The following is a 72,089-nucleotide window of genomic DNA, read 5'->3' as shown; positions in this document are numbered from 1 at the left end:
ACACACTTTTTCGGCTTAGAATTAGAAACTCCACAACCTCGCATCTCCACACGCCAAACAGGCACACTTCCTCGGCTTAGAATTACAATAGGAACCGCTAAAAATACCACTAATTTGCAGACTGAACACACTTGGCTTAGAATTACGGCAACAATCACTAAACACACTGCAAACTCAGTCTTCTCTTCCCGATGTACAGCCCCCCTCTCATGGCTTAAAATAACTAATTTGTCGGCTCCGGCCGCTGAACTACATTTGTAAACGAGCTGCTTGCCTGGTAACGTTATCAGGGTGGCGTTAGCCAGGACCAGTCAGGATCACTTTACTGGCTGTGTCTCAATTGTTTTTGCGAGTAACCAATTCGGGTACTCTAGCTATATAATTCAATGTGTAACACAAATGTTGAAATGACAAAAAATGCCCATCCCTAGTAGCCGTGATAAATTAGCCTGAAGCTAATGCTTACCTGTTCAGGAGGAAATAAGCCAACATTTCGGGCGTCATTTTGGGCTCTAAGCTGTCTCCATCTTCCAAATACATCTCCAATATTTACCAGGGGATTGTCACGTCTCTGGTCACGCAACTGTTAGAAACATGCCGTTTTTATTTTTTATTTTTAGGGCAGGTAGAATCTATCTCCGTGATCCTGTGCGTTTGTTTGCTGATTTCAAGGCTGTACTGATGTTACAGCAGGTTTACGTTTTACAGGCATATCTGGCAACCTGGCCTGGCTGTCAAACTGGGCAGTTGATAACACACAGGCCAAAACATAAACATAAATTCCGTCACAGAATGTACATTTCAAAAAGAAAATAAGAAAATAGAAAATACTGACTAGATGATTAGCATTGATCAGAAAAGATAGTATTTCATCTTAACATGTTTCCTTAATATCTGATGAGGCATTTATTACAGTATAGCTTATTTTAAATATTTGACCTTTAAGTAAGTTTTTATGTTTTGATTTTTTTTGTGATTGGACATATTGAAACATTACAGTCATAGTTTTGTGAGTTTAGAGAAAAAAATCTAATATGCCATGCATACAGTGTTTGGTGTGTGTGTGTGTGTGTGTGTGTGTGTAAATAGTAATAGTAATAGTAAATTCATCAAAATTGCTTCAGTCAATAATCATCATACTTGATGTAATATTATATGGTACTATCAAAAATAACAATTACACTGTGATTATCTTCCAGATAATGTCAAGAAACCAGCTGTGACAGCTTTGTCTTTATTTGATGAAATGATGGGCCAGTCAAAAGCCATAGAACACACCATCTCTGAAAATGATGTCACCCAGGAAGTTGGAGACCGTGCTGTGACAGGCGCCTCTCTCTGCATCACTCCAGATTTGGGAGTGGATGCTGAGGTGGGTCAGCCAGATCTTGTAGACAATGCTATGTCATATCTTCTTACTATCCTTGAGACAGGGGACACCTTTCAGGTTTATGATGTGACAGGGCAGTCTTTCTCAGACTTTGAAGATGATGAAGCCACCTGTGGAGATAGATACCTACATTCCATCTCAGGATAACACAGATGAAGATGATGCAGCCACCCACACTGCCTCCAGTGGAGATGAAAATGAACCCACCTACATTCCATCTCAGGATAACACAGGTGATGAAGTGATTGTATCCCCTGAGCCACCCAAGAAAAAATCCAGAGTCAGCATTTCACCACCAACTGCTAGTGAGCGACCATCAAATAACTCAAAGATTCCCCCTCTTGGTGTCCCATGTGACATAAACAGATGCATAAAGCAATGTACTTTCAAAATCTCACATGATAGGCGCAAGGAAATACTTGATGCCTACTGGTCCAGAAACTTCCATGAACGAAAATCATGGATTTTCAGCAGCATCTCCAAAGCAGCAACAAAAAAGGACTCAAGCACCAGCCGCCGGAAAATGACATACTCTTACCACTTCAAAGACGAGAATGGACAATCCCACGGAGTTTGCAAGTTGTTTTTCATAACAACCCTCGGATACCATCCCAAAAATGATCGATTCATCACAACGGCTGTGCAGTCAGAGTCGCTTGACTCAGTTATGTCATCAAGGCACAGAAGAGGGATGCATGTCCCCTCAAACAAGCTGAACTACGGCCCAATAAAGGATCACATAGAATCATATGGGCCCTCCATTAGCCACTACAGACGCCAACATGCTCCAAAACGAAGATACCTAGCAAGTGACATAACAGTCAAGTTCATGCATGAAGACTTCATAGAGAAAAATCCTGGCCTAAAATGTTCATATGAGGCTTACCGCAAAGTGGTTCGAGAATTGAACATTAGTTTTACCAAACTAGGTGAAGAAGAGTGTGAGAAATGTGTTCGGATTGAAATTCATGCCAAAGCATTTGGTCATGAACAAATCATTCAAAGCTACAAAGGCAGGACTGAACAGACCATGGATGGGACTTCAGCTAGTGACAATGATGACATGGAAACAGACACAGACAAACAGTCCACAACACCTATTGCAGACAAAGTGTCAGTGGAACCACACATGAGCATGCACAATGAATCCATTTCCATGAACAATGAGAGTGATGAACAGACAAATGCACAGAACCAAGCCACTGACTGTCCTGAATGCATGGCATGGATAAAACACAAGAAAGCAGCGAACATCGCTAGACGTCATTACAAGGAAGATTCTGGCAAGGACTGGCCAGATGACTGGTCTGTCCGGAGCGCTGATCTTCAGAAAGTGGTGATGCTACCAAGACTGCCAGGTAACAAGACCGCGATATTTACCAAAAGGCTGGTGGCATATCACGAAACATTCGCAACAGTGGGAACGCAGTCAAAGCAGATGATCAAGAAGAAACCAACACTGTCAGTTGTGTGGCATGAGGGTATTGCTGGGCGCAATGCTGAAGAAATTACATCTGCTTTCATTACAGCACTGACGCACGACACAGAGCGTGACATAAAACAGGCAGTGATCTGGGCAGATAACTGCACTGCCCAGAACAAAAACTGGAGTCTATTGAGCAGCCTAGTGACTCTTGTAAATAGTAAGATGACATCACTGGAGAAAATTACCTTCAAATTCTTTGAACCTGGCCATACCTTTATGAGCGCCGACTCCATTCACCATGGGGTGGAACTTGGCATGAAAAGATGCCCTGGGGGGAAACTTTTTGACTTTGATGATTTTGTCAGAGTCATCAAAAACTCCAGTTCCAACATTGAAATCATCAGACTGGAGAACAAAAATATCCTTGCTTGGAAGGGTGGCCAGAGTCAGAGTAAGCTCTCTCAGACAGTTTCAAAATTGGCTGAGATGGTTGAGATCCAGGCCAGGAGAGGCTCCAAGGATCTATTCTTCAAGACCTCCCATGACGATACTGAGCACTGTAAACTTGACTTCCTGAAGAAGAGCTTAAAAAAGAACACATTACAAATTCCAGCTTGCCTCCGAGAGAAAGACAAAGGAGTGTCCCTTACAAAGAAGGCAGACATCCTCAAGAAGCTGATCCCTTTAATGCCAGAGAACCGAAGACGCTTCTGGAGGGAATTGGCTGCTGATGAGGATGTTGAGGATGCAATGGACTGAAATTGTTACAAAAATACTGCCTTTATTTGTCTGAGCTCTCCTGACACCATCGTATGTACTTTTTTGACATGATGAATTTGTTGTTCCCATTGTTTTGAATAATATATTATTCCTTAGGCTTCAAGATGAGTTTATTATGTTAGTGTATGTATGAAAGTTTTGACAGTGACTTCACGTCTGCCAAGTTAGTGTAACTACACCAAATGTTTTTTTGTTTTTTTTTACAGTGATAGGACTTAACTCCAATAAAACATGCATTAAAAGTTCAGTAGCTGTTCCCTAACAAGCTCAAATTTCATTTATTGATATATTGATTCCCTGAATGATTAAACTTAAACTGTTTGTAATTACATGTGAAGACATACCAAACTGAAATAAAAGCAATACGTTAATGATTGCCATAAAAGACAGCACTTTTGTGATACAATTAAAATATATGAATCTAATAACGCTTGTGTTTTTTGTTTGTTTGTTTTTTAAAAAATATGATTATAATGCCAAAGGGGATAGAAAGTCACAGCTTAGCAGAAAGAATGAAGATGGAGAAAACGGTCAAAGAACAAAAACAAGAAAACAGGGATTTACATAATATGCCACATAATTTTAATAGTTTGGTTATAATTAACATATACTGTACTTTTGCCAACTATAAGCAGCTGCTGCAGCTGTGTGCAAAGTTTTTGGTGATTTATGATTTATTATTTATGATATAAGCAAGTGATTATGATCACTTGCTACACTTACTGCTATATGTTATTGTATGGCCATGTAAGTATATGCAGTAATGCAAAGGCAAAGCGCAGTATAGCCTATAAAACTACCAAATTTTGCCCGACTGTCAAAAAACAAAATGTTTAATATTCACCTCCCTTTGATCTATCTAAGTGTACCCTTTGTTGTTAAATTTAATTGGATGCTTATATTTGGTGTAAGAAAAACACAAAAAGCTGTTTTTCTCAGTTTGGCGTTTTTGCTGATACTGCTCTTAGCCTTTGTAGGGCAGAGTGGACATCCATGACATGCGGAGTCCCTCAAGGCTCAATTCTTGCGCCACTCCTGTTCAACCTGTATATGCTCCCAATGAGCCAAATAATGAGAAAGAACCAAATTGCTTACCACAGCTATGCAGACGACACACAGCTCTACTTAGCCCTATCGCCTAACGATTACAGCCCCATTGACTCCCTGTGCCAATGCATCGATGAAGTCAACAGTTGGATGTGTCAAAACTTTCTTCAGTTAAACAAAGACAAAACTGAAGTCATTGCATTTGAAAACAAAGATGAAGTTCTCAAGGTGAACGCATACCTTCACTCTAGGGGTCAAACAACTAAAAATCAAGTCAGGAATCTTGGTGTGTCACTACAGTCAGACCTTAGTTTCAGTAGTCATGTCAAAGCAATAACTAAATCAGCATACTATCATCTGAAAAATATTGCAAGAATTAGATGCTTTGTTTCCAGACAAGACTTAGAGAAACTTGTGCATGCTTTCATCACCAGCAGGGTGGATTGTAATGGACTCCTCACTGGCCTTCCCAAAAAGACCATAAGACAGTTGCAGCTCATACAGAACGCTGCCGCCAGGATTCTGAGCAGAACCAGAAAATATGAACATATCACACCAGTCCTCAGGTCTTTACACTGGCTCCCAGTTAGATTTAGGATTGATTTTAAAGTATTATTACTGGTATTACTGACGTTGCTAACAAGATGGCGCCGTTGTGTGTGGCTTGCCGCTTATCTCTGTTGAATTTATCACTGATTTTCCTGTTTGTACTGCTTGTCTCTCGAAATGTGTCATCGCTGCTGGTGTATGACCGCCTGACTTTCTTCAGTTTATGTAAAACTGCGGGGAAAGTGCCGATCTATGGATCAAACAATCAGTCAGATACACCGCCGCCTTTCCTGTCTTCAATACCGGCTTTTCTACAGCGTCAGCCCTGCTTGCTACCCCACAGGAATCGCCGCAGGAGACGCGGAAGGAGAAGCGGAGTACGTGTCAGGCTCAGAACGTACCTGGCAACATCTTTCACCTGCGATCTGGCTCGTCCTGATGGCAGTTTCTCCGCTGGGTCCGTCGGCTGCAATCTGCGACAATATCCAGTGCACAGCTACCGGTGGCTTCGGGCGATTGTGCCGGACGCCGCGACCGAGTTCACATCTCTCCGTTGCTGGAACAGGAAGCGCTCCAAGCAAGGATGCGTACAGGGGAATCTACGCTCGCTTAGTCGCGCCCCAACAACAATCTATAAGTCGCTCAATTCACATGGCGCTGATCAATATTAGATCACTTACAAATAAGACGTTTATATTGAATGACTTTTTTACGACGAATGCTCTGGACTTTTTGTTGTTGACGGAAACCTGGCTGAAACCAGGTGATGACAGCGCATTCTCGGAGCTCCTCCCCCCTAGCTGTTCTTTCCTCAACTCCCCGCGAGTGTCAGGTCGAGGTGGTGGGCTGGCCACAATCTTCAAAGATGTGTACAGTTGCAGGTTATTACCTGCACTCTGCTATAACAGTTTTGAACTTCAGCTGTTTGTGGCTGTACTGGATTCTCCTGTGTTGTGTGCAGTTATTTATCGCCCACCAAAACTGAATAAGAATTTTATTTGTGATTTTTCTGAGTTTTTAGCTGATGTTGTTCCTAAATACGATAAGCTCCTTGTGTGTGGGGACTTCAATATCCACGTATGTTGTCCCTCAAACTCACTTGCTATTGATTTTAAAACACTGCTGAACTCTTTTGGCCTAACCCACTGGGTGGAAGGGACGACACATCATCACGGCCACACATTGGACCTCATAATCTCATATGGGCTTTCAGTTTCACTTGAAGATATATCAGAAACTGATATCTCAGATCACTTCCCCATTAGGTTTGAGATCAGTGTTTCTCCACCTGCTAACAACCGCATCTCATCAGTTGCTAGGCGCCGTTGCATCACCTCCTCTTCACCTGGAGAGTTTGCGTCTGCATTCGTGAGCTCACAGTTTTATGCAATGAATGGACTAGTCTCCTCCTCTTCCCCAGATGATGTTCTTTCAGTTTTCCATTCAACAAGTACTGAAATCCTAGATGCTATTGCCCCTGTTCGGAACAAATCCATTAAACCTAAGGTCGATCCCTGGCTAAATGACACCACAAGGGCCCTTAGGCAACAATGTAGACAAGCTGAACGAAGGTGGAAGAAAGACAATTTACATGTCTCTCTGGGTTTATTAAGGGACAGTGTTGCCGCATATCAGAAGGCTGTGAAGGTGGCAAAAATGCAACATCTCTCTTCGATCATTGCTAACAGTTGCAATGAACCTAGAGTGTTATTTAATACTATAAACTCTGTTGTAAATCCATGTACCGCTGATCCGACTGAGGTTTCTATTACTACATGTGAGAAATTTCTTTGTTATTTTACTGACTAAGTAGCATCTGTAAGGCAAAACTGCGGGGCTAATTTTGACGTGCTTGTATCTGGTGTCCCTGGGCGCTCTGCAATGCTGGAGGAATTTAAACCAGTTTCTCTGACGCAGCTCTCTGATATAGTACAACATTTGAAGCCAACTTTTTGTCCTTCAGACATTGTCCCAGCCAGGATAGTGAAGGACGTTTTTAATAGCACCATTGGGCCAAGTCTACTCACTTTTTTTAATCTGTGTCTTAGTGTAGGTTCTGTCCCGGCTGCATTTAAACATGCTGTGGTCAGGCCCCTACTTAAGAAGCCAAATCTTGACCCTACAGTGTTGTCCAATTTTAGACCTGTCTCTCATCTGCCGTTTCTGTCAAAAGTTTTGGAAAAAGTTGTTTCTTTACAGTTACAAGCCTTTTTGCAACAGAACTCTGTGCTTGAAAAGTTTCAGTCTGGTTTCAGATCACGCCATAGTACCGAGTCTGCTTTACTGAGAGTACATAATGATATCGCCCTGTCTGTAGATGCCGGTAATCCAGCTGTTTTGGTGCTTTTAGACCTCACAGCGGCGTTTGATACGGTGGACCACGCAGTTCTCCTCTCTCGCCTTGATGACTGTGTAGGCATTCGAGGTTCAGCACTTAAATGGTTTAGCTCCTATCTGGCAAATAGGAGTTTCTCTGTTATGATAGGTGACTGCTCTTCGTCAGCTGCTCCACTCTCTTGTGGGGTACCCCAGGGTTCAATTCTGGGACCAATCCTGTTTTCCTTATATATGCTTCCATTAGGGGCAATTATAGGAAAGCACAACCTGTCTTTTCACTGTTATGCAGATGATCTGCAAATTTATTTCCCTATGCAATCGAAAGATAATATGGTGTTAGACTCCCTTCTGGACTGTATTAAGGATATCAAGCTGTGGCTGTCACAAAACTTTCTTAGCTTAAACGAAGCTAAAACGGAGTGCATAATTTTTAGTAACTCCCCTAATGGTCCATCGGTTAGTTTAGGAACCATGGCATCATTCCTGAAGCCAGCTGTTAAAAACTTGGGGGTTACTTTCGATTGTAACTTATATTTTGACAAACAAATCACAAATGTTGTAAGAATGAGCTTCTTCCAGCTTCGTCTTCTGGCTAAAGTTAAGCCTTTTCTTAACAGGCATGATCTAGAAAAGGCAATTCATGCTTTTATTAGTTCGAGGCTGGACTATTGTAATGCTCTCTATGTTGGTTTGAAGCAAACCTCCATAGCTCGTCTTCAACTTGTGCAAAATGCGGCTGCTAGGTTTTTAACAAACACATCTAGGCGGGCACATATCACGCCCGTCCATTTTACTCTTCATTGGCTTCCTGTGTGTTTTAGAATAGAGTTTAAGATTTTACTGTTTGTTTTTAAAGCCTTAAATGGCCTGGCACCTGAGTATTTAGCTGAGATTTTAACCGTGCGTGACCATGGCAGAGTGTTGCGGTCTTCTAATCAATTGGTTTTAGAAGTGCCAAGGTCACGATATAAACGGTGGGGTGATCAGGCGTTCGGAGTTGCTGCACCAAGACTCTGGAACAAATTACCGCCGGACATTCGTATAATTACAGAGGAAACTACCTTTAGGTCTAAACTTAAAACATACCTGTTTAGAATGGCATTCAATACCCAGTAGTGGTGTGACATTTTGTTGTCGGAGCTGATTTTTTATTATTCTAAGTTGTTTTGTGTTGTTTTTATCCCTTGATGTAAAACACTTTGGATACCTGTAGGTTGTTGTAAAGTGCTATATAAATAAATGTTGATTGATTGATTGATTGGTATATAAATCATTCAATGGCCTAGGACCTCAATATATTGCAGATATGCTCACTGAATATAAACCCAACAGATCACTCAGATCACTAGGATCATATCAGCTAGAAATACCAAGGGTTCACTCTAAGCATGGCGAATCCGCTTTTAGCTATTATGCCAGCCGCAGCTGGAACCAGCTTCCAGAGGAGATCAGATGTGCTCCTACAGTAGTCACATTCAAATCCAGACTCAAAACACATCTGTTTAGCTATGCATTTACTGAATGAGCACTGTGCCACTGTTCGTCGACTGTTTGTTCTGTACTGTATTTTATTTTATTTTTCTAAACTGTTTTAATTATTCTCATTTCTTTTTATTATTTTAATTTCTTCTATGTAAAGCACTTTGAATTGCCATTGTGTATGAAATGTGCTATATAAATAAACTTGCCTTGCCTTGCCTTAATGCTGGTTAATACATTAACGTTATTTGATGAACAGATTTAAACGCAAACGTGTGTGCATCACATGCGAAAACAATGCTATTAGTGCTTTTAACAATACAGATTGTGTCAAAGCACTTAACAGTATCAAATTGGAGGATAGAGTGTCAGTAATGTATAATAATCAAGCATCGCGTTAGTTCAGGCAGGCCACGTCAGCCAAGCCCGCATCAGCTGGTAGCCAGCTGTTCATGACGCGGTCCAATCCGGTGTCGACATCTATCTCAGCGGCACACATAAATCTCACGCTCATTCAGCATTCCCACATAGCTTGCTGCTCGCATCTAAACAACCCTCCTCCAACCCCAACTCCTCCTAACCAACCTTCATCTTTCTGATCACTTGTTTCCTTTAAAGTGTAATCTTGGCAAATTTATTATATTTTGTATTTCACATGTAATTGCTCATTTCAACAATGAAATTGAGAATTGTAATCATGCATATACTGGTTCTGTTCTGTACCCCATGGGGGGTTTGCCTTGCTGCTCTCCCGCTCTGTCCAGGCATAGCTGCATGGACAGGCGTGGGAGTTTTGCCCAGAACAGTTCCATACCGCCAACACTAACTGTATGCTATATTATCGCAATAAATCTATTTATCCATACTTGGCGAAGTGGTCCTGACTGAAATAAGATTAAACATTACATTTTCAGTTAAAGGCATTTCATTATTGAATTCAAAGATGTCATTCAATAGCTCAGTTTAGTTTAATTAGTATCTGTGTAATCAAATTGATGATAAGATATGAAGGCAAATTGCAGAATTAAATACTAATTTTTGAATAAAGATAAATAAGCACAAGTTACATTTGACCACAGTTAAAATATTTAACGTTACTTGTCTAAGATTTCTCAGTCAGATTATATTAACTTTAAGAATTACGGTGAAAAAACGAGACAACACACACTCATATCAACAATGATACTAGGCTATCTTGGTTAATGTTTCAGAAATGTTAAAATGAGAAGAGTTACCAACCTCTCGGAATTATTTATATAGATCCCGGTGTCGGTCTTTCAGGTGCTTTGCTATATTAGGCCCCGATCACACCTAACGCGTTTTTCAGGTTCGAAAACGCAAGGCACACAGCACTGCCCCATCACACAGAACGGGCAGTGCGCTGCGTTTGTTATGTTGCTCGGCAACCACTGAAACAGCTGTCCTGTCAGTCAAGTAAACGTCAAATCAGCCTTTTATTAACTTTATTTACTTTCTGTTAACATTGTGGTAGTTACGGTTCGTGAAGTCGTTAAGCTCCTGGTAACCCGCGAGAGCACCACAAGTTTATCCTCCATCATCGCACTCTCCGGGCGTTCAAACAACTAGCTTTCATCACTAAAACGTATCGGTTACCTAACGTAACCTCTGTTCTCTCTAGAAGAGGGAACGAGTATTGCGTAAGTAGCTTACGCTGCGGGAAAGTCTTCTTTCTCGAGATACTGAAGCCAAAAATTTATGAGAACAGAGGTTACGTTAGGTAACCGATACGTTCTCTTACGAGAGGTTCTCTCATATTGCGTAAGTAGCTTACGCTGCGGGAACTCCCTTGTCAACGCCGTGCGCGCCCAGCATCCACTGAATGAGTCCCAGGGAGAGCCCGGGGAACGTGATAGCAGGGAGCCGGGCGGCCAATCGAAGGCTAGCGCAGTACACAAGCACATATTAGGGAGCACGGAGCGGCACAGCCGGTCCGAACTGACAATTCCCCGCATAGTGCAGCTCAACCAGTAGAGCTAAATCAACCAACGTAGCCCGCGCACTGATAGTGGGCCGATCTACGCGAGACTTAGACTGATAAAACTTTCGCCTGCAAGGCGGGAACTTCCAGGTTGTAAAATCTAACAAATATAGAGGGGGAGGCCCAGCCTGCCGCTGTACAAATGTCATGAATGGAAATCCCGCTGGACCACGCCCACGACGAGGCCATGCCTCTGGTGGAGTGAGCTTGAATGCCCAGTGGGCATTGCAGGTCTTTAGACGCATAAGCAGCTGCGATAGCATCCACTATCCATCTGGACAGGCTGTGTTTCAAGGAGGCGAGACCCTTGGTGCACCCTCCAAACGAAACAAAAAGCTGCTCCGAGCGCCTGAAAGCGGCGGAGCGTGTGATGTAGTTTCTCAGTGCCCTGACCGGGCAGAGGAGATTGCCATCGGCCTCGCTGCCGGAAGTTGGCAGGGCTGAGAGGGAAATGACCTGCGCTCTGAAGGGAGTGCCCAATATTTTGGGGACGTAACCATGCCTCGGTTTGAGAATAACTTTAGAGTCGTTAGGTCCGAACTCGGGGCACGCGGCGTTAATAGATAACGCGTGAAGGTCTCCCACACGTTTGACTGAAGACAGAGCTATCAGAAAAACGGTTTTGAGCGTGAGGTATTTCATATCCACAGTTTCCAAGGGTTCGAAGGGATGCGTTTTCAGGGCCTCCAAGACCAGTGAAAGATCCCACATAGGAACCGAGGGGGGTCGCGGTGGGTTCATCCTCCTGGCTCCTCTAAGGAAGCGGGTGACAAACTCGTTCCTTCCTAATGCGCGGCCCAGCTCTGAGTCAGTGAAAGCTGAGATGGCCGCAACATAAACTTTGAGCGTGGAGGGGGACCTGCCCGCGTCCAGCAGCTCTTGAAGGAAACACAATACGTGCGATACCCCACATGCCTGTGGATTGAGCCCCTTGGCAGTGCACAATTTGCTAAACACAGACCATTTAGACGTGTAGAGCCGCCTCGTAGAGGGGGCTCTAGATTGTATGATCGTGTTCATAACCCCTCTTGGCAGATCAACGGGTAACCGTTGAGGCTCCATGCATGCAGAGACCAGCGCTCTGGATGGGGATGCCAGATCGAGCTGCGAGCTTGAGAGAGAAGGTCTCTCCTCGCCGGTATCGGCCAGGGGACTGTGTCTGCCAGCAGTATTAATTCCGGGAACATACCCTGGAATGTCCTCAGCGGAACCTGGCTGCCTACTTGGAAGGATGCGGCGAGCGCGCTGCTCCGACAATCTGGCCGTCATAGCCACCGAGTCCAGTTCTATTCCAAGAAAGGAAATTGACTGACGGGGCGATAACGAGCTCTTGGTCCAGTTGACCGAGAGACCCAGACCTTCCAGATGGCTGAGAAGCACTGTTCTGTGAGACACAAGCTCTGTCTCTGACTGCGCTAGAACAAGCCAATCGTCCAGATAGTTCAGTATCCGCATTCCCTGTCTTCTCAGGGGAGCGAGAGCCGTGTCCATGCACTTAGTAAACGTACGGGGTGCTAAAGACAGGCCGAACGGCAGGACTGTGTATTGATATACTCGACCGTCGAAGGCGAATCTCAAGAATGGCCTGTGACGGGGAGTTATCTGGATCTGAAAGTACGCGTCCTTCAGATCGAGAGATAAACCAGTCTCCTGGGCGAATCTGCGCGAGGATTTGTCTGGTTGTGATCATTTTGAACGGCCGTCTCATGAGGGCTTTGTTCAAATGTCTCAAATCTAAAATAGGTCTTAGCGCTCCGTCCTTCTTGGGCACGAGAAAGTAACGGCTGTAAAAGCCAGACTCGCTCAGAGAAGGATGAACCTGTTCTATAGCCCCTTTGCGCAGCAGCTTCGCTATTTCTGCTTGAAGCAGGTGCGCTGCTTCTAAACTCACTTTCGTCTCCGTCTGCAATAGAAAGCGCGGGGGGCGACGAGTGAATTGAAGCGAATAGCCGTGTTTTATAGTATTGAGCACCCATTCTGATGCGCCCTGAATAGCGTCCTATGCTTCTGCACGCATAGCTAGGGGTCGAATGGTCTCTGGGTTCAGATCGCCGCGCTGCGCGGGATGGGGAACCTGTATCAGAGAGGATGGTTCAAATACGGGGGCTGGTAAACAGTGCTGACTGGCTGTACAGCATATGATGGCTCGATCCCTATGGATGGAGCGCGTTTTGCTGCTGAACACCCCTGGCGCGAGAGCGGCGTGGGGGTTATCGTGTCTGAAAGTGAGTGCGCGTGCTCGTGAGCGGGCGCAGAGTGTACACTTATAACACGGCCAGTGTTTGGGAGCTTTAGAAGGTCTGTAACCCGAGGTAACTGAGTGGCAGAGCGAGCAGCGGGTAGGTGTGAGCACAGAGTTGTGGGCACATTTAATACACTTAGTACTCGAGCGGCGTGTGTCCGCTTTATGAGAGTGCGCCCTGAGCGCGTTACCATGGGGACCGTGTTTGTGTGTAGTGGTGAGCACATGGGAGTGGGCACATTTTCTACACTTATGACACCTTCGGCCAGAGCCGTAAAACCCGAATTTATACTCTTTCTGAGATTTATCTGGGCCGCCGTAAAAACGGCGTTTGTGTGCAGGCGAAGGAGTAGTGTTACTGGCTCGTTGGCTGCTACCCTTGGGCCGCGGTCCCCGGGGGGGGCAGCGGTCTGTGACGGCTGGTCGAGCGTGACCTAGGGTGGCCGCCCTGACGTCGCTGCGAAGAAGGAGGAGGCCGAGACGAGCGCTGTGTAGAGCTGCGTGCAGGAGGCTGAGTTTGAGAGTGGCCTGCAGCTGGGCTCGAGCGGCGGGGCAGGAAGAGGTTCATAGCCTGCGACGCCTTCTGCACTTCAGAGAAGCGATCCACAATTCCGCTGACCGCAGGGCCGAAGAGGCCAGTGGGCGAGTGCGGGGCATTGAGGAACACAGCGCGTTCTGACTCACTCATATCCGCCAGCGTCAACCAAAGGTGTCTGTTGATGACGAAAGGTCCGTAGCGCTGCGCAGATCCGTTAAGGCAGTGTGATCCGGGCCCTTCTCGTCCAGCCCGTGGAGGAGGTCGGCTTGTAGGATCTGAAGCACGGCCATCGAGTGCAGGGCAGAAGCAGCTTGGCCGGAGGCGGCGGAAGCGCAGTGCGGGCAATGGCCGGCCGCTGCACGTCGGGGAAGGGCGGGGGAGAAGGAGAGAGCGAGGCTCGTGGGAGGGGCTCCGGCGAGCGCTCAGCTCATACATCCGGCTCAGGAGGACTTTGAGAGCGGCGTTTCTTCTTTCGCGGCCCGGAAGAGGCAGCCGGAGAAGGGGGAGGATCGTCAAACATGGCGAGTCGAGCCCGCAGGGTCGTCATCGGCATCTCCTCACACTGTTCGCAGCCGCCCGAGGAAAGGGCGCGGGCTGCGTGGTCGAGGCCCAGGTAGAGAGCGCAGATCACATGGCGGTCTCTGTCGCTGAGCGGGGCTCTGCATGAGCTACAGGATGAGCGAGGCATTTTGAAACAAACGCCTCGCACTCTTTTAGATGCAGAGTGTGTTGCGGGGCGAACACACAAACACACAACACAGAGCAGAAAAAGGATATAATCGCCGGATAGCGAAGCAGGCAGGGAATGCTGAAGGCTACGAAGACGGCCGGCTTCCGCAGGCTGAGATCCTCGGCGTGCTGGTCGCTTGATTCGACAGCGGCTTCCTCAGAGTCCAGCGATGCGGAGAGCTTCGCTGAAAAGACAGAAATCAGTGAAGCAGCCTCTGAGCCTCGCTTATATACGCTAAGCCACACCCCTTTTCGCGGGCTGTGACGCATGAACAGACTGTAGCCTATAATAACTTGACTTACTGCTGAGCTGTAGCCTATATAAAATAAAGACATGATATCTTTTGCAATTATCCTTATGACTCTGCATTATTTTACCTGTTGTGTACCAACCAATCCAGCCCTTTTTACCTGTTAAAATACCTTTAAATGTCGAAAACAACCCATAAAATGCAGTATTCTTCTTATTGCAATAAATAATGCAATCAATTTTCGGCAGACCATCACTTTTGGGCACGACACCGGCATCAATCTTGGATCGTGTTTGCGTTCACACAAAAGGCACTCTGGCAATTTGCCGGCAATTTGCTGCAGTGTGTTATAAATCCTCAAAAGGTAATATACAGGGGGGGAACAACTTTTTCTGGGCCTCCGGGTAGACGAGTATCATACAATATCGTAAATGAAAATAACAACAGAGTATTTTGTGCAGTGCAATATAGTTTATTTATGTGTGCAGAAAAACGGACAAAAACGACACACACGCACGCACACACACACACACACACACATAGTAATAATAATAATAATAGAACTTAGAACTAGAATTAGCAAATATGATGTACATCTGATTGAGCAATGAAACATCTGAAAACAATACATTCTATACTTTAAAAGCTGTATGTAATTGCAAATTATCTAACAAACAACGTAAAATGTACATTACTGTGATGGGGAGTAGGTAAATGTATATAACTGCGATGGAGAGTAAGTAAAAACCATAGACAGTATATAGGTAAAAACACCGCAATGCACAATATATGCGCTAGACGCGCTTGCGCGGAATTAAAGGAGACATATCATGCTTTTAAATCGTTCCTTTTTACATATAAATCATACATTTGTAGTCTATATAAAGCGGAACTGCAATGCTTGGGTCTGAATTCCTCATTATTATAGCTCCACAGGCCCCTTTTCTACCCCTTTTCTGATGTGCGTCTGAGAGCAACTCGTTTTGGTGCGGTCTCTTTAAATACAATTGAGACACTTCATACCCCGCCCCCTCTCCAGGATGCAGAGGTGACACTCGGTTCAACTCCACCCCGTTCGGCCATTTTTGTAGTTTGATAGCAGAGATACGATTATCTAGCGGCACAGAAACTTTTTATTCACACGTTATTAACAAAATGTCAACAACGGAAGACTTGTCCAGCTAGCCTTACATGTTCGAGCCAGAGTCAGAGCCGGAGCGAGATGAAAATGAAGACGACGAACCTGCAGAACAACGTCTTCATATGGATGTATCTCAATGGTGTGTTACTGTATTTACACATGAAACTTTGGTCTTCCGACCTTTTACTACCGTGTCGATTTATTTTGATTAATATGTGCGAGGGAGAGAGAGCAAGACAGCGTCTAGTTTGGAGACGGTGTCTTGTTTACATTTTCGCCTGGCTCCGAAGAGAGAGAGTGCGTGCGCGCGACCGGGACAGTTCATCTACATTAGATGGTGTAATGAATCGTGTGGGTTACTACATCCAACAACCGAACATTTTAACTTACCCTCTCATAACTTCTGCATCTTTTAGCTTGGACTACAAAATTGCAGCGAGAAATAAAAATGGCGGATTGCTCGAAGTGTTGGGCTAGAAGTCAATGTCCTTATTTGGCAGTTCCGCTGCAAATACTGTGACGTAATAGTTCACAAAACGTCATAGATAACAGAAAAATCGGAACAGGTTGAAAAATAAGGCCAAAACAGAATATAAAGATATCAACGAAGCACCTGAAGAGAATAATTTCAACTTTTCTGTACTTCTAAACACTTCAAATATACAACAAAATGCATTTAAGGGCTAAAAAAGTGGATTTAGCATGATATGTCCCCTTTAAGGCCTCATTATGCTTCTGCGTCAACTCCACGGCGTAGCTACGCCGTCACTCCTACGGCGTGGTGGCCGTTTTATGGTTCTGCGTCGGGTTGCGTTGCATCGCGGTGCATTTCACCGCCAGAACGCTAGGGGGGGTGTGGTTCGCGAATCTCTTTGAGTTTGTTTTGGTTCTGTGCGCCGGTTCCGTTTTTTCATTTCCGACAATGGCGAGCGAAAGAGCTGTTGCAGCTGGAGCTAATAGACGCGGTCATTTGTCATTAGCCAATGAGAAGCGAAGCGAGGAGGGTGTTAGGGTGGGTTGTGACGGAGTCCTTGTTGTATGTCATTGACTGGCACTCAGGACGAGAGCGGACGTGGTTGGTTTCACATGTAGTGTGGACAGGAGATTTTAATGCTCACAATCCTATTTGGGACAGCAGAATCAGAGATGGAAATGGGGTTTTAATAGAAGATTTTATAGATAAAAACAATTTGGTGGTGTTAAATGATGGAAGACCGACTAGGATTCAGGTGAATAGTGGGAGTCTGTCATGTATTGATTTAACTGTTGCGTCAGGTGAACTTGCTAGGTGTGGGAAGTGGTATCCTATGGATCTTAACACCTTAGGGAGTGATCATTTCCCTATTTTTAGTGAATTTGGCAGTGTTTTGCAGGTGGAGAAGGAAAGAGTGGAGAGAGGGTTTAATTTTCTAAAAGCAGATTGGGATCAATTTAGAGATCAGTTGGTAGGAAGTTTAGGAGATGTAATTAGCCAAGGTAGTACTGATGAATGGAGTAATTCTTTTTGTGGAGTTGTGAGGAAAGCAGCAGAAAAAGCCATTAGAATGAAGGGAGAGAGGAAAGAGAGGAAAGCAGTGCCATGGTGGAATCAGGCTTGTGATCGTGCCGATTTTAAAACCCGGTAAGGAAGCTGAAAGTCCTGGATCATATAGACCAATTGCCCTTACAGCTGTTATCTGTAAGATTATGGAAAGGATGGTTACTGAAATGTTGGTATAGGCCTTTTCAGAATGTTTGTAAACAATAGGCACCGAGATACTTCCAGGTGGCAGAACGTGAGCGGCTTCCACTGACTAACTCAAGAGATCCAGCCGGCGACTGCAACAGTTACTGTACATAGTTAAAAACATTGTTGTTGATCAAAGTTGAAACGATGATGAAAACGTGTTGTGTTTGGGGTTGCGCTGCCAGATATGCAGCAAAAGGTGTAGGGGTTTCATCGATGTCCTGTGGGTGAGGAGGTTATAGCGAGTGGACGTTGTGTCGTCAAAAGTAGGAAATCTTTATGATCCCCTAAATTATATGATTCATCCAACGTTTACATTGCTGCTGCCAACCCTGCTTGCCCTTCAACTCTGCTTCTGCTTCTCAAAATGGTCCATCTACAAAATCACAGCAGAGCATTTGTCTTCCACCGGGGAAATTCAAAACTAATATTAGTAAACTTGTCTGTTTTGAAGATCAGACTCATTTCCAGTCACTGCCTGAAGTAAGAGGGCTGCCCACTCTCACGCATTCACCGTGAGACTCACGCAATTATCACTTTTCACACGCTCTCACGCCACAAATCCATTTTCTCACGCAACTTACCGAAATGTATATTCCTCATACATATCGACCAATCAGTGTTTTTCAACCGCGCAAAGGTCGATATAACAGCTGGAGAACAATTGTCACATAACATTTACCTCAGGAAAGCCATTTAATGAACATGATAGGCTATATAGCACGTTATTTTGGCTAGAAAAAAGAGCTATAGAGAGTATTTTGCTAAGTATGTGTAGGCCTACTATATTACATATTTATTATATTTTTTACTTATATCATTAAACACAGTTGTTATTATGATATGATAAAATGCATTATATTTAATTAATTTTTTTTATTTTTATTACATTTTTACTGTCGACCATGAGCCTCCCTTCCAAGCAATTTACTAGCGTTGCCATAGGAGCGCTTCGGCTTTTGCCACCCAGAAGAACGTCTAATACTGTTGTGACGTCATGGTGAATTGTAGTATATAGATTAGAAAAGAAAGGCTTTTTCTCTACATATCAGAATGGTTTCAGACTTGGTCGTGGTACTATGGATTCAATTTTAGTGTTGGATGATGATATCAAAAAAGCCCTTGTAAATAAAGAGGTGGTGGTAGGTGTGTTTTTTGACATAGAGAAGGCTTATGATATGCTGTGGAAAGAAGGAGTTATCATTAAGCTGTATGATGCAGAGATTCAGGGTAGAATGATTAATTGGATTAAGGACTTTCTGTGGTTACGGTAAGAGTAGGTGGGAGATCTTCTGACTCTGTGTTTGTAGATAATGGGACTCTGCAGGGTAGTGTAATTAGTCCAGTCCTGTTCAGTATAATGGTTAATAATATGTTTGATGAGGTAGGAAGTGGATTTCAGCGATCTTTGTTTGCAGATGATGGAGCATTGTGGAAAAGATGCCGTAATACTGGGTATTTATTTAAACAAATGCAGTGTGCTTTGAATAAGGTGCAGGCTTGGAGTGATAAGTGGGGCTTTAGGCTATCATTGACAAAATCAAAGTATATGGTTTTTGGCAGGAAGAGGAATATAGAAAGTCAAGGTCTTAAGTTGTATGGGGAATCTCTTGGGCGAGTTAGGGTCTTTAAGTTTCTTGGGGTCTGGGTAGATGAAAAGCTAACGTATAAAGAACATGTATGTAGAATGGTGAGTAAATGTGGAAAGGTTATTAATATTTTGAGGTGTTTGGTGGGATGCTCTTGGGGTGCAGACAGGAATCTTATGCTGATGATTTATAAAGCTATGATAAGATCAGTGTTTGATTATGGATGTCTTGCATATGGATCAGCAGCTAGGTCCACACTTAGTAAGTTATATGTGATTCAATCTAGGGCTTTGAGGATAATATCCTAAATTATATTAATTATGTACTGGGGCATTCCGGACAACGCTGATTCTGTCACTGCTGGTGGAAGCAGGGGAGGTTCTGCTGAGGCTGCGACGTGCAAAATTGGCATTAAATTATTTTGTTAAAATTAAAAGCTCTGGGTCAGCTCTTCCTTCAATTTCTTTGTTAGCAGAGTGTTGGGAGTTTAGGAAAGGTGAGAGTAGACTTAATAGATTTAGTGTTTTACATTCTGTTAAGAAATACGCAGAGGACCTTAAGCTTAATGAAAGGAAAATGGTGCCTTCTGTCTACTGGCCATCTATCCCTCATTGGTTATTGCCTGAGGCTGATGTAGATATATCTATTAAAAATTTAATAAAGGAAGGAAGTGTAGGAAATGTTTCTTACTATGTAAAGGAGCATCTTAGGAATTTATGGAATAGCTACATAGATATTTATACAGATGGATCTAGAGACCCTGAGAGTAAGAAAGTGGACTTTGGTTTATATGTTCCACATTTCCATGTTAGACAGTGTCATAGATTGCCTGATGGTCTTTCAATCTTTACAGCTGAATGTGTAGCAATCATATGGGCTCTGAGGTGGGTGGAAGAAGGTGGGGTGGAGAAAGCCATCATTTGTTCTGATTCGCTATCTGGCTTGATGGCGATAGGGGGAGAAAGAGGAGGGGCTAGGTTAGATTTAGTCGGGGAGATTTTAACAAGTGTTTATAGATTAGAGAGACGGGGGTGTAGTGTGGGTTTCTTGTGGTTTCCAGCACATGTGGGGGTTGAGGGGAATGAGGCTGCTGATGAGGCTGCTGATGAGGCTGCTAGGGCAAGTTTAGTTAGGGAAAATGTGGAGGTGGAGGTGCCATTTGACAGACTGGAGTGCCGCAGCATCATTAATGAAAGACTGACACAACAATGGCAGCACGAGTGGAGTAAAGACATTAGCGGGAGGAAGTTCTATGACATAATACCATTAGTCAACCCTGGGAATTCAATTATCCTGCCTCGGATGGATCAGATTAAGTTGGCCCGACTAAGACTGGGTCATTGTGGATTGGCAAGTGGGCTGTTTCTGGTGGGAAAGCACAGGGACGGCAAGTGTCAAGCCTGTGGAGTACAGGAGTCTGTCAAGCATGTCATCATGTTCTGTCTGAAATATGCTGAAGAAAGGAGATTGTTATTCATTAGTCTAAACGTTCTGGGAGTTGAATTATTCTCTGTTAAAACTCTGATGGGTGATGGTCCTAATCAAACAGAAAGAGCATTGGAACTGTGGAAAATATAGGCTAGGGGAGCTTTAATGTAGATTATCTTTATCACCAGTGGGAGGCAGTAATGCACTAGTAGTGCCTAGTCTGCTGGAAAGGAATAGAAGAAGAAGAAGAAGAAGAAGAAGAAGAAGAAGAAGAAGAAGCTAATCGACATTGAACAACAAATGATTTTATTGCAAATGTTTAATCGCAGAAGAAAAAGAAGACGTCAGCGAAGGTGGTCTGTACGACCAGTGCACAAAGACAGGGAAAGGAGGGAGGGGGAAGCGGGAGGGGGAAACCGGAAAAGCTACACTCCGGAAATGATGTATAATCTGACCAATCACAGCCCTTGCGGTCTGCGTCGCCTCGACGCGTAGTTACAGTTTTTTGGAGGTGCACGTCAAGCTACGGCGGAGGGGTCGGAGAGGGGTTTGCGGCGACCCAGAGGGGTCTGCGGGGGTATGCTGTCGATTTGACGCAGAAGCATAAAACAGGCTTTGAGAGGTCATGATTTCTGTCTTGATGTTGCGCACGCGTTCTGAGAGGAAACAGGGGAACAATTCTCCGGAACACCGGCAATCTTGATTTTGAACGACGGTACGCGCTGTGCAAGAGAGGGGTGTGATCAGCGTGTACACAAGCTTGATTGACACTAAGACATTCCTCCTTGCTCTTGGTTGTTTCTGACAAGGAGCGGTGTATTTCTGCATATGTCAATAAGAGCCTGAGGAGCTTGATTTTTTCACAGATTATCTGTCTCATATTCTACTGTCAGGACATAATGACAGTTTTTTTTAACAAATATGTAAAAAATACATTTTTACAAAAGTTACCTACTGCAGCTATAAGTCAAGACACCACTAAGTTAAATTCCCATAGAGGCAGGCAGAGTTTTATTTTTAAAGGCCAGTTATTTCATGGATCCTGGATACTATGCATCTTGATAAAGTTCTGAAAGTTCTGACTGGACTAAAAGAGGGAAAACATTAATTCTACCTAGATACAGCAATGTCACAGTCTGAGTCAAACTTTGAGTGGATGATGCAAAAGCCCTAAAAGAGGAAGTAACACTTTCTTTCTTTCACCTCAAGTTAAATATCTGTCTGATGTTTGTTTGACTCTCTATCAAGATGGAGCTGTACATAATCATTCTTGCCCTTACCGTTGTTCTCTCAACTGATGCTGAATGTAAGTTAAAGTTTTTTAATCAATTTGGTACTGTTTTCATTAGTGCGTAAATGGAAAAACTTCAAACTGATCACTTGTAATAATGCTAACTGTTCATTCAAAACCTGCTTGTGCATTTATGTGTGCGTTTATAAGTGTTTATAAATGTTTTACTCACTTTGGTACTATTTTTCCACAAATAAGTAAAAAATAATTACCAAAACACTCTGTTAAAAACTTTAAATTATATGAACTGAATTAAATTGTAGTAATTTCAACAATGAATTAACAATTTAACTACTTCAATAGAAATGCAATACAATGCAAGATGCATGTTCATTACTTCCCGTCTAGGATTGGGAGCAAGTAACAAAATAAAAATTATTAATGAAAAAATAACAATCAGTGGAGAGGAACAGGATGTATTCATATTTTGCCCCAAAAATCAATCAACACCGGATAAATGCAAACAAATGCACATTCAACTTAACAAAGAGATCAATAACTTCAGGGGAAAATCACTGCCAAAACAACAAACAAAAATGTTAATTGTAATGCAGGGAATATTTTAAAAAGTAAAAGTGAAAGAAATTTGTGCTCTGCATTTCACCCATCCAAGTGCACGCACACACCCGGAGCAGTGGGCAGCCGTTTTTCCTGGGGGTTAGGTTACTCAAGGGCACCTCAGTTGTGGAGAAGGAGAGTGAAAGAGAGTGCTGTTCATTCACTCGCAACCTTTGGGTTACAAGTCAAAAAAAAAAAAAAAAAAAAAAAAAACGACTTCCTTCAATTCCTTATCTAAACATAAACATGAGAATATCAGAATTACAAAAAATGGCATATTTATACATTTAAAAAACAAAAACAAAAACCCCCCCCGATTGATTCACTTTCAAAGAAAACACACCATTTACACCCCAAGTACGGGGCTGTAGTGTGGCTTTATTGTAGTATGGTGTGGAGAGGAGGGTGTTTTTTGTGTCCATGCTAACACCGCCAACACTTAAAAATAAGGTCACATCACTCAAATATATTTACAAGAAGAAAGTTACTGAATTGTTGATATTGAATTCATTAATTGAATTGGTAGAGCACATTAGTGAGCACTGCCGTAAAGGTCCCAATTAACTTAACGCGAAATCTTATAACTAACTTGTGTGACATAATTTAGAAGGCTGGTTCAGTCGGTACAGTTTCTCCAGAGCAGTTGCATGAGGTCTGATGACAACACAGCTTTTTCACTATTGGTCAGACTCACTGACAACAATGATGACATTTAAGGCAACAACAGTCTTTCTTTACAAATGTAACGGTTTATTAGGCAGTATTAAAATACAATTACTGAATTGCTTGAAGATGAAAAGGAAATAAGCAACACAACAGATCACAAGGTTCCCTTATACTGCATACTGGCAATAGCTCGGCTAAGAGGTGCACACCCTCAATCACACAAAGAAACGTCTCGGGTTACGTATGTAACCCTCGTTCCCTGAGTGGGGAACGAGACGCTGCATCGATACTCGATACTTTGGGGAATGCCTTCGGCATGAAGCGTCTGAAGTCAACTATGGAACTATTCCAATCTTGATTGGTGCAACGTCACCCGTGACGTCGCATGTGACGGTGATCCGGAAGCTACAAAAGGGTCACAGGAACCAGGAAATGTTAGCTTCTAATTGGTCAAAGCAAGTCGTTCTCAGGGGCGCGAAAAGTGTGGCCGAGGGATGCAGCGTCTCGTTCCCCACTCAGGGAACGAGGGTTACATACGTAACCCGAGACGTTCCCTTTCGTAAAGGGAACTCCCGCTGCATCGATACTCGATACTTTGGGGAACGAATACCCACGCCGCCACACTGAGAGTAAAAACGCCCTGGTATAAAGCATCTGGTACACTCACGGACGATAGAATGAGTAGAGGGCAGATCCAAACTAGCTTGTCATAAGATTTGGTGCAAGAAGGGGAGGTCTGGAGCCGGAGGCTCGACTGACCTCATGGCTGGGAGCCCCAGACAGTAGAAAATATTAGATGAGAGGTGAAGGCAGAAGCGCACCTTGTACTTCAAATATGAGTGGTCTTAGATAACCAACTGTACTCTTAATAAAGGGAATAGCTCCTAACCCTTGATGCATAACTAGATGGACTGACTCCTCTCAGCCTGAGTCCTAATGTAGGAACCTCAAAGGCTATGACCTTGACCATCCGACACATGCGATGGAGGATGGAATACCTGAAGAATCTTAACATTGCCTACAAGTACCTCAGTACAGGGCAAAAATAACGTTGAGTGGCTCCCACGCTAGCAAGTAAGAGGGGGCACGACCACCACTCTTCCAGAGAGTAAGACGAGCAGGAAGCAGACTCAATAGATTCTCCTATATATACTTATATATCTCAAATATATATTCGTATACCTCACCCACAGGACATGATGGGTGCCAGGGATAACCCATCAGCCTGATGCCAATAGGCTGGAAGAAAAGGATTCATCCTCCAATCTACAGGAACATGGAGTTTCAGTGGGAACGTCCTTTCGAGAACACCCTTAGAGGCTTGCGGAGGGCACTGAGGCCGCCACAGAGGCCCTAAGCATGAACAGGAGATCCCGTTAGAGAGCGGGATGGAACACCAGTACTGAAGCCAGTGGGCAGTAATAAACTGGGTTCAATGCCCTCCCTAACTTAATTGTTTAGTTCCTAGTAGAGTGGGGTTCTAGTATGGATGTCCTGACCACCTCGGTGGAAAGGGCAACCTAATTATGGGTGGGACCCCCTCAGGGGCCAGACCCATAGTCTCCATAACTCTGGTCGGGGATGAAATAATATACCATCAGCCTGAGACAGAAGATCTCTCCTAATAGGAATTTTCCATGGAGGACTCTCCAAGAGACTAATAAGGTCCGAAAACCAAATTTGGGCCGGCCAGTACGGAGCTACAAGGAGTAGTCTCACTCCGTACCTCCTGACCCTTTCTAGAACCCCAGGGAGCAGAGCGATCGGGGGAAAAGTGTACAGATGTGACCTCAGCCACATCTGTACCGTGGCATCCAAGCCCAAAGGAGCTGGATGTGAGAGAGAGTACCAGAGCGGGCAATGAGAGTTCTCATGAGAAGCGAACAGGTCAACCTCCGCCCGGCCAAACTCTCTCCATATAAGCTCAACCACTTCAGGGTGGAGCCGCCATTCCCCGGGCCTCGGCCCCTGCCTCGACAGGATGTCTGCTCCCATATTTTCAACCCCAGGAATATAAATAGATCTGACAGAGAGAAATTTGTCCTGGGACCAAAGAAGAATTTGATGCGCCAGTCTACAAAGAGGGCGAGATCTCAAACCTCCTTGGCGGTTGATATAAGAGACCACTGACATATTGTCTGTCCTAACAAGAACATGATGGCCTCTGAGGTCTACAAGGAAGTGCCTCAGGGCAAAAAAAAAAAATACAGCCAACATCTCCAAGCGATTAATATACAATGTGAGATGATGGTCCTTCCAAGTACCTCGGGTGTAACGGCCCTCCATAACCGCACCCCAGCCCGTGAGGGACGCATCCGTGGTCAGAGTTTTTCTCTCACATGGTGCTCCCAAAACCGGGCCCTGAGACAGGAACCATGGTTTCTTCCATACGACAAGAGAACGAAGGCATCTGCGCGTAACTCTGATCGTACGAAAAGGGTTTCCCAGAGGAGAAAATCCCTTGTTCCTGAGCCACCACTGCAAAGCCCTCATATGGAGCAGACCAAAGGGTACTACCGTGGAAGCTGCAGCCATAAGACCCAAAACTCTTTGAAAGTGTTTGACAGTGATAGCCTGGCCTAACCTAATACTCTTCATTGTGTTTAAGATAGTATTTATACAAGCAGGAGACAATTGTGCCCGCATTGACTAAGTCCCACTCTACTCCCAGGGACGTAGTCCTCTGAAGAGGAGTTAAGGAACTTTTCTTCACATTGAGTCTCAACCCCACGCACCTCAGATGGCGCAAAACAACATCTCGATGTTGAATTGCTAGTTCTTTTTGACTGAGCCAAAATGAGCCAGTCATCTATAAGATACGGACCCCCTGAAGTCTCAATGGAGCAAGGGCCGTGTCCATACATTTAGTGAAGGTGCGAGGGGATAAGGCTAGGCCGACTGGAAGAGTCCAGAACTGATGCGCTTTTCCCCCCAAAAGCGGATCTCGGAAACTTCCTGTGATGGGGTTAGAAGGGAAAGAGGAGTTAAGGAGCTTGTGGATCTATCAAGACAGACCAGTCCTCGGAGCTGGTCTGACTGACAGTCGGTAACTTGAATCTGAACCCCCTCGGAGGTTGATCCAGTACCCTGAGATCCAAAATAAGGCCTAACTCCCCCCCTCATAGGAACTATGAAGTGCCAGCTGTAGAACCTGGGCTCCCGTAAACCAAGGAAGAGCCCACTTTGAGGTTTCCTGTGTTAAGAGGGACTAGACTTCCTGTTCCAAAAACCGACCCTGCTCTGGGCTGGCCGACATGTGAACCACCCTTAGTAGATAATATTTGTATATTAACTCCACTGTAAGCAGGACCCCCTAGGCTGTATTTTGAAGACCCCTCGGGGTGTCTAAATATGCCATTATGGGGACCAGTCCCTCGAGACTGGCCTCGGCTATAAATTTCCAAATGGCTTCGGTGACCTGAAGCAGCTAACTGGCAGGAACTAACCGAAATATGCTCTCTACAGACCTCCTGAGAGGCGGCGAACTCGACAGTGCCGCAACGTCTTCGGGCAGATACTGCGATTTGTGTTCGCTGGAAGCCGATGTGTCCCGAAGCGCCATCGGCGGCGGGCAGCGAACATCGATTTCCTAAGGGCTGCATAAGGGGGCTAGACTACTGTACTCGCTCTCCTGGGGGAACGCCCATAAGGGTCTGCGTGTTACGACAAGACCTCTTAGTTGAAGCCGTCTTAGCCCGAGAGACAGTCCTCAGACCTGTCTTCGGTATGGAGAGCTTCGTGCGAGAATGTTTCCTCTGGCCCCAAGCCTTATACGGGGGGGCACAAGAGGGAACCCTCTCAAAATATGAGGAGCTGGCGGCTGTCCCATGAGGCTACCCCCTGGCAGCAACCCCATGAGACCTGGACTGACAACTGGGGATAGCTTATTGTCGCTCTGTCTCCTGAAGCCTCTCGACAACGGTTCTTGCCGCGTCACCAAAGAGGCCAGAAGGTGAAATTGGAGCATCGAGAAGGAAAGCCCTGTCTTTCTCCCCGATCCACAAGCGATTAAGCCATAAATGTCTCTCTGAGACGACTAGTGCTGCCACGGCCAATAGCACGGGCCGTCTCTTTAATAATATGGAGAGATAAGTCAGCTACTCTACGAAATTCAGTAATATAGAGTGAGACCTCCCAGTTATAGTCCACCTGCTTGAGGAGGTCAGCCGGGTATGCCTGTAATAACCCCATCGTGTGTGGGCATGCACCAGCTCGACCACCGCCATATATGCTTTCCCTAACAAATTCGATGTACGAGATTTGGAGGGAAGTGTCTGAGCTATCAGGGGTGACGCAATGTCGGGGAGAAAATATTTCGCAAAATATTCCTCAACCCGAGCCATCACCTAATAACCATTTTCATTAGATTCCCTAATGGATGAGTAAATATATACATGGGGGAAAATAATTGAGATGAAAATGGATTTTTCCACGATCTTGATACCTCAGTATGGAGATCAGTGAAAAAGGGAAGGCTCTGACACGGAGATTGTGACTGGGTCTGCAGGAAGCGCTCATTCATTTTATTTTTCTTAGTCGCTTCCTGCTTATTATATGGCCATTTAACATTTAATTTAACCACTGCCCTGATTACAACCTCCAGCAACTCCTCACTAACGGAAATATGGGGTGGCGAATCCCCATATCCACGTGATTTAGTGTTAATAGATAATATCTATCTCCTCGGAGACAGATAAATCAAACGCTGTGTCTTTAACACGGTCGGAAGAAGCCGCAGCGCGGGCTTCCGAACCGTGCGCGAGACCAGTGGAGCTGGTTAATAAACACTGAGAAAGGGTCGCAACCGTCTCAGTATCATATGCCAGCCCCACGTGCGAATCACATGCATACAAGCGGCGCGCTGCCTCAACAGACGCGGGACCTGATGCACTGGAAACGCGAGCCTGATCTAACTGATCGAACAGGCTCAAACGGGAGCGGAGCTTTTTCATTGAAAACAGTTTGCACAGACAGCGCCCTCGAGCACCGCCCGTGCATGCTCCACTCCCAGACAAACTACACAAAGCGTGTGTGTGTCATCCTCGCTTAAATAACGTGGGCAAGGGGACGCACACTGCCTGAATAGCTTCTCTTTTTTCGCCATAAATAATACTCTTTTCACGGGACAAACAACACCAAATAGAACAGACAAGATGACATAGAGCGCTTGCTGAAGACCAGAAGCTAACATTTCCTGGTTCCTGTGACCCTTTTGTAGCTTCCGGATCACCGTCACATGCGACGTCACGGGTGACGTTGCACCAATCAAGATTGGAATAGTTCCATAGTTGACTTAAGACGCTTCATGCCGAAGGCATTCCCCAAAGTATCGAGTATCGATGCAGCGGGAGTTCCCTTTACGAAAGGGAACTAACTCTTACTACAAATCCTAAAGCAAAGTGAGACTAAATTAAACCATCAGTTAACCCCCACCTTACGAGATTAAACCACACATAAGATGATTGGAACCCTGTTGTCATTTAGGCTGGGGAAAAAAAGAAAAGAAAAAGGAGACCAAAGAAAACAATATCACAATCAAGCCAATCACCCAACACTTCAGTACACCAAACCCAATTTAACCTTGAAGGTTTTCTCTTAGGACAACCCAATAGGCCACTAACATTCTCAATAAAAGTAAACGGCAATCATGCATTATCCACAAAAAAGAAAAAGAAATACAATTTATGATTGCCATATAACAAATGTTAATTAAAACACTTACAACTGTTAAATACAATTACATCATCAAACATATACCCATACTCCAATATAAAAAGTACTTTTTAAATAAAAAAAACTCCCAAATTCAGCTTTGTGTTTCTCCCTAACAAACGGGTCTGCATTATGACTGCATTATAGGAGCGGGGTAATTTTCAGTGATTCAAATCTTCCACTTAAAAAGTTCAGCTCTGTTCTTCACATAAAGATATTGTTTCACTTCAGAAGACTTAGAATATAACAAGTTGTTTGTGATACATTTATACAGTTTTTTTGGTCCATTTTAGCAATAAATACCTGTGACTGTACTTTTTTAAAAACTTTTTACATCTTTTATTTGTCTGTTTACGTGTTACGCGGCAAAGGGGACCTTACTTTGGTAACCATAAAAGGCACAATATTCTTACTTATAAAATAAATAAATATTAAACAAACTAAATATAAGACAAAGTAAATAAACTAAATAGGAAATAAAAACCTCACAGATGTTATGTTTATGTATCGTGGATACAGTAATTAATAAACACAGGCTCATTGGAAAAACGTACCTGTGGCAACATTTTTTGCAAAACAAGTACCAATACGAACGACTGCAGTTTCCAACAGAAATGAACACTAGAGGCAGAAAAAAACAGCAAGCACTTTTTCACACAAAATTATGATTACAAGGCCATCACGGGTAGGTGGCTGAGATGAAAACACAAGATGATGGATGGATTATTACTGATCGACTGCGGTGAACTTAATTTGTAGACTCCATTCTTGTTATGTGGCAAATCACGGCAAAGGTAAAACTGCAGGATCCCAATGTATCCCTCCACTGGGTGTATATCTGCAGTAGGCCTTCCAATTTATGAACAATATAATCAAATATGCATTTTTTCTAAGCTATTCAATGTAACAAAATTGTCAACCCCGAAGTTTTATGATGCTTAATCTTTTTCAGTTGTTCATGAAGATTACACAATTGAAATATACTCTGATACGGAAGCAGAAATAATGTTTGGATTTGATGACGAGGAGTTGTGGCATGCTGACTTTAATCAGAAGAAAGGTGTAGAAACATTACCTGATTTTGGAGATCCTATATCATTTCCCGGATTTTATGAATACAGTGTTAGTGCTATGGAAATTATGAGAAGTAATTTAGCCTTTTGGACTAAAGCTTTCAAGAATCCACCACCAGAAATGGGTAAGACATATGAATGTGCTATGAACCTTTACATTTTTTTAATGAATATCAACAATGCATAAACATATGATATGAGTAAAACTTTACATTTATTTTCCCTTTGATAAGATATTATTAAGGGCTTTATGAATAACTAAAACATATTCAATAAATGCATAAATCATTGAAAGGCTGATCTCATAACATAAATAAAAAAAAAGTCAACTTTTACACAATATCTGTGATCCATTTTAAAAGCTTAATAAATATGCTTATTTGTGGTTATTTTAATCAAAACCAACTGATTTATGTCATGGTCCAGAAAAAATGTAATCTTATATTGAAATTGATAGGTGTTGTGTTTATGTTCTTAACTGTAATGTCTTAATGCACTTTTTATTTTTAGTGATTAATGAACCCAAAGGAAACATTAATGCAAAGTGTTATGATGTGTAGAGTTAATCTGTCTGGAAAAATAAATGAAATTGGCTGCTTGAAATAACATGCATCTGTCATCAAGTTTCCTCTTAAAATTTTATTATTTAAATATTATCTATATTATGGTATCTACATTTATTCTGAATTAGTTATCTGTGATTCTAGATGCACCCGAGACTTCCATCTATCCAAAGGATGATGTACAAATTGGTGTTAAGAACACTCTTATCTGTCATGTGACCGGCTTCTATCCTCCATCTGTCAGCATCTCATGGACTATGAATAATGTTAATGTGACAGACGTCATGAGTTTAAGCCAGTACCGCCCAAGGAATGATGGTACTTACAACATATTTTCTGCTCTTAAGTTTACACCTGCTGAAGGAGACATTTACAGCTGCACTGTGAACCACAGAGCCCTTCAGGGTCAACCTCAGACCAAAACATGGGGTGAGTGTGAGTTTCAGATTGAATACATGGACACTGCATTTTAGTACTCTTCCAGTTCTTCATTCTGTTAAAATGATCTGTTCAGCTGTTATCATACTGATGCATCTTCAAATATCCTATACATGCATTTTCTAGATGTTGATGTAGCCCTCCCAGGTGTTGGTCCAGCTGTGTTCTGTGGAGTAGGTCTGACTCTGGGGCTGCTGGGAGTCGCAACGGGAACCTTCTTCCTTGTTAAAGGAAACAACTGCAACTGATTATGGAGTCATGGGAGCAAACAATGCAAAGGTCTCTTAATTGAATTGCAGCGAAGTTGAATATACTTTAAAAAAAATTAGCAAACTGGTTGCCCTAAAAAAAATAAGTAATGGTAACTTAAAATTTTGAGTTCATTTAACTTAAAATGTTTTGTAATATCAATTACTATATTAATATTACACATAGTATATTTAAGTTCAATCTACAAAGTAAGTTAAATTTATGTCAATTGATTTATTTTTAATTGGTTAAACTAGAAAATTAAGAAAAAAGCAAATAAATGTACATTCATACAATTTTCTGTTTTACTTCAATTCAATTCCAAATTTTGAATGGATAAATGAATGAATGAAATCTTTATTTCGAACAATTAAAAATCATAATAATCAACCTGTTCAAAAAGGGATAGGTAGAAGCCCTATAGGCTTATCAGGACCTACCCCCAGTAACTACCCAAACCAAATCACAATCGAACAAGATAATCCAACATACTGTTTACGATAATACAGAAAAACTACTAAATTAAATAACGCTTTTTCTTAATATTAAGATAAAGATAAAGTAGCTTAAACAAAAAACATTATCAAGCATGCTTTACGAGTTAAGAGTTATTATTCACTCTCACCACTTCTGTACTTATCAAAAATAAAACTTTTGTACCTTTTTTTAAATTGCAACATGTTAACACTTTGTTTGATCGAATTGCTCAGACCATTCCACAAAAGCACCCCACAAATTCACATGCTTTTGAGTTTTGTCCGAGTCGTTGTCTCAAATTTAAATTCCCTCTCAAGTTATAACCCCCAACACTATCTGTGAATAGTTGTTGTATGTTTCCAGGCAACTGTTTATTTATTGCTTTATAGATTAATTGTGCAGTCTAAAATTTAGAGTGTGCAATTTTAAATACAGTAAATTGGTATGCTCATGGTATACTTTATTTACTAACCTAATTGCTCTTTTTTTGTATTGTGCTTAATGTTTGTAAGGTGGTTTTGTAGGTGTTGCCCCATACTTCTACACAATAATTTAAGTAAGGCAACACAAGTGAACAATACAAAATATAAAGTGCTTTTTTACTCAATAAATGCTTAGCTTTCCCCATTACTCCAATACTCTGCGCTATACTTTTGTTCTAACATATTTGATACAGGGATTCCAACAGATTTTGTAATCCAGAATCACACCCAAAAATGTATTTTCGTACACTCTTTCTATTTTAACATTATTAATCAATATTTTTACTTGTGTGTCAGTATTGCGATTACCAAACAGTATAAGTTTGGTTTTATCTAAATTTATCAGTAATTTAAAGTCAACAAAGTTAAATTTTCATTAAAAATACAACAAAACATGAATTTTCCAAGCCCTAAAAACATTTTCATCATAAAACATGAAAAGAAAAAATTTGTTTTAACAAATTAGCGTATTGTTAAGCATTTGAACAGTCTATCTCAGAATCACAATATATTTATTTATTTTTAGGTGCCAGCTCACCTTTTCCAAGGCTAAACAATACCTGCTGAATAAAATTTTAAATGTTTTTCATACAGTTAGGGTACTCCAGGGCAGGGCGTAAATCAGTCCGAAAAAAGGACACAGAAGGCCTGAGGTTGGTCAGTTTATCCATCACCAAACATCCTTCCAAATCGATTCTCACTCTACATGGGGTTTAGCTATAAAAATAGGACTTTCTTGATCAACACAGAGGATTCTCACTGGAGTTTGTCTGTTTGTCAGTTTGTCTGAGTCCTTGTCAGCTGCATCCTAACTGAGGAAGAAAAAGATAGACAAATACATTATCATGTCAGATGATTCTGTTGTCAAATACTCAAAAGACATATGCTGCATTCACGCCATGTCATAATACTGTAATTCCGAGATGACAAAATATGAATTTGTACTCTGAGCCATTCATGTTCTTTGACTGGGTATTATGCATTAAAAGGCAACACTATCCATGGCTAAATGAATCAGCAGCAGTAGGGTGGTACACTGGTCATGTGGTAAAAGTAGGCATTCTCAGAAAATTCCTGTTTACAGGTTGCAATTACGAGTTCTACGAGAACGGGAGTGCTTTTTTACAAGCCGGAATCTCATAATTATAGTAATTACAACATGACTTGAATGCACCAATACATACCTGGTTTACTGTAGAAAGAGCTGGCCATTGAAGTATGATCAGGCTGATGGGTGTCAAAGCTTGTCGTTGACAACTTTTCTGTGAGGAGCAAACATTAAAGTAAACATTATAGAACAAACATTATAGTCTTTATAATGGCACCTGACTTTATGGTTTACCTGTAATTATGCACTGTGCAGTATGCAGATGAAAACACTAATCAGCCTCAGAACAGGTCTCAATAAACCCACATGAAATACTGCTAATCTGGAGTTTTGGTGTGAATGGCAGGATAGTTTTGAACATTGTGCATACAGTGATTTAAGTGTATATTTCAGATGTAAACAAGGAAATTGTTATGTTCATGTATAACTTACATGTTTGAGCCTGTAATGTTTAGTGCTCTCTTTTCACAGTTATGAGGGCAATACTTGCAGGTCCAAAGCATCTCTTCTTGACCTGCAACACAAAACAAGATAGTCTGTCGCTAAGAGGGCTGTGAAGTTAGATAAAATACATCCATACCTTTTTGTATTCAACCCATTAATTAACTTTAACTTACTCTTTCAATCAATAGCCGTGTGACGTGTCGAAATAAAATGTGGTTATTAAATGATTGCACTCGGTGCCGACCGGAGGTTCAAACCATAGACATCATATAGATAGATGCCCTGGGTGCTGAGAAATGCAGCCGCCATCTTAAACAGGTCATACTCCTAGTTTTGTTGCGTGGCAGCAGTTAAGATGCTGAGCACTTTACAGCATTTTTCTGTTCAAATCGGCGGACCATCGCAAATAGGGCTCGGGGGATTACCGTACTATTGGTTGTATTTTGTGAATAGAATATTACCAGAGAGTTGAGAAAGAGCAAGGATCTTTGATATTACTGTACTGAAATCGTAGCCAGCTAGCTAGGCTATATTTACTGCACCGGCCGGTGTTCACCCAGCTATGAACTGATACTTAATTAGTCATATTCCATAACACTGACTTAGATTACAACTGACACAAGAATGCTATTGTAGAAATAAAAATAAAATAATAGAAATAAAACAAATATTACTGGTATATCATTGGCCAGCAAATTTTACACAAGTGACAGACTGTATGATCGGTGTTGGGCAGTCACTACTTGTAGCTTAGCTAGTAACTTATTATTTTAGCCTCACTGTTTCCTGTGTGTGTGTGTGTGTGTGTGTGTGTGTGTGTGTGTGTGTGTGTGTGTGTGTGTGTGTGTGTGCGTGCGTGCGTGCATGTGTGTGTGTGTGATTTTGTTTGGGTAACAGTTGTAGGTTACTGTTTGACAAGAGTTTACAGTGTGACAAAAGCACAATGTTGTGTTTTATTGTGAGTGTACACAAATATCCAAATATTGTAAGTAGCCTAAACACTTTGAGGTTTGAATGATGTCCTTCATGAACAAAATGACAGAGTATGTTTTTATGTTTCCACTCGATCACGCTCTCTCTCTCTCTCTCTCTCTCTCTCTCTCTCTCTCTCTCTCTCTCTCTCTCTCTCTCTCTCTCTCTCTCTCTCTCTCTCACTCTCTCTCTCTCTCTCTCTCTCTCTCTCATGTACATGATCGTTCCAACCCCTACTGTCCCTGGCTAAATACAGAAAAAAACTACAGGTACCTCTGTCCCCGTTTTGTTTTTGAAGACACAACATTAGGTTTTTCAATCAGATTGTTAGTCAAAATGTCCCAGTTTTTCCCCCTTTTCTGGGATTATGTTCCCAGTTTTGATCTTGGACGTCTGGTCACTTTATATCATATATCAGAATATTATATTACTGTTAAGCCCACTGTGAATATTAAAATACGCCGAACCGTGTGTCCTGTATCATAGCTACATGTATGACCTTTGCAGAAGAAAACCCCGCGTGAAAATCAGTTCGGTATGATTAATTAAATGCGCTGACAGCTCATTGCATCTGCCAAACAGATTACACTGAGTGGAGTGGGTGACCTATTTAAGATGGCAGCCCCACAGCTCTTCCGTGCCAGTGGGCAGTAGCGGTCGATAGGGCATCTATATGATGTCTATGGTTCAAACAGTTAAACTATTAGCTATATTTCATTATTATATTTGTGTGATTTTTTTTTATTGGTCACATGTGTTATCTATTATTGTCAATTACTTGTATTATTGGTTATGTCTTTGAGTGTGGGCCCAATTTAGGTGATTATATGTTTCTACTTAAAGTTCACTTTGCTCTACATTTGTATTGCACCTGATGAATACCTGATGGTCGAAACGTTGTGCTTTTAATAAATTTATCTTGAGCAGCATGCAGTTTGCGGACTTCACTTTTCTTTTTTGTTTATGTTATTTTGATGTCCTGCACCTGAGCCCAATCTGGGTGGTTTGGATGTGCACACCAGTTCTGTATTTTTGATTCAAACAGTTACACTCTCTGTCTCAACAACAGCTCCTCAACAGCTTCTTTGTTAAAAAGAAACAATAGGAAGAAGAAAAAAAAAAAAACGTACGTCGAACTCGCTGGTCAGGGGTTCAAGCGTGGCGATGTCCGTTGCACGCGAGTGAGAAATCTAGCTAGCTAAAAAAAACAAACAAACTGTTTTTCACTGCTCACAAACAGACTCTCGAGGAAAACAAAGAAACGATAAAAAGGTAAATGTTGGGAAAAATGTCCATAGAACTTGCTAAAGCTCCTTGAATTCACACACACCAGGACAAAACATCTTTATTAGATATAAAATCCGGGCTAACAGTGTGGATATTACATTTACAGATCACTTTGCAATTTGTATAATAAGCATTTTACTAAAAACACTTTCTCAATGTTTCCTTTACTAGATGTCCTTTCTGGGTGAGTTTAAATCTTTCATGTAAATTTAAAAACATATATAAATTAAACACACATTTGAAAATTAGGTAGAATTTATTATGTAATTTTTGTAATCCATTAAAATTTACTATGTATTGGCCTTTGTATTTTATGATACGCATCAAATAAAGGAGAAATTGAGCTGTTTGTACTATCTTCCTGTGTTCTGTTGATATATATATAAAAAAAATCTAATAGATATATTATATTCTTTTCTAGGCCTATGTGTCTGTAAAATCAGGCTTATTTCATGTTATGCAACATCTCATTAAACACTTTACATTAAGGACTATGATACCTCTGGGAATGGGCATAATACAAACCCTTTATTGGATAGTGTGATGTGCCTGAGTTTTCCACATTTTTATTAAAATTGCGGAAAATAACTAGTAGTAGAGGTCCTGGGTAAGATTTGTATGCACTTCATTTAGTGGAGAATATCTCAACTGTTATAGACTAATATGACCCCATTGAACAATGTGGGATGTGTGCCAAAAACTCTACCCGGGACGAAAGTCCTGAAAATGACCACAACCTGTGACACTATTATCACACTACAGGTGAATGGGACTTTTTCTTCCCTTTATAGATATCCTCATACATTTCTACCAGTTTAGTCTTCATATTAAGACAAATACTTTTTTATTACACTCTATCTTAAAACATAAAATAAAATATGCAAATTAGGCAATATATCATTAAATATGCGTATATAAACCCTTGAAGCAACAGACTTTCTGAGGTGATCACAAGGTTCACAATGACCATGATTATAAGGTCATAGAAGAATGTAAGCATTCTGATTTGATATAAAGAGAATGGCTAAAAACAGTCAACCTATTAAGCAACATACAGGAATTGCCAGTTACAGTTCACAGTTGAGGAGCTACTCCAGCATGAGATCACCAACTCTGCATTCTTCTTGGTTGACAAAGACGGTTACTTGAGGAAGAGTGCCAAATCACAACTTGGGACTGAGCTGCTGAAATTGTGTCCACAAATAGATAAAAAAGGTCCAGATACAGACCATTTACAGACCATTTACTTGATCTTACAGTGGGGCAAAAAAGTATTTAGTCAGCCACCAATTGTGCAAGTACTCCCACTTAAAAACATGAGAGAGGCCTGTAATTTTCATCATAGGTACACTTCAACTATGAGAGACAAAATGAGAAAAACAAATCCAGAAAATCACATTGTAGGATTTTTAATGAATTAATTGGTAAATTCCTCGGTAAAATAAGTATTTGGTCACCTACAAACAAGCAATATTTCTCGCTCTCACAGACCTGTAACTTCTTTAAGAGGCTCCTCTGTCCTCCACTCGTTACCTGTATTAATGGCACATGTTTGAACTCGTTATCAGTATAAAAGACACCTGTCCACAACCTCAAACAGTCACACTCCAAACTCCACTATGGCCAAGACCAAAGAGCTGTCAAAGGACACCAGAAACAAAATTGTAGACCTGCACCAGGCTGGGAAGACTGAATCTGCAATAGGTAAGCAGCTTGGTGTGAAGAAATCAACTGGGGGAGCAATTATTAGAAAATGGAAGACATACAAGACCACTGATAATCTCCCTCGATCTGGGGCTCCACGCAAGATCTCACCCCGTGGGGTCAAAATGATCACAAGAACGGTGAGCAAAAATCCCAGAACCACACGGGGGGACCTAGTGAATGACCTGCAGAGAGCTGGGACCAAAGTAACAAAGGCTACCATCAGTAATACACTACACCACCAGGGACTCAAATCCTGCAGTGCCAGACGTGTCCCCCTGCTTAAGCCAGTACATGTCCAGGCCCGTCTGAAGTTTGCTAGAGAGCATTTGGATGATCCAGAAGAGGACTGGGAGAATGTCATATGGTCAGATGAAACCAAAATAGAACTTTTTGGTAAAACTCAACTCGTAGTGTTTGGAGGAGAAAGAACACCATACCTACTGTGAAGCATGGGGGTGGAAACATCATGCTTTGGGGATGTTTGTCTGGAAAGGGACCAGGACGACTGATCCGTGTAAAGGAAATAATTAATGGGACCATGTATTGTGAGATTTTGAGTGAAAACCTCCTTCCATCAGCAAGGGCATTGAAGATGAAACATGGCTGGGTCTTTCAGCATGACAATGATCCCAAACACACCGCCCGGGCAACGAAGGAGTGGCTTCGTAAGAAGCATTTCAAGGTCCTGGAGTGGCCTAGCCAGTCTCCAGATCTCAACCCCATAGAAAATCTTTGGAGGGAGTTGAAAGTCCGTGTTGCCCAGCGTCAGCCCCAAAACATCACTGCTCTAGAGGAGATCTGTATGGAGGAATGGGCCAAAATACCAGCAATAGTGTGTGAAAACCTTGTGAAGACTTACAGAAAACGTTTGACCTCTCATTGCCAACAAAGGCTGTATAACAAAGTATTGAGATGAACTTTTGTTATTGACCAAATACTTATTTTCCACCATAATTTGCAAATAAATTCTTTAAAAATCAGACAATGTGATTTTCTGGATTTTTTTTTTCTCATTTTGTCTCTCATAGTTGAAGTGTACCTATGATGAAAATAACAGGCCTCTCTCATCTTTTTAAGTGGGAAAACTTGCACAATTGGTGGCTGACTAATTACTTTTTTGCCCCACTGTAAATGCAGATGCTTATGGTTTTGTAAGAAAGGGCAGTTTATTAGTCCCTGAGATTGTAATCTCAAAACCTGAAGGTTTGCCAGATCCCTGCTAGTGTGCACACATGAATGGGTGTCCCTGTCGTGCAGCTGGTATCCGTTGTTGCAATTATTGCAAATGCAAGGGAGGGAATAGTTGTAAAAATCCTATCACTGAATGAGCTCTCATCATATCAAACCAGAATTCTTACACTTAAGGCCCTTTCACACTGGACGCGATTTTGACGCACGAATAATTCGCGCGATGGTTTTATTTTTTGATCAGCTGTTTGTGTAATGAGTGCTTTCACACCGAACGCGAATGTGCTGCGGCGAAAAAACGACTTTTATTTTTTTCGTTTCGATGTCGATTTTTTTTTCCTTGTGCGGCGACAGAAAAGGCTTCAGCCAAACGCATACTACAAGGACAATGGTTGTGTGGCGTAACATTGCCAACCAACTCGGTCATCACGACTGTGAGTATGTTGTGTGAAAGTTTTAGTTGTTGTATAGTCCTGTGCTGTGTAGGCTAGCAGGCTAAACTACATTTGGGATAGAAAGCTAATTGTCAAAGATAGAGATAGAGACCGTGTTTACGCGGCTCATGTGATGGGTTTTGACGCGAACTATTCGCACACGAACTATTCGCTTTTTCGTTACGCATCCGGTGTGAAAGGGCCTTTACACTACATGGTCATTGTGAACATTGTGATCACCTCAGAAAATCTGTAGCTTCAAGGGTTTATACAGTATGTATGCATTTAATGAGATATTGCCTAATTTGCATATTTTATTTTATTTTTAAGACAAAGTGTAATACAAAAAGTATTTATCCTAATATGAAGACTAAACTGGTTGAAATGTATGAGGATATCTATAAAGGGAGGAAAAAGTCCCATTCAGCTGTAGTGTGATAATAGTGTCACAGGTTGTGATCATTTTCAGGACTTTCGTCCCGGGTAGAGATTTTGGCACACATCCCACGTTGTTCAATGGGGTCATATTAGTCAATAACAGTTGAGATATTCTCTGCTAAATGAAGTGCATACAAATTTTACCCAGGACCTAGACCAGTGGTTCCCAAACCTGTCCTGAAGGACCCCCAACACTGCACGTTTTCTTTGTCTCCCTAATCAAACACACCTGATTCAACTCATCAGCTCATTATCACATGGGTTATATGAACATGTTCCGTCACCTCCGACGTTGGATCCGGAACCTTTTTTATTGGATCCGGCACCTTCTGTGTCACTATGGAAAATTAATTGCCTAAATGAAAAAAATAAAATTACTGTTTGTGTAGTGTATTTGTCTAGTTAGTCTTTATTCCCCATTGAAGTTCTACAAAAATCTTGTGTTTGCATTTTCAATGCGTTTTGAATAAGCATTAAATAAGCGCATTTAGTTTCATATTTGTTAAAATATTATAATGGTATTTTTTTCCATTTATGTTGATTTATGAAAAGTGAACAGCACGAGTAAGATAGGATGCGCAATATGATGGAATTGGTCAGACATGATTTTGACCACTTCATTAAGTCTGTTAAGACTTTAAAGCCTTTCTTTAAAGTGAATTTCGTTTTGTATAAATTGTATCTTAATTCTTAATTTTTATCTCAATTTTTCATCAACCAATTGCCTGGATGTAATGAATAAGAATATAACACAATATAGCCTAATCAAGAAAGGCGCCCGCACGGTCACTTGCATTGCACGTTACCTGGAGCGCATCTCATCCTAACTCAATGAAACTCAGTGTATGCCTCACACAGACATGAGAAATGCATCAAATACTCAAAGCTTGAAATGTCTTTAAACGAAATAATTTAAAACGAAAAAAGAAAAAGGCTACTCTCTGATTATGTAATCGATTATGTGCATTTCTCTCTATAGGCGCGTTCACTACGGAGATGGCGATCGTCAACTTCATCTTTGCAGCATACACTGTTAGAAAACACTAGTTTATTTATAAAAATCAATGCAGGCGTCACCGGATTTACAAATGCACATCTTGCTTATGTTGCACGCACACATATGTCGAAATAACGAGATATGTTGAAATAACATTATTATTAATAATAGCCTACATCTTTTAGAATATTTGATTGAATGCTGAATGTTGCGCTTGTTCAATTTAAGAAAATTAAAACTTTAATTGTGATCATTTAAATAATTGAATAGCCTATAGTGGACAAGTTTTGCGCAGCTCCCCCGTCAATGATCTATGAACCATAAGTAGATTTACACAAACTGAGAAAGTCAAAAAGCGTTACTTTGTGCCCCGCTCTCCCCTAGTTGTCAGTTATAATCATCAAAATTAAAAGAAATAAAGATTTGAAATATATCAGTTTGTGTGTAATGAATGAATAGCCTATAAGGTATATATAGCATTAAATGCTATATATATCCTATATAAATAACAGACGCAGACGTCACGTTATAAGGCAGACGCAAGTGTCACATTCATTGAGACGAGTGCATGTTGCAAAGTCATAGTAAAGAACCGATCGCAACCGCTGGCACGCTGCACTGAGCCGTGTTGAGTAGAGTGTTAAATACGTTTTAGCGAAAAAAAACAATTAATAACTTCACTGCTTCACGTGAATGACGCGTAACGTCTGACACTATATACACTTCACTGCCACACGTGATTTACGTGACGTCTGCGTGACGTCTGCGCCTTAAATTTAATGGAATAAATAGCAGGAAAAAAAAAATTAAGACGTTGAGTGAGACGTTCATTGAGACGAGTGTGTGCTGCAAAGTCATATTAAAGAGCCTATCTGAACGCCATAGTTAACAGGTTAGAGCTTGCAGACTGCCTGCGTGAGACGTGTGTCTCAGGCGTGGCTGGAGCCGCGCGGAAAACTCGTGCATGCTAGAAATAGAACCGACGCCTATTTTTCATGCGACACGCAAGCATGTTGGAAGCGTTTCCAGGCAAAATAGAATAGGAAAATATGTTTATATGTCATTTTGTACACAAATACATATTAATTAATGACATTTTGATGTTTGAAAGTCTATAGGTTGACATAAATTCAGATATAAATGTAATTAAAAAAAAAAAATAATAATAATTATCGATTTTCAAATATTGCACCTGTCAAACATAGTCTATTTTGTTGTGGTGTTGACGGTGTCCTTTATCAGTAGGCTTTATATATCCCATTATTTTTGCTTATAGCCTACATATAATTTCATGTAATTTTATTTTTTAAACAGTCGAGTCCTGGTGTCCAATACAGAGGTCATAGCATAACATATGAATACAATATTTAAAAAAAATCCCCATTTGTTTTATGCTCTTAACAATGTGATTACATGAAAAAAATATGACACACTACAATAACAACATAGTGTGTATTCTGAGTGACGGTCCAACATCAGGTAGGCTAAATAAGCTCTTTAAAGCTACACAAATTTGTAAATGTTATTGAAATAAACAGACAGCCCAGAAGACAAGAGCCTGGTCTGTCGGCGGCCTCCCTCTATGTCACCTACAGCAGCAGCAGCGCGCCAGCGCCGCGTCAGGCACGGTTCTGGTGTGTTACCCCTTGTTACGTCCTGTATGGTTTGGGAGGGTTGTTTTGTTTTCTCTCTCTCTTTTTGCAATTCTTTCTCACAGGACCACTGATTGGATGGCGTTCCTGTCACTCATCGAGTTCACCCGACAGCCCGAGAACCAATCAGAGACTGGTAGCCGCGTATAAAGATCCGGAAATGACGCCAGCGCGGGAGAGCGGCTTCGTTTCTCCTTTGTTTTGCTCTTTTGTGGTTGTTTGTTCTTGCTTAGTTTTGGTGTGTTAAAGTTTACTCTGTTGAGCTCTCCATAATGCTGTTTTACTGCGTTTATGCTGTGATCCGACTCTTGATTTTCTCTTATGTCTTTCATCGATGCATAGCGATGGGACCAGGTTAGTACATCACGTGATTTACATTTCACCACACGCAGAGTAAAAACTGTTTAGCACACTAGTTTATGAGCGGGTGCCAATCTATGTATTTATGTTTATTAGGTAGTGTAGTAAGTGGCGTTTTACGCTGAAGATTATTTTCTTTTCTGTTTTCTTTACTTAGGTTTAGTGTTTGTCCTGGGTTTAGTTAACGTGTTTGTTTTATTTATTTATTTTCTTTAGCACCGCTCTTGTCCCTGACTTTGTAATCGTTTGTCTTTTGTTGTATATAATTTGTAAATATATTACTTACTAAAAGCAAGTACAAATCCAGTTTGGTCTCTGCCTGTTTCTTAATTAATCACATTACATCTCCTCAATGTATATTACTTTAAACAACTTTCTAATCAATTATTTCTATTTTATTATGTCTATGTTACGTTCCATAACCTCTAGATGCCAAGTATATTATGTGGACGTAACACCCCTCATTTACACTGCACACGCCTGCGGCGCATTACGGCTGCGACTCGGTTTTATTCCGTCCTCCACGCGGTGCCAACTCACACCGGGAGCATATCAGAAGCGGAGCGACTGGATGCGTGAGACCACGTGATTTGCCTGTCCGACGTGTTTTTCTGATTTTGGGGTTTCTAGTAGGGTGACCACCCGTCCCGCGTAGCGCGTGCGCGCACAGCGTTTGAAGCCCAATTCACGCGTCACGCAAATTGAGACCGTGTCACGCATAATCTCTCCTTGCTCAAAAAAAAGTTGGTCGCTCTATATACTCGAGCCCCAAGCAGACAAACGAACATTACTTGACATTTCAGCACGCTATTGTTGCCACACCCACCCCTCAGTTGAACTGCTGACTAGGTTGTTGTCAACTTTTTCGTTGTTGTCATGACAGCGCACGCACGCGCATACCAGACACACTGGGAAGGAAGGAACTTTCAGATGCGCGCTTTCCAATTCGAAAAATTCGAGAAAGAGACTGTCTGAGAGGCAACGGCGCCATCATCAATTAAAAAGAGAAGGTGTGAGTACAAGAAACAAGAATGGGGAAATGAATATTTGTGGCTGAAAGGTGTTGAGGGGGATACCGAGAGGGCTTTTTGTGACCTTTGCAAAACGTCCTTCTCAATCGGACATGGAGGGAGGGGAATACGAGGTCAATCGTATTTTTTTTTAAATACTTTTTTTTTAACTGTTCCTGTGGTGTTGAGCAACTACAATTCCTGTTAATCCTATACATTTATATTATAATTTATTTAAAGTAAATAAATTGTAATGAAAAATAAATAAAATTAAATAGTAAATCTTAAGTGGAAGTATATCTGTCAATTCATTGAATGTTCAAAATATTATGAGTCTTTATTTAGAAAAAAAATACACATTGGTTGGCCTATTCATGAGCATACATCAAAAATTACACGTTTAGGAGAATAGGGCATTATTAATACTATGCAAGGTGGTATGTGCTAGAAATGGGTAAACCACTATCAGTGAGTCTGCCAGTGGGGCACCGCCGCGCCAGACAGTGTCCCACATTGTCCCTCAGAAACATACCCCTTGTCCCCCCTTGGGCTTATTAGCAGGTGGTCACCCTAGTTTCTAGTACCATGGGTAAAAGTTGGCCAATATACGTGCAATACGTTTGGGAGTCTGAACAGGGTGTTTATTTTGAAATTGACAGGATTTTTTTACTTTTATTTTGTATTTCCGGTGCGACTTGGACGCGCGTCCATCAAAAATAGACTAGGCGCCTATATTTAGCGAAGCGGCGCGGAGAGCCGCTTCTGGGAAGCTTCTGAAACGCGTCGCGGCCGGTGTAAACACAAGCATTGACTAGAATGGGCGCGACCAGCTCCGGTAGCCGTGTCGCAGCCGTAATGCGCCGCAGACGTGTGCAGTGTAAATGAGGGGTAAAGACACAGAAAACGCGACGCAGCCACCACGCAGCTGACACGCAACAGAAACGCCACGCAGCCAGTGTGTCACCGGCCTTACTATACTATTACTATAGCTATAATAAGTAATGCTACATTAGGGGCCTATAATAAGTAATGCTACATTAGGGGCCGATCACACCTGACGCATTTTTTTGCAGTGAGAGGCGCCTATTGCCTATTTCAATTGGTTTCCTATGGCAGTGAGCGTTCTGCGTGCTGTTTATGCGCCTGCTGCGCCTCGCGTTTTTGAAGTTGAAAAAAAAGCAACTCCGAGCGGAAACGTCATCACGTTTTTTTCCACTGTCCAATCGAGTGAATGGAGAGGCGGGCCTTCCATTGTAGTGATGAAAGCTACAGTTGCTTGAACGCCCGGAGAGTGCGATGATGGAGGATAAACTTGTGGTGCTCTAGTGGGTTACCAGGAGCTTAACGACTTCACGAACTGTAACTACCACAATGTTAACAGAAAGTAAATAAAGTTAATAAAAGGCTGATTTGACGTTTACTTGACTGACTGGACAGCTGTTTCAGTGGTTGCCTAGCAACATAAAAAACGCAGCGCACTGCTGGTTCTGTGTGATGGTAAAGTGCTGTGCACCTCGCGTTTTCGAACCTGAAAAACGCGTTAGGTGTGATCGGCCCCTTAAAGGGCACCTATTATGCCTCTTTTCACAAGATGTAAAATAAGTTTCTGATGTCCCCAGAGTGTGTATGTGAAGTTTTAGCTCAAAATACCCAACAGATAATTTTTTACAGCATGTTTAAATTGTTTTTTGGGGCTCAGAAAAACACACCGTTTTAGTGTGTGCCCTTTAAATGCTAATGACCTGCTGCTGTAGCCCAAAGGGCGGAGCCTCACGAGCGCTAGGACAATATCAGAGCTAGGACAATCTCATCTGATAATATCAAAACAGAAACTCTCAGTAACGCTGTTCATTTCGACCAGGAGTCGGACAATAATGCCAACAGAGCCAGAGAATATATGCTGTATGGAGATAGAACAGGTATCGTTTAGTTTAATTACGGTTATAACTAATTTGTCATCTGCTTTTATCCACTATTAATACAAGCCTGCTGTGGCAGACCCTGTCCGAATGATGACCAAAATATACTGATGAGTTTTTATTGTTCATTGTACATCACACAAAAGATGAAGCGTTAGTTTTACTCTAGAAAATCACTGTAAAAGCTAATAAACATAGTGTGCATTAAAGTCTTATACATAAACTCTCTCTCTCTCTCTCTCTCCCTTTCATTGTCATCAACATACACAGCGAAGTACACAAAACACTCTTTACAACCAACCAACAGTAAACAAATATATACACACCTTTTCAGTGGGTGCTTATAAACTGGTAAACTTTATATCCGTAAAACGACTCGATGAGCTGTCATAAAGTGCGCGCTCTGACTTTCATTTCTGCCAGTAATGTTAGTCCTGTCGCTCCTCCGGAGACTGTAAGCTGGATCACGAGAGCAGTTGTACAGATCCATCCTTGAGTAACAACGAGAGTAAATGAAGACTGCTATGTTCATTCTCACATCCAACAACAAAACACCTCAATCGCTTAGGAGACATTCTTGTCTACAGCTGCTCTGGCGTCGGAGCAATGGCGGCCTGTGTCCAGCTCACTCAGGGCGGGTCTATGCTCAAACTGCAGTGTCAATCAACAGTCGTGGGCGGGGCTTGTGCAATTCTACGTCACATTGCATAGAATCTTAGAACAGCTCGTTCTGAGACAGTGCTTATGATTTATTGAGATTGTAAAAAAAACACTGGGTGGATTTTTATCATTAAAAAATGATAAAAACACTGAAAAATGATAAAAACACACAAAAACACTGGGTGGGTTTTGCTCACACACTGCCAACACACATTTATGTTCAAACACTATGTAAAAGTGAATTTTGCATAATAGGTGCCCTTTAACACTGAGATTACTACTATCAACTAATAAAAAAGATGTGCTTACTGTAAGTAAGGTATGGCATGCAAGCATATTGTGGATTAGTACCCAGGCAGTCAATTGATGATCTATTGAGCTGTTTTCACACAAAAGTTTATTCAGTAATACTGAAACATTTCCATTGACATCCATTCAAAAATGGATCTTGTCTTCTTACCAGTTTAACACTGCATTAGGTTATGGGAACAGTGGAACAGTGGAGGCTTCCCCTAGGGAACAAGCTCTGACTAAACAGCTCACAAATAAAAATAAAAACATGATTAGTTTTGGAAAAAGATTTAAAGGTAGCAGCTGTATTGTCATGGTGTATTGTGCTATTACTGATGAAAAAATATATAGGCCTACATCATTTGTCTAGTAAGGAATATATGAGTTTTTGCACACTACAGCTTTTGTATAATTTTGTCATTAAATAATGCCATTAAATAATGTAACAATTATTCAGATTGATGACTAAACAGTGTTTGTGTTTTAAAATGCAAGCAGGATACTACCTAGCAACACTTGACACTTACAAATGCAGTGACTGATTGGCCAGTCATCTTAGATAGCACCTCAAGAACATGAACACAAAGCACTGGAAGCATTCAGCTGGAATTCAGTGTGAGTGAAAATGTCACTGCAAAAGCTCTTCAGTTGTCATCTCATATTCACTGTGTTCACACTAGCAGAAAGTGGTAAGTAAAATAAGAGGTATTGAAATGATATAATTAAATATCAACAATAATTCCATTAATTTCAGAAGTAGTAAAAGTAAATTTATTTACATTACATAGCAACATTTCCTTAAAAGGGTGACTTATTAAACTCTATCTAAAGTAGATATTACTTGAAAAGTAGTTTTTGAAAAGGCTGATTTACTGAATCAAAGTTCTTCTGTTTCTGTATTGACTACATAATTATTTGACAAAACCAATTGTTCTGCTTCTGCATTCTTTTTCAGCTAATGAATATTACACAAGACGTTGGGGAAGATGCATCTACAGCTCCCCTGATCTCAGTGACATGGTGTATATTGATAGCTATTATTTTAATAAATATCTATTCATACAGTTCAACAGCACTCTGGGGAAGTATGTGGGGTTTAGTGAGTATGGAATGAGAAATGCAGAGTTCTGGAACAATGACACCAGCTTTCTGCAGAGAGAGATAGCTGGTGTTGATATATTCTGCAAACATAATGCTCAAATCTGGGACCCAGCTATCCATTACAAAACAGGTAAGTGGCACAAGACTCTTCTCTGATCTTTACTCTCACACGTATAACTCTTGCTTTTAACATTGCTATTATTTTTACAGAAGCATATATGCTAATATTAAATACAAAAAAATGTTTTAATATCAGCATGGCATTTTGAAATTTAATTTGAACGTGAAAGGTATGTGTAAATAACGTGTAAATCTCCAACTCCACACACACACACACACACACACACACACACACACACACACACGTATGATACATGCATTGAAAACTGTGTTAAGGATGTTACTCTTCTTGATTCAGTGAAACCAAAGGTTAAGCTCAGTTCAGTGACGCGGGCTGGTGGCAGACATCCAGCTGTACTGATGTGCAGCGCATATGAATTTTATCCTCGACACATCAAAGTGTCCTGGCTGAGAGATGGAAAAGAGGTGACCTCTGAAGTGACTTCAACAATGGAGATGGCTGATGGAGACTGGTACTACCAGATTCACTCTGAGCTGGAATACACTCCTAAATCTGGAGAGAAGATCTCCTGTGTGGTGGAGCATTCCAGCTTCAATAAACCCATGATTTATGACTGGGGTAAGATGAAATACTCACCTACTCTCATATTAGTACTACATTTGTGAATGGTATATTTGGACACGCCAATGTAGGATCAAATACAAAAATAGGAAATAGTCCTCTATTACGGAAACACACTTATATTTGTAAATATTGTATTAATGTAAAGTGACAGACCCCTCTCTTCCCGAGTCTGAGAGGAATAAAATTGCTATTGGATCCTCTGGACTGGTGCTGGGAATCGTATTAGCAGCTGCTGGACTCATTTACTACAAGAAGAAATCATCAGGTCAGTTTAGATTTAAATCATTCATACTAATATTGGTGTGTGTACATCATTCCTGTACATGCATATTTCTTTTTTAAAATGTATTTATTTTTGCTTTGACAGGGAGGATCCTTGTACCTAATGAATGATGGTAGGTTTCTTATTGTGTATTTGATAACTCAGACTTGGTTGTCAAACTCAGTCACATGTTTAATAATTATTCAAATTTCAGATCCTCATACTGACTGCAAGTGGACTAATAAAGGAGAATTCACCTTTTATGTAACTATCATACACAATACTAATTTTAACAATTGTCAAGCTTTGGCTTTTCATACACAATTTCCCCGCTTGAAAGGAACAGACACATCATCAACGAAGGCCTGGAACTGGATTCCACTCTTCTTTTTATTGAAGAAGAGTCATAATTGATCATAATCATCAATTATGATGAATGCTCAAATAGGCAGACAGAAGAAAGAAAAACCTTTAACAGAAATACAAAGTACAAAATATGTAAATGAATTTCAAATAAAGCTTATTAAACATCCGTTGTTGTCATTTAAGTCTGTATCTCTCAAATAATTGTCAAATAATATTATTAATATGCTTAATACACTTTTTAAGTGTAACCTGCAACCAGAGATGGGCATAAATACATGGAAATGTATTTAAAATACAAATACAAAATACTGTGTGAAAAAAATTTATTCAAATACAAATACAGTATTTTGTATTTTGAAAATACACAAAATACATGTGAAACTGGCCATCCAGTGCAGGTATAGGTCACAGTGAATGAAGAAACTACATCGGCCTACTGACTTTTCATTCTTAACCACATCTCTGCCCTTTCTTTCTTTCTTTCTTTCTTTCTTTCTTTCTTTCTTTCTTTCTTTCTTTCTTTCTTTCTTTCTTTCTGGCAATTACAAATAAACTTATGCAAAATAGCAGCCATTTATATACTTATTTCTGATTACAAGTCTATTACTTGTGGTGAACAATATTAAAAAATTCATACTTCATTCATGTAAAACTGTGGGAACCTTTTCTGCTATCTAGCAAAGAATATGGATGGGCGATATGACCAAAATCTCAATTTTACTTCACAGTAACAATATCATGGTTTCACAATTCTCAATAACAACATAATAGTTGGGTCATATATAGCAATTCCGTGACCGTGGAGAGGGAAGGTTCGTTTCTCACCGGATTTGTCATCTATAAAGGTTAAAGAAAAAAATTAGTCGGGGTGCCCCTCACAAAAATGTGGGGAAAATCTTTGAGAGCCCTATATCCAAAATGGATATAGGGCTGGAAGCCAAGCTGGAAATTAACTTTTTAATGGTTTTGGCCACAGTTCTGCATAAGACATGGTTTCTGAGGCTATTTGGGTCATGCAATTCATAAATTATGTAGATTTATTGATTTGACCTATTTTTGACCTTCAAATTCAAGATGGCTGCCAATTTTTGGCTCTTTAAGGCGAGACACTAGCTACCGGATGTGCCGTGTCAGTTTAGCGGAAGTCTGATGGTTCAAGACCACCACCTCAAGAGCAGCAGGTTCCATCATACAGTGGTGCTCAGTCCTGCCATCATCTACCACACAAAAAAAAGAGCAAGCCTTACTACCACACAACCTACAATGAACCTCCAAGCAAGTCAGTGGTGCATGACATTATGATTAAACTAGTGAATGCCACGCACAAGTAGAATATTCCATTCTCCTTTCTTGTTGGTGACCTGCCCACATACAAGACGATTGTTCAGCTCAAGGCAGAGAATGCACAAATGTTCAAGGACATTATCCCAATCCTCGGGGCTTTCCACCAACAGATGTCCTACATCTATGCCATCTACAAGAGATTCAAGGGGTCTGGAATGGCAGACACTCTGGTTACAGCAGGGGTAGTAGTGGAGGGGTCTGTAGACCAAGCACTACGAGGGAAGCACTACAGGCGGGGTGTGCGCTGCATCATGCTCTGGAGAGAGGCTCTAATTCATAAACAACTAGCACAGATTCTTGAGCATGAAGAGCTATCAGAGGACTTCAAGACACATCTCAAGACCCTGCGCAATGCACTCACTGAAACTCAGGAGGCTCTACAGAAAGCTCACAAGGATCTTGAGGATGGTGATGTAAAGGAGCTGATTAACAGTGTATGAGAAACCTGGCACAGACATGGGGGACTTTTGGGTCTTGTTCCTGGAGATGACCGACCCACGTGTACAATGTGTTGATGCATGTCATGCAAGAAATGGTACAGAGTACTTACTTTCAACATACAACATGCTGCCTGCCCTGGACTGATGGCACATGACAACCATGATTATGGAAGGTGGTTGCCAGATTATTGGGAAATGCTCTCTTCACTGTCAGATGAGAAAAGGGTATTCTTCAACATTCACTTCACCCAGTCAATGACCGGGCTACCATACTCCTGTCAGCCACTTGACCTTTGGATAGAAACAACTATGAATCTAAACTCGAAGCTAAAGCAAGGATGGATTCAGCTTCTACATAATGAGAAGCAACTGTTCTCAACTCTACTGTAAAGAAGAGCCTCAAGTGCCAGCGCCGCCATAGGCAGCATGTTGAATGCCAGCCAGCAAGGATGAAGAAGGATAAGCAGGCAGTTCAGGACCTGCTGTCATGCATGAAGGATTTTGAAGCTGAGCCCTTTGACATTTCTTCACCTACACTGAGGTCGCTACAGTCTGGCCTGGTCGCCTCACCAGAGTTAGTGCATGACCAAAAGACTGCACTTCCAGATGGCCAATCTCAGGTTGAAACCTTCCTGCAAGATCGAGTGTTCACAAAGATCAAGCCTCTCACTGCAACCATCCACAGGAATAAGAGGCGAAATTTCGCTGGAGAAATGATCTGTACACCATCTGGTGCTCATATGAAGGTTGCCGATATGGAGAGATTGGGGCTGGCAGCCCTTGTGGACCTTGCAGAGGGATCAGGAATGATCCAGCTTGAATCAGCCCTTGAGAGGAGAGTGACTCAGGAGTGCCTTTCACTCTACAATGTGGAGGGGTCAATGCGCAAGACTGTGAAGAGCAAATTGTTAGAGCTCTTCAAGGTAGACCCAGTAGGTGAAAAACCAAGAGACCACGTTAGCCTTGTGGACATGGGGCTGATCTGGCGGCTTGCCACCCCCACACCTGAAGACCGTGAGTCTCGGAAGCAGGACGGTTCAGAGTACCACTGGGGTGACTACTTGGATAAAATCTGTGCTATGATCTTCTCACGCCAACGCATACCTCATCATCCTTGTCAATGACATATATGACCTTCCTTTCAGCATCAAGGATGATGAAGCACGATCATCGGGCAGCAAAATATCCCAAAGGACCAAATATTTTCCCTAAGCCCGAAGATAGGTTCCCAGGTGCTGCTGAGTTCAATCATCTCATGGTTAATTCCGGAAACAAGGTCAGACTACAGAAACGTGTAAAGGATCAGCTGAAAAAACAAGTGGGTCAGGTGCATGGTGACATCATATACTGCGAGAGAGAAACGTCAACCAACCTGAGAACTGGTGTGGCTAATGGGGACTATGTCTTCAGACATCCAGAAGCAGATACAATGCTTCTCTCTGCCTATGCAAAGGTGAGAGCCAGTAAGTACACTGGGCCTGTTGTTTTAGACTGCGAGGACACAGATGTGTATGTCCAAGCAGCTTACGTCTCGCAGCAAGTCAGAGGTGATCTGCTGATTAAACGTAAGCATGCGTTAATCAACTGCCGTGCCATGCTCTCGGAAGAGGTTGCATATATCATTATACCTCTCCATGTGATCACTGGTAGTGACCACACCTCAGGGTTCTATGGGCATGGGAAGAAGAAGGTGTTGGAGAAGGTGAAGATCAATTCTGAGGCAAGAGAGCTCCTGGGACGAGTGGGTGAGAGTCTGGAATTAAAACATGAAGTCAGAGCAGATATGAAGGTATTTGTCCTCTCCATCATTTATGATGAGAGTGCAGATGTGAGCTGCGGGCAGGCCAGACTTTCCAAATGGCACAAACTGAAGAATAAGTATACAATCCGTCTCCCACCTGATGATGATTCTTTGAATCTTCATATGGAAAGGACAAACTACCTTACATATTGCCAGCTCCATTACAACCTGCAAGAGCACCCTTCTCCCATTGGTCACGGCTGGGAGCTAGTGAATGGAAAGTGTCGACCAGTGCGTCACACCCTGCCCCCCTTGCCCCAGCAGCTCACACCTCATGACTGCTCAGATGAGAATAGCAGTGGTGATGAGAGGAGTCAGTGTGGAGATTCAACAGATGAAGAGTATTTTTGTTAAAATGTTAAAGGTGGGGTATGTGATTTGCAAAATGGCCGGCAGATTTTGAAAATACACAACTCAAATGGTTCCTACCTTCTTTCCTTTGATTCCACCCATTCAAAGAACATGGACATGGATGGGGGGAGGGGGGATGGTACGACCGTTTGATTGACGCACTTACTGTCCAATGATTCTAGGTGGTCTTGGAAATGATTGGCTTCCAAGTTTTTCGAGTCCTGCCCGTTCCACAGATGATTAAATTGCTTAATTTTTATTTCAGTACTTCTAACTCAGATGCTTTTAGGCTCTTAACATCCTTGATGTGTCATTACAAGTGCACAGAAAATGTGAGTGATTCCTTCTGAGTGAACACGAGTGGATCTGACTGCAGTAGATGTGAAAGATATGTATAAAAATGATGTTATTTAAGCCAGCGCAAATACCTGTTTACAACCTGTTTACATCCTGTTAAGTCCAAAGTAGTCGATTGCCGAGTTCACGCGCATAGGTTTAGTTACCTATGATCACGCGCGTGAACTCTGCCTGCAGTCAGATCCACTCGTGTTCACTCAGAAGGAATCACTCACATTTTCTGTGCACTTGTAATGACACATCAAGGATGTTAAGAGCCTAAAAGAAGGTTTAGTACTTGCCCCATTGAAGTCAACAGGGTGCAAATTTTAAAAATAGAATAACTCGGTGTAGGCAACACCGCATTTTGTAGTTGTTCTCTGTATTGACAGCACTCCAAATGTACAATAAAATGAGCTCAATGTTAAAATTGACCGGAGTTCTCCTTTAAGATGCACTTGGGGATTTACGATTAAGTCACAGGTCGGGGTGGGCAACTACCAGGAAATGACCCAGCCGCACCCCTCTTGAATTTGGGACACCACTGTGAGGAGCCGAGACCACGGGCACACAGGCAGACAGAGGACAACCAGACTAAATGAGATTTAAAAAGGTTTTATTTAATAAAAAAAGTACTATAAAAAGGAAGGTTTCGACTTCTTGCAGCTAGCCCACACAGCACTGGCTTGCTCCTCTTCACAGGGCTCAGGTGGAGAATGGTGGCTTCTTCAGCGAAGCTGAACTGGTTCTCTTCACGGGACTCAGGCGGACAGAGAATGGTGGCTTCTTCAGCGAAGCTGCACTGGTTCTCTTCACGGGGCTCAGGCAGACAGAGAATGGTGGCTTCTTCAGCGAAGCTGAACTGGTTCTCTTCACGGGGCTCAGGCGGACAGAGAATGGTGACTTCTTCAGCGAAGCTGAACTGGTTCTCTTCACGGGGCTCAGGCGGACAGAGAATGGTGACTTCAGCGAAGCTGAACTGGTTCTCTTCGCAGGGCTCAGACGGACAGAGAATGGTGGCTTCTTCAGCGAAGCTGAACTGGTTCTCTTCACGGGGCTCAGTTAGTCAGAAATGGATATCGTTACTTCAACAAAGCTGAAGCGATCACTGCTGGAGACATAATACCACAAGCGGTGAAAAGAAAATCATCCACTGATTCATCTAGTCAAAGAAGTAATGGAAAGGAGTTCACCACTGGTTGATCTCATTCATTGGATTCCGAGACAAAAAAAAATATTATTTTTCAGAAACGGGCTCGATCTCTTTGTGCCGTCGCTATGCACTCCCACTCGTGTTTCACTAAAATCCACACAGAATAGCACACGTGATTATATCAATATATAGCACTGCAAATCTTCATAACTCACAGCTTAGGGCGTTGGCAGGGGCTTCCAATCCTCAGTTCTTCAATACAATCTCCTTAACATCCACAACAAAGCATAAGGTGTCCAATCCTCTCCAAAAGATAAGTTATAAGTCGTAAAGTTTCATTGTACCTTCCAAAACATCCATCACATCATAATCCAAGCAATGTATAACACTTATCTCTCCTTAATGATGAATTCCTGCTGATAGTTCGATCTCCATTCTCCAAGTATCCAATTCCTCTTCCTATCCAGAACAAACACACTAGCTGGAGCACCCGACTGACGAATCCACGTTGGCAGGGACACAAACGGCTGAAGCACACACTGGAAAACACACACTTCTGTCTGATCCAAAAAGAACAACTTCCAGCCAACACTGACCTCGAAGGTGACACCCCCCGAAAACCAACACCACTGTTCAGAACATGAAGCCCTTTTGTATCTCTTCCTCTCACTGTGATCTCCAATCACCGCTGATTTGCGCCCTTCTCACACCTGGAATCAATCGTCAGTTAATGCTTTTGCCCGGAGTTACTGTCGCTACTCGATCCGTACCGGAAACACGATCTGTTCTGCGCATGTGCGAGAACGAGGTGACCTCATAAATCTGTCTTCTTACGATGCACTTGGGGATTTACGATTACTCCAGAGCACTCGTAGTTCTATGAAGATTTTCAAGTGCTACTTAAGTAACGATGCTTTTGGGCAGGGACGGACTGACAATCTGTGCGTTCTGGAAAAGTCCAGAACGGCCGTACAACCGAGGGCCGTTAGCACAAAAAAAAAAGTCTAATAAAGCAATATGAACAGCCAACAGCAGGGGCACTTATACGATCAGTTTTATAAGGCTTGTCTACTGAACTTTTAAATTAGCTTACATTATATTTGAATAGTTATAAGTTATAGTAGGCTATAGCAGTGGTCTCCAATGTGTCGTGGTGGCCACGGGCACCTGGTATCCAGCGTAGAGCCTTTGAGTTGCCCGCGAAACACATTCTATAAATAGACCCAACTTGCCAATAGCGATCCACTGTAAATCGGGGCTCCAGACTTCGACTAGTATCATTTTGCGACTTTTTTTCGTGCCGGTGCAACTAACATTTGCACTGTTGCCACTTAATTACCCAACTCTCTTTGATTATATACTGTCATTTGCGTTGCGTATGAGAAACATCAAATGGCAAACGCTCAAAAAGCGGAACGAAACGTGTTTGTTCTGTGCGCGGCCAAAGCAAGCAGCTGTGCGGGCTGATCTCGATCACGCAAACATTATTACATAGAGATGCGCGATCCACTGAGAAGCATTTCAATTCAGCGCAGAATTCTCTATCTCTATTATAAACCCACAGATGACTATGCGATTTAAGTTAGTTAAAAGCAGGATAAAACAGCGCTGATAACATATTGACGCAAAAAACAGGCGAAATATTGTTCCAAGAACAAACCAGTTAGAAAACATTTCACTCCACAACTTTTAAATTATATGTAGTAAAACAAACTTTATTTTGGCAGAAATGTGCTGGTATATATTCATATTAAAATGCTTTTATATATAGGCCTAGTCATAAATTAAGCTATTAAATGTAATAGGCTACAATGTTTTTGTTTAGAAGTTTATTTATTTTGCATTTATATTAATACTAAATATTTGTGCTACTGTTTTTGATAACACTTACAATAGGTTTATAGAGAATAAAAAAAAACAATCAATATTTATTTTCATAATTTTTCAGGAATTGTTGACTTTTTTTAAAATGCTTGTAAATCTGAACCAGAATATCAAGATATTTTATTATTTCCCATATGATGGTGAAAAGTAAAAAAAAAGTTAAAGTTAAAAGTAAAGGTAAAGTAAAAAAGCACCACCATGTTATATGTATAATCAGAGCCGATCCTGACCTCCCTGGGGCCCTAAGCAAAATTATGTTAAGGGGCCCTCCTACCTGACACATGTAAAACATTTGCCATTGCCACACAAGTCACACCTGACACCCCAGTAACTAGTAGCCTGCTAATGAAAATATAATTCCTGATATCAAAAATAGACATTGTTACTAGAAAAAGTACATTCTTAATATCAAGATTTCACATTTTAAATTGTATACATTTAATTATTGATATCAAAAATGCATCCTGTGAATGAATAAAAGCTCAAATGGCTTGCCACAGCATGTCACTGTGTTTTAAATGATAAAAGCAATACTTGATACTTGATGGTTATTATTTACTGAGTATTACTGTGCATCCATATTGACCAGTATGACCAGCCAGTCAACATTTTGAAAGCAATATAGCCTATAAATCAATAGTCAATGTCAGTACATTGCTTTCTTGCTTTATTGCAGAGTTGTAACTAAACTGACTTGGAGACTGGATAATCATTGTCTTGTTTTAAAAGTATGTGCGCTATAATGAGGAGTGCCATCGCGCCCATATTGCACTGGTCCTCACAGATGTTTTGCTGGAAAGTGCGCGTTTAATTTCGTGCACGCGCATATGAACGCATGTTAACGCGCGTCGCGGTTATCTTTTCCGAGCTGCAGTTTATAAACAAACACAGTTGAACTTAGTCGTTTATCAAACGTAAAAATTGTATTTCACTCGCACTATTTTTTGTGTCAGGCACAAAGTCACAGAACACACCCCTGGAAGTGTAAACAAGCCGCAGAAAGACCAAAATATGCACTGACTAGACAGACTAGACTATAGACAGACTAGAGATAGATGCACATCAACTTAACTTTACTGTTCTTTGTTGACATCAAACTTGGAGAGAACACAAGTCTGCCTGATTGCTGTTCCCGCAATTCACTCTCATGGTGTTTTTTCCCTCTCTTTTCGTGACGAGAAGGATCCGCTTAATTTTCTCATCAATATTGTAAACTTTGATTGACGCGCTTTGACACGAGGGGGAGGCGGGGCCTTGAGTAATTTGCGGGGCCCTACGCAACTTGCGTAGTGTGCGTATAGGGCTGATCGGCTCTGTGTATAATAAATATTTATGAGTAGCCTATAACAAAGTAGCCCTTCTAGATTATTTTATCCCTTGAGGTAGCCCTCGCACACATAAGGTTGGAGACCCCTGCAGTAACTATATTTATAATTACAAGTTTGTGTAATTTGGGGTTTCTGTAGCCAGTGATATTTCATTGTTTGTATTTTATTTTCAATGCAGATGTAATGGCATTGTACAAATTTTTTGTTTTTATTTGAAGGCTGAGGCTTCATTAATAAACACAACCCCAATTATCATCATTAGTTTTGAGATGTTACTTGCTTGTCTGATAGGCTACAGTATGTGGCATATAGTATCAGGACATCCTGACTATAGTGTCTGTCGCGCACGGCGAGGCGAATGGCCGAATGATGGGCCTATTTGGGAGAAAGTCCAGGGCTGTTTTTTAGCCCCAGTCCATCCCTGCTTTTGGGAAACAGACCATAATATTAAAATCAGTCGTACAATCATTTTTACGAGCTTCTTAGGCTTACGATGCTTTTGGGAAACGCAGCCCTGGTTAGATCACTGAACTGCTTCATATCAATTAAGTTTTGGACAGCTGATCCTGCAGGTGGTCTCTTGGGTTCAATTTGGCCTTGGATGACATCCTCATTTTGTCAGCTGGTTCCTGCTGTTTTGCTTTAGGCCTAGTCAGTGCAGCTGCAAACACCTTCTTTTGAAGCTTACTGATGCTTTCTCGGGCGTCAGCTGCTAGATCCTTAGCTGACTTGATTGGCCATTCATCTACTGGTAAGCTCAGGAACTTTGGCCCATTTTGCCACTCCGAATTTTCATCAAGATCTTGAGGATTAGCCCCTTTTGTGGACCTGGTATCCACCACCATTCTTGCGGCTTGGTAATTCCTTGGATCTCTCCAATTCTATTCGCGAAAAATGACTTATAACCAAGTCAAGTCAAGTCAAGTCAAGTATATTTGTATAGCGCTTTTCACAATACAAATTGTATCAAAGCAGCTTCACAGTATTAAATTAAAATAATACAACAAGGTTTGTTTCTAGTGGAATTTATTGATTGATAAAAATAAATTAATATTCCCAAAATATCCCCAACTGAGCAAGCCAAAGGCAACAGTGGCAAGGAACCGAAAAACTCCATCAAGTGACCTGACGGTGACCTAAAACTCCATCAGGTGACCTAATGGAGAAAAAAAAAAAACCTTGGGAGAACCCAAGCTCAGTCGGGGGCCAGTTCTCCTCTGGCGTTTATGAACTAGAGACCGGATTTAACTGTAAGATTAAAAATATTATATGAATGCCTGACTGAAGAGATGCGTCTTTAATCTAGTTTTAAAACTAGTCTTTAACCATAGCTTTCTCGCTCTGTAAGACTGAAAATACTGGTTGGGGTCTGAGACAAAGGGCCCTGCAAGCTAATTAACATTCGACCTCCCCCGTACAGGGAGTGAGGTTCACTTCCTCTCAGAAACAACGAAGAACTCACACAAGAACATGGTTAATGTAAATGTTTATCATTGACTGTTATGTTTTTGGTGTCATTTGAAATGTCTCAAAGTGAGTGGTACAGATATCTCATATCCAGATAGATAAAATAAAGGGAAATAAGGTTTATAGAAGTTTAGAGAAAACTGGTTCCCCTTTTGCTGAATAAGAAGCCATTTTGAGGGTGGCTCCCCCATCCCCCCATGTCACCTGGTCAAGGAGATAAAGGAAGGTGAGCTCTGGCTCTCGGTCTCTTCTTTGCTGGTCACGAATGGAATAGGTGGTCTCTTTCTCTCTCTCTCTCTTTCTCTCTCTCTCTTTCTCTCTCTCTCTCTTTCCCTTTTCCTCTCTCTATCTCAGGTGCAAACTGGGTAAGATTATTTGGTGTAACCAATGTATAACCATGTACTAGATATTCGAATTGATTGTGGAATTGATCTCTAATATCTGAAATATTAAATTGTTACATGGGATTATTCTAACTGATTTTGACATTGTTCATTTAATGGTTAAAAGGAACAGTCAAACATTTGCTCACTGTTAGTGAGGCACAGATATTATTAAAACCTTTCATTTATGGAGTCAGATGAAATTACGAGAGAATACATGACTAAATGTATTGTAAATTTAAACAACCAATACTTCGCATGAGTGAGGACAGAACACGTGATACCTTCCCTGTGTTATTGGAAAACCTCCATTGGGCCAATTTCACGGGCCCTACAAAGTGGTGACCTCCGTGACGTGATCTCACAACACAGGCGAGAAACGTCCTTTCCAGCAAGTATTGGGATCTTAAAATCAACAAGAGGTTTGAAAATCATCTCTTTCTTCTGCAGTTGTGGTAAGTCAATTTTCTTTGCATTTTTAGAAGTGTTGAAGAAATGTTTGATGTGGCAGCCAGATGAAGAATGAAAAACCTTGTGTATTAGATTTTAAAGATCTCCTTGTTTTGCCTAAGCAACAAGAAACGAAACCTAAAGTGAGAATAACATCTTCCAAATAATTAATAACTCGATGAAGAGCTGAAAAAGTAAAGCCTAAAAGTTTTAAAAATCAGCCGCATGTTTTCTGGCCATTGTTGTGTTGGCTTTGTTTAAACACTAGCAACACTTGATGACAATGAGCAAACAACAGAAAGACAAGTCTAAGTTTGAAAACGATCGGAAAACACGTGATTTTATAAATAAAAAGGCAGACCGATGCATTGTTTATGGAAAGAAAATTTGGGGAAAACAAGATGATATAATTTACAGGTTAAAACTCAAATATCAAGGATAACGCTAAACGCTATTGTCCATGCTGTTTACAAAACGCTCAAGGCTAATGCTAAATGCTAAAGCCATGCTGCAATCAAGGTTAACGCTAAATACTATTGTCCATGTTGCTTTCAAGATGCTCAAGGCTAAAGCTAAATGCTAAAGCCATGCTGCATTTAAGGCTAATGCTAAATGCTAACACGATGGGATTAATTAAGTGATGCATATTCTGTTTGGATTTTCAAATTTGTAATTGTGCTTAACACATTGTGCTAGAACACACTTTATAGTTGTTTGTGCTATGCAAATGTGCACATAGGCTAGTTGAGTTTATTCTTTAAAAACACGAGATTTACTGTAAGTGTTGTAGAAAACACTTAGGTAAAAGGTTGTAGATGCCATGCATGCTAGGCCTCGTGTCTTGTGTAAACTGGATTAAATATCAAGTGTGTTTGTTGAATTTGTTTGTCTCCTTGGTGGACAACTCTGCTATTTTTGATATAGCTGCAGTAAAACCATAACAGGAACATAGGATTGCCATGTGGCTACAATGTAAATCACAAGACAAAGAAATCGGAAAATCAGAAACGAATGCATCTCATTAATCTTGAAACAAAAATCTTTTTATATTTAAGGCTTCAGAGAACTAAATATTGTTATGTTTGAATGTATTCTGAATTACTCTGAGATTTGTTTTTTTCCAAAATAGATTAACGGATTCGTATATTGCCACAAGCTGCGTCAGAGGTTAACGACGGTTAACAACTGATATCAGGGAGTTTTGCTGGCGACTTGGGTGGGTGGATGTGTTCCGATGTCTTCTTTTCTAATTTAATGTTACTTTAGATAAATGTACAGGCTTGATTAATTCAGAGCCAAAACCTACTAAAGTAAAACAATTGAATTAAGATCTTGAAGGACACCCAAGGGGGCTATGAAAAAGTCTCTTTGATTGTTGTGCGTGTTCGGCAAAATCCTAGAGAATTAGCCAACTGCCTCTGCTCCTGATCTTCGGGACTGGCCACTTGTGTCGGAGACCTGGGTAAGGAACTCGGAGCAATATAGTTTTCCTTGTCTATAAACGGAAAAATATAAAGTAAGAGTAAATAGAATAATCAAACGTTAAAATGGCCATTTAAAAGACTAAATGAGAAAAAAATGTATTTGAAACCTAGAAAAGAAATAAGAGAAACAGCAAATGTACATCTTATCAGCCCTGAGCCAGAAAAGCCTTTTTCATATTCAAATGTATTGACATGAGAACAAGTAGAGATTTGACCATGCGTTAAGTTGTTCCAGAGACTCTTCAGAGACTGAAAACAATATAATTTGACTTGTATTGTTAAAGAATATAATTATATTATAACTTGAATTATAATAAACATTATATTACACTCACAGAGTAGGATAATAATTGGAGAAGTGTGACTTTCGTCATTAAAACTGAATTTCTGAAACAGAATTTCATTTGTGTGCTACCCAGTGCCAAAAGGGGCGGGGTATGCCTTTATTTTTCACCGTTAGAAAACACGCCTAGAATTGTGGCACAGTTAATAGCAAACCAAATTGTGCAACAACTAAAATATAATCTAATCAGAGAAGTAAATTTACAAGGAGGGTGTGAAATGCTAAACAGCAGACAGAAGTACCACAGTTTTTTTGCAGGTCAAAAAATATCTGCACTAACCAAAATGTGTGAACGACACCATAAACAGCAAAATGCTAACCAGACAACCCAGAGATCTGCCTGTAATGAGAGAAAGCAATGAGCATTGCACATGCAGCAGACTGAAGGCTGAACTGAAAGAGCAGCTTCAGGTGTCACAACACACTGAGACAACAGCAACAATTCAGACTTGGTCAATGAAACTCGGTTTCATGTGACATCTGGAATTAAAAATTCCAACTGACATGATAATGGAACAAGTAAAAGAATTCCACACATCTGAATTGAATGTTTTTGAAATATTGGAATTGTCTGTGGTTCGCTCTCCTCTGTTTTCTGTCTCAGGCTTACTTCCGCAAATTCCTCAGAAGATGGATGCCAGGAGCACACCTGGAGCAAATCCAGGACAGCGGAATTGTTAGAACATAACCTGAGACTCGGGAGATGGGTGAAAAGATATTACAAAAGGCCTTTTCACACGTCACACCATCACATTACTGCATAAATATGGCCTCCCAGTTTAGAACTGGAACTAAATTTGCAACACAATTGTTATAGATTATATTCCACCCATCTCCTAGACATAAACACTGAACACACACCTCCATCACTATACCCTCACAGCATCATCACCTGGGGTAGATGGTCTATCCAGGCTGAACACTGCACATCAGACGAAGATGTGTCATCTTCACACTAACAGATCCAGATAGCTTCACACACACAGGGTGGAGCTGATCTCATGATCATTGTCTAACAGAGACAGAGAGAATAGCATACGCTATTCACAACAAACTGCCAACTAATGTAACACACATGAACAACTGAATGGCTACAGTCACAAATCAAGACAAATTCTAAGGCAGACCTGCCATTAAATTTCAAACTCTATGATTGTTGGTGGGAGTTGGAAGATCAGAGGGCCCCTGATTTCTCAACTTACCACTAATAACAGAAACATAATTAAAATGGATAAATACCAATTCAATCAAGTACAAAAATTTACAATTCAACTCTGTCATCGTCTGTGACTTAGCCAGATCAATACACACACTCTCAAACACACTCTCTCACAGACACACACACACACACACCAACACACACACACACACACACACACAAAAACACTCTCACAGACAAAAACGCACTCTGGCATTCTAAAAAATACTCAAACACAAACACACAAAACCATTGATTGGTTTACACCAACCTCTTGCTGCATTTCTGAAACCTATTTTGATTTCTGCATATTTTTCCTTTGAGTAATTCAGAAAAACATTTCTGAAACTTATTTTGATTTTAATTTCTGAAAGTTATTTTGATTTTAATTTCTGAAACTTATTTTGATTTTAATTTTCTGAAACTGATTTTGATTTTCTGAAACTTATTTTGATTTCTGCTTATTCCTTTGAGTAATTCAGAAAAACATTTCTGAAACTTGTTTTGATTTTAATTTTCTGAAACTTATTTTGATTTACTCGCAACATATGTTTTTGGACATCAATTCAATTGAATCTCTATGTTTGGTTACACCAATTTTTCGCTGACACTCTTCATGAAATGTTGTTTTAACCCAGCACTGGTTGATTTGTTAGAATGCCATTTATTTAAATGTTTCTAAGAACAGGGTAAGAGCTTGTAGGATCTTCCTTTGTCCTTCCTTGACCCTCTATAGGAGTATTATTGGCATGGTAATTAAAAATCAGGTAATTAATGAGACCAAATGTACCACTCACATTTGCTGACATGAACATGGTATTATACATTGAACATGACATGATTTTGCATCATTGCATTATGCGTTCCTGTGCATTTCCTTACGACTGTAAGTTCATATATGTGCTCAATCGTGAAGCGGACATTTAAGATGCTTTTCAGGTGTCAAAGGAGAACCCCTTCATCCACTGAGGTCTGCCCAGACCACCGTACCGCTGGAGGTGACAGGGTGGGTCAAGAAGGGTCAGATCATCATCGTGGAGAAGGTGCCAGAGAAGCGGAAGTTTCTCCATGAAGGAATGACACGTCAACTGATCAAGTCACAAAACGTCCAGAATGACTCTATGAACTTTGTTCGCATTACAGGATTACAGGAAGAGAACCTGAACGCATTCATCTACCTGCTGGACTCAAGCTATACACCTGGTGAGAACAGGTGTTCTGCAGGTGAACACAGCCCACTGAGCTCCTACAGATGCCAACATTGCAAAGACAATTTTGTGACATCTTCAAGGATTATAACAAACGTCTTACTGTGACCCCGTAAGTGTTCATCAGAATGTGACCCACGGGATCAAGGAGGGAAATCTGTAAGACTGAAAATACTGGTTGGGGTCTGAGACAAAGGGCCCTGCAAGCTAATTAACATTCGACCTCCCCCGTACAGGGAGTGAGGTTCACTTCCTCTCAGAAACAACGAAGAACTCACACAAGAACATGGTTAATGTAAATGTTTATCATTGACTGTTATGTTTTTGGTGTCATTTGAAATGTCTCAAAGTGAGTGGTACAGATATCTCATATCCAGATAGATAAAATAAAGGGAAATAAGGTTTATAGAAGTTTAGAGAAAACTGGTTCCCCTTTTGCTGAATAAGAAGCCATTTTGAGGGTGGCTCCCCCATCCCCCCATGTCACCTGGTCAAGGAGATAAAGGAAGGTGAGCTCTGGCTCTCGGTCTCTTCTTTGCTGGTCACGAATGGAATAGGTGGTCTCTTTCTCTCTCTCTCTCTTTCTCTCTCTCTCTTTCTCTCTCTCTCTCTTTCCCTTTTCCTCTCTCTATCTCAGGTGCAAACTGGGTAAGATTATTTGGTGTAACCAATGTATAACCATGTACTAGATATTCGAATTGATTGTGGAATTGATCTCTAATATCTGAAATATTAAATTGTTACATGGGATTATTCTAACTGATTTTGACATTGTTCATTTAATGGTTAAAAGGAACAGTCAAACATTTGCTCACTGTTAGTGAGGCACAGATATTATTAAAACCTTTCATTTATGGAGTCAGATGAAATTACGAGAGAATACATGACTAAATGTATTGTAAATTTAAACAACCAATACTTCGCATGAGTGAGGACAGAACACGTGATACCTTCCCTGTGTTATTGGAAAACCTCCATTGGGCCAATTTCACGGGCCCTACACTGTATAGCCCCAAGAACTGTTTGGCTATTAACCAAGTGAAACCACTTTCCAAGTCGAATTACTTCCGCAGAGTAGTTACAAAGCACTTCCTGTAACCCAGTGTAATAATTTACAGGGTTTATTTTTTTTTTATAAATATATATGTGCATGTTATGTATATGGTTGTGGATAAGTTCTATGTTTTCTAAGTTGATGGAATAGTTTTATTTTTATTATTTTTGTATTTTGACATTTCTATTGTTAAACCAATCGTATTCACTTGTCCATGTTGGGTGTCCAATCAGTGCTCTAGATTAATGTGAAGGGGGCGGGAAGAATTGAGGGCAAAGTTGAACGAGGAAGAATGAGGGGAGCACGAGAGAGGCCCTGTCCCAAATGGCACACTCCGGACTTGTGGACTTCCTCAGAGTCCACACTTTGGTGACGTCATGTAGTGCAGACCTATAGGGCCCTTGGCGCGAGTCCACGAGGGCACATTGAGAGGTATTTTTGGGACAGACTCGATCAGCACGCCGGAAATAACGGGCTTTTTTTTTTTTTTTTTTTTTTGCATTACAATATAAATCATTACAATGGAAATAATACAAAACAATGAACATGAACATGTGGGGAAACAGATAAAATGAAAGTATATAATAACAGTAAATAAATTTTTTTACAATTTATATAAAACTTGTTCTATAATACAGGATATTTTCGAAGCTCTTTTATTGGAGGGGATTTTTTGAAGTGAAGAATAACTGTAAATCATAAGCAAAAAATTTGCAACTAGGTTTGAATTTAAGGTATCTTGCTTTGTGAATATGATATTTACCCATCGTACAGAAAAAGTTTAATATATCATTTAGCTTTTTATTTTCAGAGACATCAGAGTGAAAAATAACCTTACTGACAGAAGTATTACAGGCCTTGTTGTTGTTGGACAGGAGAAATCACATTTTTTGCGCTCCAACGTCTTATCTCCATGTCAACTACACAGCCTAATTTTACAGTTCTATATTTTGATATTGTGCATATCACCTGGGCATTAGACAATAGATATATCATGCTTATTTAAATGATGTATACAGTTGTACATAATAATACATAATGTTCCATTTGAACTAAGATAAATTATTAAAACATAATGAAAATGTGCATGAGTTTCAGATGAATTTACAGGTTTCAATATTCATACTATGTTTATGACTCAGTAAAGCCCTGCCATTCGGTTCTATTTATTTAATGAATCATAATGCGATCGTATTATTAAACGCGCTATTATTATGTTTGAGACATCAACCACTGGTCGATGGCCATAATGTTTGTATAAACTGTAGGTAACAACTGGTAAAATGTACATTTAGGTAAAAAAACCGTAATATTTTCTTCTCTGTTGTCTGATTGGCCTTTCGCAAGGATTCCTGGGTAGTTAAAGTGCGTGGAGCCTGCTTCTATGCTTCGCGGAAGACCGCTTCAAGGGTACAAAAGGGGGCGCTGCTGAGCACACTTCAGAGCGGTAAAATGCTGAATGGGACAGCCCAGAGCCATAGAGAGAAAGAGTTGCGACACTCCCATAGACCTCCGTTGTAAAAAATGGCGGCGCTTTTAACCGCCTACTTCCGGGATTTGAAGATCGGAATAGTTCCAAACACTATCATTTGGGCGTTGGACACCATTCACTTACATTGCTGCGCGTCGAGTTGTTCCAAAGTTAAGTTGCTGAAATATCGACCTCTTTTGATTTGTCAACTGTCTATATTGTATCAGAGGCCCTTTGCGATGCTTATACTGGTCTTCATTTGTACATGCACAGCGTAATTATTTATATTTTATGTTGGTTGTTTCAACCAATTTTCAAGCACTGCCTAATAGCTAGTGCGACTTCGTCAGCTGTGACAGTAAGAGTTCGGTAATGAATCACTACCACCTTTATAGCAACTTTTATTTAATTTATTTTTTTGGGATATACTAACTTTTCATTATTATTGTCTTGAGTGAAGCGGCTTGTGAGAACAATGCTGGACCTCTAGGATTGTTATGGCCATCACCAGTCCTGTCTGTTTCATGGATCACCTGCCCCTGGTTTTTGTTTTTCTTGTTCACACACTCACACAAGCACACATTTTTGTTGTCTGTCATTGTTTAATAAAAAATATTTAAGCGAACTCTGAACGGACCGCCACGGCAGACCTCTTTGCGTGATCACGGCAGACCTCTTTGCGTGAAGGTAGACTAATGGCTGAATCAAAATTTATAAGCAAAATCACGGGAATCAATAGCCTAATACAGCCCAGTTGTGCTAAAATAAATATCATGAGACGTCCATCATCAGATGAATGATATGGAAAAGTTAAGTTAGAGCCGCTAAAGCCAGTGCTACTACCCATGCGAACATGAACACTAAGCTTTTCCCTCCAAAAATATAGCCTAAAACTTATCTCCAAATGCAAAACTGACATTAACAAAATGCAATAATGCAATAACAGCTGAAAAAGTACTTGGGTGTGTCTTTTATTTTATATTTACCGTTCAATAATGCAATCGCTGCTGTCTGTCCCATAGAAGAACATGACAGCCAGCATATGTTTTGGAACTATTGGGGCTTACATGAACCACGTGACAGCCATAGCGGCGACATCAAAGAGTGTCGCAACTCTTTCTCTCTATGGCTCTGGGACAGCCTACGGACTCGTAGACTCAGCGAGCACGCGCAATTCAAGTCCACGAGACCGAAAGTCCGCATGAAGTGCGCCATTTGGGACAGGGCCAGAGAAGAGCATGCGATCGTCTGGTGTGATATTGTTTCACAAAAAATATAGTGTAACTAATGCTATAATGTGTTACAATAGTTATGTAGCTTTTCCACTCGTGCAAACAGAGGAAGGTTATGAGGTGGAGACACATCATGTATCATTGGAACATGAACAGACAGGGACCAATTTGTAATAATTTTAATGAATACAATGCAATTAATATAAACTTTCTGACAGTGTTTGCGACATCCGACTACTTTCCAAGAAGGTGCGCAACTGATTTACAAATATTGCAATAAATGTGTACAGGAATTGAGACAATAGCCAATGACAGCACTAGGAGTAAAAGCTGCAGTATTATGTACAAGTATACAAATATGTACGAGTATCATACAAATTTGACTTGTTAAATCTTGTGAATTATTAAGACTCTGAGACTATGTTTGTACTGATTGGGCTATGGGTTTTGTAAGAAAATGTCACATGCCTGTTCTGTTTTGTGCTGCACATGGGTGTTTTGTTATTTTGGGCCATGTGCTCGTGTCATTGTCTGATCCCTCCCCCTTGTTATCTGATTATTGTTTGAGTTCATCCACCTGTTCCCTCCTGATTAGTTTCCCTTTATAAGTTCCCTCTTGTCTTAGACTTCCCAAAGTCTAATGTTTCCTGTTCCCCTGAATCAGCTAGTATATTTCACGTTCTGTTTTTTGTTTTGTATTTATTAGTTATGTTTTCCCCCTCGTGGGTTTTGTTTTGTGTTTGTTTTCTTTGTTTAATAAATATCATTCTCCCGTACTTGAGTCCTCGTACCTTTTTGCGTTGTACCAGCTGTGACAGAAAATGTTTTAAGAAACAACAAATGCTTGATAAAATGTTTGATTAAGGGTTAAAACCAACACATACATACCATTGCTAATATTTGCCTTTGCAGCTTTCCGTCTCCTCCGTTTACTTCTCCTCAAACAGTAATGGCAAAAAAAAAAAAAAAAAAAAAGTCCGGCTCTTCAATCTTCCCCCGCCCATCGAGTGCATGAAGTGCGTCAGAAACAGAGCGTGTGCGGGATCAGTTGTTGGTAATTTGTTGTGTAGCGTGCCCGACGCCGCATCCAATGTAGACAGCACTACTTTTGTTAACACACAGCTCGTAGAAACGGGCCTTGAAGCTCGCGCCAGTTCTAGACACGGTGAAAGTTTCCTGATTGTGACGGAAGGCCGAATTTACATGACACATTATAAATGAGCATAGTCTGCGATAGATACAGTGCCAAAAAGAAGAGAAGAGGATAAAGACAGAGGTAAAGTCATGTAGTGAATGAACAATTTATTGCATAGGAGTAAGATACTATAATTTCATGGCAGTTATTTTTACCTTAGAACTCAGAACAACTGCTAACATTAAGTTTGAGTCCCCAGACTGTGATTTTGTAACAATCATGTCAGTTTTAAGACGCATTTTTTATTATCACTTTTTTATTAATGTTTTACTCTACAGTTGTGCAGTTTTGGGGGGATACAGTACAGGCCAAAAGTTTGGAAACATTACTATTTTTAATGTTTTTGAAAGAAGTTTCTTCTACTCATCAAGCCCGCATTTATTTGATCAAAAATACAGAAAAAAATGTAATAGTGTGATATATTATTACAATTTAAAATAATTTGTTTTTTTGACATCCGGTCTATCACATGATCCTTTAGAAATCATTCTAATATGGTGTTTTATTATGAGTGTTGGAAACAGTTCTGCTGTAATGTGTGTGTGTGTGTGTGTGTGTGTGTGTGTGTGTGTGTATATATATATATATATATATATATATATATATGCTAAATCATGAACACAATGACAGGGTGAAATGGGCTGTGATGCATGGGGCGCCAGGTAAAATCTTGCCTAGGGCAGCAAATTGGTCAGGGCCGGCCCTGAGTAATGGGCTGACTGAGTCCGAAAGACCCTTTTGGTCTTTTCAGCTGAAAAAAGAGAAAAGAAAATATCATTATGTATAATATATAGGATTATTTAAGTACTGACTTAAATATTATTAAAATTACTTAAATTACTTAAATTATTTAAGTACTGACTTATTTAAGAAGTATAAAAGTACTGATTTACCTTACAAATATTGGATTTTTACATTATTAGGCATTAAAGCATGGTAAGTGTTGTGGTTACTATGCATATCACTTATACATATACAAATATCACTTTAAAACTACCAATACTGAGGTAAAAGCATGCTAAGTTTTGTGGTTACTATCCTTTTACTACACCTATCACAGAAAAACTAAGGTTACTGTGGTAAAAGCATGGTATGTGTTGTGGTTACTGTGCATTTACAACAAATATCACATTAAAATTACCAATAATTTGGTAAAAGCATGGTAAATTTTGTGATTACTGTCCTTTACTACACCCATCTCAGTAAAACTAAGGTTACTAGGTTTAAAACATGGTGAGTTGTGTGGTTCCTTTTTTTTTTTTTTTTTATTCGAAGAACTATAACATACAATATGTTATAAAGAAACAAAATAGTAAAAAAGGAACAGAAAAAGATGGAAAGACAAATTACAACAAACAAAACAATTGCCAGGGGGAGGAAAGTATTACATGCATATATAAAATCAAATAAATAAATTGTAAAATTTACAAATTTTCAAAGTTCTTACAGCTTTCTTATTCACAGAGTCTCTGATACTGTCAATATAAATACATATTTCAGTTAACAAAACCAAAAAAAAATTTTTTTTTATTGCTAAATTTGCAGTGTTTATTTGATTGTTTGAGAGACTTTAAACAGTGGATGTCTGCCAACTTCCTTCAGTTAAATGATTTCAAGACGGAAGTCTTAATCTTTGGCTCATCTACGTCCACAGAGGTTGTTGCCGGTAAATTGGGACCTTTATCTGCCAATTGCCATACACATGTTCGAAATCTGGGTGTTACTTTTGACTCTGCTCTGACTTTTGACAAACAGATCAATTGTGTGGTCAGAAGTTGCTTTTATCAGTTAAAGAATATTGTGAAAATTAAGGTATTTTTATCACCCAGAGACATGGAGTCTGTGATACATGCTTTTATTTCATCAAGATTAGATTACTGTAATGTACTATACTTGGATGTCTCACAGTCCCTATTTTCACGTCTTCAGCTAGTCCAAAATGCTGCTGCTAGATTGTTAACAGGAACAAAGAAAAGAGAACATATTTCGCCATGTATTGTTCTCTCTCCACTGGCTCTCAGTTAAACATCGTATTGAGTTCAAAACAATGATGTTTGTTTATAAGGGATTGCATGGACTGGCTCCTCCATACATCTCTGATCTCCTTTCATCCCACCATAATGTTTTTAGAAATCTTAAGTCAAACAGTAGTCTACAGCTGACTGTTCCAAGGACACGTTTAAAATTAAAAGGAGATCGTGCCTTTTCAGTGGCCAGTCCACAGCTTTGGAACAATCTGCCATCTTACATAAAAACTGCCCCAACATATATTGATTTTAAATATTTGCTTAAAACCCACTTATTTACTGCTGCTTATGGTCATAAGTGGGCGTAGTGGTTTTGCATTGTTTTGTGCATTGTTTATATGTGGTGTAATGTTTACTTATTAGGATACTTGTGTACACTTTGTACAGCACTTTAGCCAACAGCTGTTGTTTTTAAATGTGCTCTATAAATAAATATGACTCACTGACTGACTAAATTTACATTTATGAATGTGAAATTTGGTCAACAGAATAAGTAAATAATTAAGTAAAAGTACTGTTCTTTTTGGTCAGGATAGTCAGTTAAGCCAAAAAGTACATTTTCCCATAAGAGTGTAAAATGTTTTAAACACTGAATATTCTCCCTAATAAACTTTTGGACCTTACCCCATAGTCTAACACAGAGTATGCACAGTGCCAAAATAAGCGCAAGGCAGTTTCCTCATATTCATTACAAAAAGTACAATTTACATTTATTCCTTTAAAAAAAAATTGTAAGTAATGACTTGCTGGATAAAATCTGTGAATAAGTTTATAAGAAACTTATTTAACCTTATTTCTAAGATGATATTTTTGTGGTAACAACCACACTTTCCTCCAGCAAATCAATTTTCCATTTAATAAGGAGGCCCAGTGAGACA

At 40.8% G+C, this 72,089-nt stretch overlaps 2 protein-coding genes across 3 annotated transcripts; both read left to right on the top strand.

The window, feature by feature from the left end:
* Positions 1-21,835: 21,835 nt before the first annotated feature.
* On the top strand, positions 21,836-35,606 carry LOC308680201 (H-2 class II histocompatibility antigen, A-B alpha chain-like). The gene is made up of 4 exons (XM_081348213.1): positions 21,836-21,957; positions 29,831-30,076; positions 30,659-30,943; positions 31,079-35,606. Exons 1-4 carry the CDS (start codon positions 21,900-21,902, stop codon positions 31,198-31,200), a joined length of 711 nt encoding a protein of 236 aa, XP_081204339.1. The 5' UTR covers positions 21,836-21,899; the 3' UTR covers positions 31,201-35,606.
* Positions 35,607-47,204: 11,598 nt separating this feature from the next.
* Positions 47,205-49,228, top strand: LOC308680198 (H-2 class II histocompatibility antigen, E-S beta chain-like). 2 transcript variants are annotated; one of them, XM_081348208.1, is made up of 6 exons: positions 47,205-47,316; positions 47,583-47,858; positions 48,147-48,428; positions 48,580-48,699; positions 48,802-48,829; positions 48,911-49,228. In XM_081348208.1, exons 1-5 carry the CDS (start codon positions 47,253-47,255, stop codon positions 48,825-48,827), a joined length of 768 nt encoding a protein of 255 aa, XP_081204334.1. In that variant the 5' UTR covers positions 47,205-47,252; the 3' UTR covers positions 48,828-48,829; positions 48,911-49,228. The 2 variants fall into 2 exon arrangements, with proteins under 2 accessions (XP_081204334.1, XP_081204335.1); XM_081348209.1 differs by having other exon boundaries at positions 47,216-47,316; positions 48,586-48,699.
* Positions 49,229-72,089: the final 22,861 nt, after the last annotated feature.

This window comes from Scardinius erythrophthalmus (assembly GCF_964197995.2).
Source record: "Scardinius erythrophthalmus genome assembly, chromosome: 20".
Lineage (NCBI taxonomy): Eukaryota > Metazoa > Chordata > Actinopteri > Cypriniformes > Leuciscidae > Scardinius > Scardinius erythrophthalmus.
Note: the sequence above shows the minus strand (reverse complement) of the source record. Positions and strands in the feature narration are given on the sequence as shown.

Excerpts from the sequence above, each read along its gene's own strand:
- LOC308680201 (XM_081348213.1), top strand. The coding sequence starts at position 21,900 with ATGGAGCTGTACATAATCATTCTTGCCCTTACCGTTGTTCTCTCAACT. Across the intron at positions 30,077-30,658 it reads GAATCCACCACCAGAAATGG|ATGCACCCGAGACTTCCATC; the intron begins GTAAGACATATG and ends CTGTGATTCTAG. Across the intron at positions 30,944-31,078 it reads ACCTCAGACCAAAACATGGG|ATGTTGATGTAGCCCTCCCA; the intron begins GTGAGTGTGAGT and ends TGCATTTTCTAG.
- LOC308680198 (XM_081348208.1), top strand. The coding sequence starts at position 47,253 with ATGTCACTGCAAAAGCTCTTCAGTTGTCATCTCATATTCACTGTGTTC. Across the intron at positions 47,317-47,582 it reads GTTCACACTAGCAGAAAGTG|CTAATGAATATTACACAAGA; the intron begins GTAAGTAAAATA and ends ATTCTTTTTCAG. Across the intron at positions 48,700-48,801 it reads CTACAAGAAGAAATCATCAG|GGAGGATCCTTGTACCTAAT; the intron begins GTCAGTTTAGAT and ends TTGCTTTGACAG.